This window comes from Meles meles, chromosome 4, assembly GCF_922984935.1.
Source record: "Meles meles chromosome 4, mMelMel3.1 paternal haplotype, whole genome shotgun sequence".
In the NCBI taxonomy this organism is placed as follows: Eukaryota; Metazoa; Chordata; class Mammalia; order Carnivora; family Mustelidae; genus Meles; species Meles meles.
Window position 1 is genome coordinate 87,902,162 of NC_060069.1, and position 72,089 is coordinate 87,974,250.

General features: G+C 37.1%; 1 protein-coding gene across 1 annotated transcript; it reads right to left on the reverse strand.

Annotated features, from left to right (window-relative positions):
* Positions 1–5,235: 5,235 nt before the first annotated feature.
* CPB1 (carboxypeptidase B1) lies at positions 5,236–39,893 on the reverse strand. Its single transcript, XM_046003404.1, has 11 exons — positions 39,823–39,893; positions 39,640–39,715; positions 32,916–33,040; positions 25,188–25,287; positions 24,999–25,100; positions 24,061–24,162; positions 20,781–20,891; positions 20,601–20,691; positions 19,724–19,926; positions 7,355–7,439; positions 5,236–5,548 (listed from the first exon to the last, which is right to left on the reverse strand). Exons 1-11 carry the CDS (start codon positions 39,891–39,893, stop codon positions 5,361–5,363), a joined length of 1,254 nt encoding a protein of 417 aa, XP_045859360.1. The 3' UTR covers positions 5,236–5,360.
* Between the last annotated feature and the right edge of the window lie 32,196 nt (positions 39,894–72,089).

Consider the following 72,089-nt stretch of genomic DNA (forward strand, 5'->3'; position numbering starts at 1 on the left):
TTAGAACCTTGGTGGGTTGTCCTTAATAACATAAAATATGTTTTTGAAGCTACATTGTAACTTGGAAAGTTATAAAATATTTTGAATATACTAAAAATACTATAATCTCAAAAATATTGATGTGTTCACTATCTATATTTTGTACTCTTGCCATATTTTCTCCATACCTCTCTGTGAAGAAGTAACTGTTACGGAAGGAGCTAAAGCAATTACATCCCCACTCACTTTCTCCTTCTCCTCCCTCTGTTCTCAGAGATAATCCCTATATCTAAAGCAACTTGAGGACTCCTAGAAGGCACCATTATATGGTTGCTCAAGTGTTTGTTCCTTGGCTGCTCTCTTTAGGGTCTGGATGCAGGGTTCAATAAATGCTTTCAGAAAGTTGAATAAATGAAAGTCATTTATAGACCATTCTAAATAGTCTCTTGAGGGATCTTTAACTTTGAACATGGGTTATTTGGGAGAAGTCATCACCTCTGCTCTGTAGAATTAAGGTAATCTAACGGAGTGAGTAAATTTAGCTAATCAGATAACTTATTAGACTTTCCTTTTAAAAGCTACTTCTTCACATCGACAAATGTATATAAATCGTCCTATAGGAAACTTCTCAGAGTCATGGCTATATAGTTTTATTATCAAAATAGTAGTGTTGGGGAGATGCCCATGTTGCATGTACAGCAGCAATAGCTTCATTCCTCTCTCTCTGATAGGTGTGGATTAGAACATATCCCCAGGGGGCTCTCCTTGCCCCAACCTTGAAGGTAAGGGAGAGGTGGGTTTTACAAATGCCTTCACGTTTTTGACACTGGACAAGCTCATCAGCACTAGAAATACCCAAAGCAAATATTTGCTCCATTGCTTCTGAGGATGTATTTGGTAGGGGTACAGAGGAAAAGGAAGAGCTTGACGTTACAGTTAGAAACAAATAACCTTAGAGTGGCTCCTTCACCCTGAGCTGGCTGCTTTGTCATTGTGGGCCTTTGTTTCCTCATCTGTAAAATGGAGATGCAAATTGGACTCTGTCAAGTGGTATGAGGGCTACATGAGATAGCATATGTGAAGGACTTGGTGGATGGTAGGTGCTAAAAAATATGCTTGTGCCCTCTAAGCACTTGATAAAGTTGCCAGGTTCTGTGAACAGACTTAGAGTTGACCATTGTCAGCTGGGGTATCAGCATGTATCTTGTGGTAGATTAAAGCCGTGGCTGCAGGGGTGCCTGGGTGTCTTAGTATTAAGAGTCTGCCTTCAACTCACGTCATGATCCCAGAGTCCTAGGATCGAATACAGCATCCCACTCCCTGCATAGTGTGGAGTCTGCTTCTCCCTCTGCTCTTCCCCCCTCATGCACTCATTCTCTCTCTCTCTTTGTCTGATGAAGAAATAAATAAAGCAGTGGCTGTTTCCTTTAAGGGTGAAATATCTTTCTGTATTTGTTTTAATGTGGACTACTTCAGGAAAAATTTTTTGTTATGGCTTTTCTTTTTGGAGTTTTATTTTCTGATTCTTCAAGTAATGAATGCTTACTAGAAATAATTTAGCAGAAACAGAAAATTTGAAAGAAGAAAATAGAAATCACCTTTGATTCTAACATTCTTTTAAGTTTTCTTAAAGCATTTTTCTGTGAGACTAGTGTTAAAACTGTGGAGAAGGCTTGTATATCTGTTTTTCAGGTCAACTTTGAAGGACACTTCTGTTTTATTTGGGGATCTATGTAAATGTGTGAAGGATTCTGGTATCTCTCAGGATTAAGACTCTGATTATAAATAATCTTGGACTTAATATCTCTACGTATTTCAGTTCCCTGTTTCTAGAACAGGATATTGGCATGTGATGCTTTTAAGACTTCCCACTACTCCCCAGTTTACTTAGCCTTTGAAGAACAGATACAATAGATAGATTTCAAGAGTATTCTGGAGCTTTCCTCAGAACAAGTGATTTCTTGGTAGTTATAATTCTGAATAATCTTATATTATTGCATCAAAATTTATAAAAGATCTTGGCATATGTATAGAATAGGATAATAGCTATTGGACAACATTTTTAGGATTGACTTTGTAAGGTGGTGTGACATTTCATAGGCCAAATTAATCTCTTTAAAAAGAAATTTAAAGTTGAATGGCTCGCTCAACAATAATTTTCCATCCTTCCGGATCTCTGTATTCCTAGGACTTTTGTAGTAGTATATATCTAGCCACAGTTTAAAATAATTGCTTTAGGGGCATCTGGGCGGCTCAGCTGGTTGGGCGTCTGCCTTTGGCTAAGGTCATGATCTCAGGGTCCTGGGATCAAGCATCACATTGGGTTCCCTGCTCTCTGTGGAGCCTGCTTCTCTCTCCCTCTGCCCCCCCCTTCTGCTCATGCTGTCTCTCTCTCTCTCACTTTCTCTCTCTCAAATAAATAAATAAAATCTTAAGAAAAATAAAATACTGTTTTATTTTTGAAGCTATATTTTAATGCATATTTTCAAACATTATCACTATAAAAGAGATATCCTAGAAAATGAAAATTCTCTTGTGATTTTACTAGACTTTCAGATACTTCTCCATCTTCAAATCAAATCCAATAAGCTTCTGAAATACCTTTAAGATATCTCAGAAAGGGTATGTTGAAAGAAAAATTTGTTGTCTTTAGTTGTGGATATTGGATTCTTAACATTGAAATGAAGCTGCCCTGCAAAATGGTGCAGGAAACTTGTCTTCATTATTTGAAGGAAAGGTGGCATTTCTGGACAGAGTTGTGGGTGTGTGGTTCAGGCAGTGTCAGACTTGGCTGGGGCGGGGTTGGAGGGGAGTGACTATCTGCTCAGATGAGATGACCTAAGAGGATCATCAAGACCCCATTTGGCCCCCAAATAACCTCATTAGCTGTCATGGTTCCTTCTGTTTTTCCTCTGTGCCTGAGCTTTTCTTTGAGCAATTCATATAGCTTAGCTAGCAAAAGCAGGTGAATACATGGGATGTATAAGTTGATAAGAAGAATCAACTCCCATATTCGACTGGAAAACCAGTCTTGCTATGTTATAGCAACACTGTGTGAGATAGGAAAAATTCAGGGAGCAATTTCTGTGCTGTTGGTTAATTACTGTTTGTGGAGATAAGGGCTCAGGACTGAGGAAAGTCTCAGAGCCTGTCCTGGGATCTCAGTGTGGGGGTAATTTAAAGGAGGGAATTAAAGGGAGGTGCTCTTACAGTCAGAGGCTCTTGGGTGGGCAGGGCTGGGTAGGAGCCCTTTGCAGTTCCTGGTCCACCTGCAGGAGGTCATATGGTATTACTGCACTGGGAAGGACTAAAGCAGACATGTCTTCTTGTTTTAGCTCAGTTTAGCTCAGGCAAGTGGCACTCTTAACCAGCTAGCTGTTGACTTTCAGTCGGCCAGAGATACAGCAAAAATTTTTCTGGTGCAAGAAATCTTGGATACTAGGGATTTTAAATGAGAATATTTACATACTTACTTTCCTGGTCCTTACCTTTAAAAAAAATTCCTTGGAATTTTTGAACATTTCTAATTTCTAATTTAAAGCACTCAATTTAGAGACATAGTTCTTTATGGTTGACACACACATGACTTTTGAACTTTGGGTCGCACACAACATTTCTTAGAGGTCAGTGTTATCTGCTAGAGGTGGAGTATGGGAGTGTCTTGTGGAACTATCTATGGATTGAATGATATACATCCAGCAAGATAACTTCACTCAGGTAACTCTGGTTGAGTTAGCTCTCCAATTCCCAACATGGATATAAATTTAAATAACACGGGAAAAGATAATTTATCTAAATTACATCTGTTTTTTTCTATTGTGATCAGTACTGCTTGAGAATTCATGGGAGTTTCTTTTTTTTTGCACTTAAGTGTCTGTGTATCTATTTAAATGTACTAAATTTTGTCAATTTGTTTGACAAATTGTAGCAGCTGCACTGCTACCATCTAGTGGACAATTAATGCAATTAATCATTCTTTGGCTTGACAGCTTCTGAACTACTGAACTACTAAGATTCTTTTGTTGTTGTTTTTCATTTCGTTTTATTTTTTCATCACAAAGTATTCTTCTTTTGAATATAACACTATCATAGATATTTTAACATGTTTTGCTAGATATGGAATCCTGTTTTCCTTGGATCCACATAGAAAACAACAAGTTCATATTTTAAAGTAAATAGAATAGTAAAGTAGATTTTAAATTAAGGATGCTCCTGAACTGCAACTAAATACCTATTATTATATTTTAAAATTTGAACGTTGCATAATACTCTCTGACATTAGCATGTTCAATTCTAATTCTGGGAAACTTCAAGTCATGGAGTAATTTTTGCGTCTTTTGTTTAAGACCAAACATCCTCTTGTTTACCTCCCATCTGCTTATCACCCTCCTTATCAAATCTCCTTGTTAACACCCTTCTGACACCCTCTTGTTTTACATCAGTCTGCTTTCCTCCTTAACTGGTTGATGTTTTAAAAACTCTGGTCATGTCATTTGCAACTGAATGTTTTCCATGGCTTCCCATTATTCTTAGACCAATGTTCCAAACCCTGAAGCCCTAAGCTCTACTCCCTCCTTCCCTCCTCAGCCCCATTACATGCCCTTCTTCCCTCTGGCTTTCTTGCTAAGGTTCTGCATCTTCATAGGGCTTGGAAGGGGCCCTCTCTTCATCCAGATCATTGTGATTCTTTCTTCAGGTTCCAGCATTCTCTGAGAGAGCCTTCTCTTACACATCAGGGAGGTAGACCGAGTATATGTTCTTTTTATGTAATTTGTCTAGCACTTACTTGCTTAATGTAAATTAAATAATGAATTACTAAATAATTTGTGAAATATCTAATTATTTATTTCATGTCTGTCTTCCCAAATGTTCATTGAAGGCAAGAACTGTCTTTCTTTTACATTGTTCTGTCTCTAATTGCTTAACAAAGTGTTTGACATGTAGTCGACAGTTCATAAAATAAATGAGCTGAGAAGAAAGCTAAAGCAAGATGGGGTCTTTCCCCCTGAATTTCCCTGTAGATATCTTCTTCCTCATAAGCCCCCATTATAACTGTACATCTCTAGACTCTGCCAGTGTTGGCAAATACCCTGAGGACTTTAACTCCTATGTAGTTGATCCACATCATTACCTGTGGATGGCTTGCTTAGTCACTGGTTCACATCATTTTTTTCCCCAAAGAAGTAGACAGTCTGTCAGGTTTCTAATTATAATGATTCCTTTTTTATTATGATCAGTATTAAAAGATCCAAGTAGTTTCATAGACTAGAGGCTTAAAAGAAAGATTGGGATCTAGAAAATATCCAGGCAGACAAAAATAAGAATTCAGGATAGGAAAGAGACAAAGAGGCACTTTGAAAAAAGGCTGTCAGCATTCTCTGCTAGTACAGATGTTCCAGGACATATCTGGCAAGGTACTTGATGGCCAGCATCGTCTCCTCACAGGTTGGCCGAATCTGGGATTCAGGGAGGGCAAAGCCATATCTGCCTTTGTCCCGGAGTTCAAAGGTAAAGGAATATTTGATACCTTGGTCATAAGCCCAGTCATCAGAGCCCCCAGCAGCAGGATCTGAAATATGCAAAGAACAGAAAAAAACAAACCCCAAAAAACTTTAAATCCAGGAAGGAAATTTAAAAAAAAAAAAAAAAGAAGAAGAAAACCAGCTTTCTTTTATAGTTACAACTGTTTCACTGGGCAAAATGTTATAGGTAGGCCAATTTGCTGAAAAACTGGATTATAAAAGATACGGGGGGGCTGTTTTAAAAAGTCAGTCCAATCTTATTTCTAAACCTAATTAGTGGGAATGATGTATTTCATACCCCAGGAAGTATATAGTTTATAATAAAATATAAACTTCTCACTGTGCTTGTATGCTGTGGTAAACTATATCATATATAATTTATTTACAAAATATAGATAATTTCTTAGGAAAGAATGTTTGTTTCCTAGGAAAATATGGAGAGCGGCATGATGACTGATGATAGGAGAGAGCTCCAAACCCCAAGGAAACAGTGCTGACTGATGAAATTGGAGCATCTTGAGGGCAAGGCTGGGCCTTTGTGTTTCCTCAGGGCCTAGCAGATGGTCTGGCCGAGGTTAGGGATTTGTTTAGTTCTTCATTTGGTAGCAGTTACCAAGTCACTGCCTTGTAGATTTTGTATCTCTTCAGTCACTAGGTCATTTGTTTGTTCATTCATTAATTCATTCTTTCATCTCTTTATTCAGTCAACAGCCATACAGCCCTCACTGAGCAGCAGGCCATGGGCTCTCCTCTGGAGATGCCAGGATAAAGGAAAGACGTGACTTATGCCCTTCAAGGGTTTACAGTATAATGAGAAAAGAACCCTCACTGAACTACTCTGCATAAAACATATAAGAAGTTCACAGTATATGAATAGATGGGCTACTTCTGTTAGAACCTCCTTTGGAAAACACTATACCCCGTACGATTCAGAGCAGGTTAAAAAAGGATAAGACTATAGAAAACTGTATTTTACATAAAACAAAACAAAACAGAACTCGGGACTGGCGCCTCTCCAACTGCATGGAGGGCCCTGTGATGAGAGGACTGGGTCTTTTCCCTTGTATTTCTGGTCCTTTCAGATCTGGGGCAAAAAGAAATCATGCAAAGGCAAAGGAAAATATAAGTAGAAATTTAAAACGGGGCCTGCAGGATGTGCCTTCCCAGTGAAATTTAAACTCCGTAGCGTCTAAGTGAAATCTGGGGTCTAGCCCCTACCTAACTCTCTTGATGTGTGTCTCTTGCCACTTGCTCCAACACACCAAGTGACTGGTCAGAGTGGCTGACATCTACCCCTGGAAAGTGGCTCGAGCCTGAATCAGCCCTTGTGTCTGCAATCTGTTTAGTCAGGAAAACACTCCTTCTTATACTTTCTTCAGCAGCTGTCCTTCCAGGTAAAGCGGCATCCTGGGCAGTCATCCCTGATGCTGTGGGATGTGCTGGCTGGTGCTGGAGTATGCTCTTTCCTTGTGCATCCTCTGTCATAACATCTAGCACCCTTTATTTAGTTTTCCTGCTGCCCTACTGTAGATTTTTTGAAGACTGTGCTAATTCCCCAACTTCCCTTCCTCCTTTTCTCTTGCCTTCCCTCCATCCTCCTTTCCTTTCTTTCCTAGCACCTAGTGAGGACCTGGCACATAGCAGTGGCTGCTCAGTGGATGTTTACCGAGCGCAACTGTTTTCTTGGGTTGGAGGGGAAACTTTTTCTGAACAGAAAACTGATGACATGTATAAAAAATTCACTGTCAGGCAAAAGCTACATGCTTTAAGTGATCTGAAAGGAAAGGGTCTGGGAACCATTTGTTGCCTTTTTAGGCATGTGGTCTCTGCACAGTTCTGAAGACAAGACTCACAGATTGTTGTAGCTCCTGGGCCATATGTGTACTTGGTGCCATGCAGGGTGGCAAGTTCTTTTATGGTGTCTTTAGCCAGGGCATTCTGCAAAAAAACCAGCAGTTTGTGAGTAAATAAATAAAAGCACACACTGACAAACAAACATCCGTACATTATTTTTAAGACATTGAAGAGGTATAAGACACAATTTGAGTTAGTTTTATTCCTGCTCAGTGTCCATCCAGTTTTTCTTGCTAATCTGGTTATATGATCCAAGTAATTCTTGTGAAAATATGTCTTCCCTAATGCGCTCTCCAGGCACTCACTCTGAGCTTCCCTCTGAATGTGTGTTATTGGGGCAATACCATTTACTGGCCTCTGAGTTCTCAGGGACTTTTTCTGTCTTTTATCTCCATGTTTTCAGGGCCCTGACCAAGGCTTACCACTTGGTGGTTGTCCAGGAAGTATTTGTTGGAACTCTGAAGATCATTAGCATCTTACCCTCTTATTGGAGAATTAGGTCTTTAAATTCATTGTAAATAATTGTTGCGGTAAAGTATGGGTCCTAGCAGTAACTTCTGTTTTAGTCAGAGGACAATCTTTTACTTTCTTTTCTTCTCTTCTCTTTTCTTTCTTTCTTTCTTTCTTTTTTAAGATTTTATTTATTTATTTGACAGACATCACAAGCAGGCAGAGAGAGAAGAAGGAAAGCAGGCTCCCCGCTGAGCAGAGAGCCCAGTGAGGGGCTGGATCCCAGAACCCTGGGATCATGACCTGAGCTGAAGGCAGAGGCTTTAACCCACTGAGCCACAGGTGCCCTGACTTTCTTTTCTTTTTTATTTACATAGAACTTAGTGTGTCTTTTTTCCCAGGTATTCTTCCTTAGGCTTGTTAAACATTTTGTTTTTTTAAACCTTAATTTAGGCTAGAGAAATGAGACTATAGCAATCTGTAACAGTCCCAGATATCACATTCATTGATTTAGTAAAATGTCAGTGTTTATTAAGAATTAGGTTGTGGGGGCGCCTGGGTGGCTCAGTGGTTTAGGCTGCTGCCTTCGGCTCAGGTCATGATCTCAGGGTCCTGGGATCGAGTCCCGCATCAGGCTCTCTGCTCAGCAGGGAGCCTGCTTCCCTCTCACTCTCTCTGCCTGCCTCTCTGCCTACTTGTATCTCTCTCTGTCAAATAAATAAATAAAAATCTTTAAAAAAAAAAAAAAGAATTAGGTTGTGTATAAGGATTAGTTTGGCAAATCTATATTGTCTCTGGAGCTTGTAAGAGAAAAGCAGGAGACAAGAAGGTCTTTGTGGTTGTACAAAGAGGTTGTCTACCTAATACAGGTAAACAAAAATCAAACACATACAAAATAATCCCCAACAAAACAAAACATAAACTACCTGGAAATGTGGCAAGTTATAAAGCCAGGACAGGATAGAATTATATGAGCTGGGGCAGGACCATTAAAAATTACGCATATGAATGATGGGATACTTAATACAGTGTTCATTGCCAACATAGAAATACTTAGGAATTGGCAGTTCCAGGGATCAGGGTGGTTCCATCTTGGAAGATTTTTAGACTGAAGAATTAGACAACATCTACTCTATTTCAAAATGAAGAACATTTGAATTCCAGAATTTAAAAAAAAGCAGCAAGTATTAGCTTATGTGTATTTTTTTTTTTTTTTTAAGAAGTGGCTTCATTTTCTCAAAAGATCCATTGCTTTTCTGCCTCAATGCCTCCCAACTCTTCAAGGGCAAGGGCTGTGTGCCCCCAACCTCCCTGTGCTGTAAACTTCCCAGCATCCACTGACATACCGCATATTTAAATGAAACCACTCAAAAAGTAAGGCCTGACTTGGCTGTCTTGGGAATACAGATTTGAAAATCTGATTGTTTACTACAGAAGAATTAGCCATAATTCATTCTGGTTATGAAACTAGCTATATTTCATATTTTGGCATCATAATTATGTCTTGTACATATGCTTGGAAAGCAGTGAGGTTGGTGATGAAATCAAAATACTCCTCGTTTTACAAAGTAACAGCTTCCCTTAGTCCTTGTTATAATATGAAAACCAGTTTAGTAATTTCTTATGTCAGATTGACAAGGGCATGTCTATAAAATTTCAAAGTTCCAGCTCCCAAATTGTTAGTGCTGCACCGAGTGATAAATTAGAAAATATAAAAAGAATTATAAAACATAATTCATGATTTTCTGGTCTGGTCCACTAAAATGGTGTAATTTGTTTCTTGGAACTAATTTATTCTCAAAGCTTTGAAACACTAACTTGAAAATTTTAGGGTTTAACTTCCCTTTTTTCCAATCTGGTAAACTAATACATGCTTACTATTACTGCATAGGATCTTTACTGTTGTGATCTCAATGTATAGTTCCTGTTGTTTAATCTTGTTCTAACCAATACACTAGAACTAAGTCTTCTCTTTACCCTTTAGTATAGGGCCTATTGCAGATTGAAATGAGAATAATTAACAGTTGCACAGTGCTCAGAATAGATATAAAATCATCATGTGGGAATGTGAAATGTGGTGAGGTGCTAATATTTTTGGTAAGTAAATAGTACATTTTCTATGTTCTACAATTTCTTTAACTTGCCAATCATCTGAGGACACCTGTAGTTATTTTTCTGTAAGGTAGAACCTCTAATTCTAAAGAACTCTGATTCCTTTGCTAGTTACCATTCTGAGGCTTTTCATCTGTTATTGTTTCCCCCCTCCCCATTTAAGTCTTGAATTATTACTTCTAGTTAGAAATACAATTCTAATAAGTTCCAGGGACCTAAGGTAAAGCATTATGACTATGATTAGCAGTACTGCACTATATACTTGAAGGTTGCTTTGAGAGTAGAGCTTTAATGTTGTCGCCATTACAAAACAACAAAACAGCAACAACAACAAAATGATAGTTATGTGAGATAAAGGACATGTTACTAATGTGGTGAACATTTCCCTATATCTGTGTGCATCAAATCATCACATTGTATCCCTTAAACTTACATAGTGTTATAAGTCAATTGTAGCTTAATAAAGCTGAGAACAAAGTAGTGTGATTCTGTAGGATTAGTTCTAAACATGAAGTTATGAAGACAGAGGATTTAAAATAAGAAGATCATTGAAGTTATCCATTAACTTCAAGTTTCAACTTCAAAAGACTTCGAGTCTCTTAATATGTTTATTGATATGATGTAACATATGAGTTATCTGACAAAACTGAAGGGGCCTACTTGTGATCTGTTATCTCATTTGACTTATCAATTTATCATTTTAGTCATAACTACTGTTAGGACCACACAAAAATGTTCAGTTTGCCTTTCCTCAAAGTGAGAATTACGTGTTTTCTAAGACTTCCTAGGCATCTTCTGGAAGCAGTTGTTCTGCCTTTGGCGCTGACCGAAATATTTAAGATTGATATTAGTTTGAAAAGGATGTTAACACGTTGCTGTCACTGGTGCACATTGCAGGAACATTTAGTTTGTGTCGCCTTTGCTTTCCTTGTCCTCAGTTGCTTTGTCCTCTTGATGTCTACCTCATCACTCATCTTCTGAGTGTCATTTGATCACCACATCTTTCAGTGGCTTTCTCACCTTCTCTTGAAGTCCCAACTTCCTTTCTTAGCCTAAAGGGTATGAGCTAGCCCCTCCTTTCTCTTTCAGTCTGTGTCACTTGCTATGCATTCTGTGTTCCTTTGGAGCTAGGTTTCCCTGAACTTCTTCCCCATACACCTGTTCCTACCTCTCCTTACCTCCCTCACTTTGGAGATCCTTCTCCCTTTGTTGGAACCCTCTTCTCATCTTTGTTCACTCGGAGAACTACTATTGTTTGTCTACATTCAGTTTTAGTGTCATCTTGTTTGTGAAGCTGCCCCTGAATCTCTTAGGGAGCAACGATTCCCCCTTCTTTGTGAAGGCTAATACCACTATCAGAATTCCTATCACTGTGTTGTATAATGAGTTGTTTTTGCATCTATTTTGCATCACCTCCCAGGTGAGCTCCTTGTAGGAAGGGATTCTTGGCTATTTATTTTATATTCTCAACAGATTGTATAGCATCTAGCCCATGGTTGGTTGATTGAGTCTTATCCTAGGGCTGGGGCATTACAGATGGGCCCAATTTGGGTGCGTGTGCAGGACACTGAGCCCTGTAAAGGCTGTGACATATGTGAGTGGAGACAGGGGATGTTTGTGAGGAGGGCGTAGTACCATGTAGTGATGGTTGATGGGTTGCCACGTTTACACAATGATTCTGCTGTGCACTTTACTTATTTCTATTAATTTTTTAAAAAACGAAGTCTGTGGACCCTTTCTCTCTGCCCCTCTGAGGCCAAGAGACAAAAAAAAAAAAAAAAATCAGAACAGACATTAATTGACCAAAATATCATATTTTAAATTCCAATGATCTTAACAAAAATCCCTGGAATCAGTGTGGGTCTTTTCTTTTGAAGAGTTCAAATAGTTTCACAAATGTTACTCATTTATCTAACACTATCTGTCCACATTTCATCAGCATAGAATTTTCTCGCAGAATGGAATGCCACGTGGGGCAGCATGCTCAGTGGGAATGTTCCAACCAAGCTGGGTGACTGACCCCAGCCAGGAATGGTAAAAGAGAGATAATTCCTGTATTTGCTAAAATGTTAGAGTGGTAACTCCTTTCCCTTGTACATTTCTGTAAAAAGGGACTAAGACAGCTGACGAAAGATCCGCAGAAGCAATAGCACATCAGAAAGTATGATCCACATCTTGCAACTCCAATTAAAGACACTTTCTTTACAACCTGTCATTTGAGGGACATCTTAAATCCTTGCTCAATGGGTTCAAAATAAGAACTAACATTTACATAAAACCTTAGACTTTACAAAGAGCTCTTGATAAGAGCTAGATATTTTTATCCCCATTTTACGGATAAAAGAACTGAAACTCAGAGAGGATAAAAGAACTTTCCCAAGGGCATACAGCCCCATAAGTGGCTGACTTGAGCTAGGTTCTTCTTGCTTTAAATTCTGTGCTCTTTTTCACTTCTCCTTGTGGCCTTCGAGTACTTCAAAAGAAGTGTTGCTGGAGCTGGTTTTACCAATTGTAAAGAACAGAAGGAAGCTAAATATAAATCAGCCTCAGAGAAAACTTTGCTTTCAGTCAAGGCCAAACATGGCCAGCCTTTATTAATCCTTAGATATGAGTTTCCTACCATGTCTTATGCATGTTCTCTTTTGTCACCTGTTTTCTTAAAAAGAGGCCTTGGTCATAGAGCAAAAGACAGAGAGAGTCTAAAATGTCACATCTAACTCAAAGCCCAAGAGACAAAAGACCAACTAGTGTAATGTTTCCCAGGCTCTGAGCTCCAGGAGGCTGGTAAGATGAATAAGGCGAAGGTGTTCTTTTCCACTGACCTGTCTTCCCAGGTAACGTGATCAGGAAGCCCCTGTCTCATGGCTGTGCTCATGGTCCTCATTGCAAGCCAGTGTCATGGGAGGTGGGGGCTGCCTCTTCTAATGTTCCACTGGTCCGTTATTACAGTACAAGAAAACAAAAGTTCCAAACTGACTATGGGTATAAGCCAGTTCGAAGAAAATTTTCCCCAGAACTTTGTTTCTAACTTGAAGTTCCGAGTTTAATTATTCCTCTGGGTGAATACATGTGATAATGAAAGCATCAAAATAATCTTTAACAGCGGTTTCCTTCCTTCTGTTCTGTGATAATGGGTAACGTACACCAAGGGACCAATGAGGAATTTAAATTTTATAATTTTGATGCTAGAGGAGAAACCCGCAAGGCCTACAAACAAACGCTGAGGAGAAAGCCTTTGGGATTTGAAAAAACAAATATGTTTCTGAGAAAAACAGGAGGGTAAACAAGAGCAGGCTCTGGTTGCAAAGCCCGAGATTAGAGAAAGGCAAGGAGTTGGTGAAAGGCTTGGCTTGGAAGAGCAGGGCCTACCCATTTTGGCAGAGCCCCTGGGGAGTGTGAGAATGCTTTCACTGATGCAAAGCAATTTTTTTCGTTGGCCGATCTGCATGCATATTTTTAAGCTCTTTAAAATTCAAGGAAAATGTGAAACGTGAGTCAGCTGAAGTTGCAAAGTCTAGAGCGTGTGTGTATGTGTGTGTGTGTGTGTGTGTGTGTGTGTGTGTGTAGGTGGTACTTCTTCCAAATAAATATTAAAAAATACATGTTCCAAATAAATATTAAAAAATACATGTACTAGATCTCTGGTACTTCAGATTTGCAGAACACTGTAAGCTGTTTGCGAGGAGGGTGAAAGCCAGGGGCCTTTAGCCAGGAATGTGACTCTATTTTTATCTTAGCTTAAAGCAGGGTTTCTCAACCTTGGCGTTCCTGACCTGTGTGCTGGAGAATTCTTTGTTGTGGGGGCTGTCCTGTGCATTGTAGAATGTTTATCAGCATCCTCTGGCCTCTACCCACTAGATGCCTATAATACTCCCACAGTTACAAGAACCAAAATTGTCTCCCCAACATTGCCAAATGTCTCTTAGGCGGTAGGGGAGGGGACAGAATTAGCTTGAAAGAAATCAGATAAAAGACATAATTCTGGTAAACATGAAGTGTATTTTGGAGAAAGAATTAAAAAGAAAGACAGCTCGTTTTGAAAGTGCTCTGAATGCCTATCTTTTTTGCTGATGATAGTACAAATGTCTCTCAAATACTGCTACTTGGTCAGTGCTGCTAAATATCCCTCTACTAGTAGGAGTGCCAGTCTTTGCCAAAAATACAGCATACCCAGTTAAATGTAAATTTCAGATTGACAGTGAATACTTTTTCAGTATAAATCTGTAATATTTGGACAATACTTACACTATTATTATGTTGTTTATCTGAAATTCACATCTAACTGGGAACCCTGTATTTGACTCGGCAATCCTATTTACCAAATTACTGGCTCTAGGGCCTTGCTGTGACACAAGACTCATTGTGACATTTAAGTCTCTTGGGTAATGTCATTACCTCACTTTCCCTCTTCCTTTACAAGAACACTGGAAACAGGTTGATCCTTCTTCTTTCCCCATTTTTCAAACCTATTGTTGGCCATTTGTTGGCTCTTTTCTCTGCCTAAAATGCACTCTTCTATCCTTTGTCGCCCAAATCCTGCCCATCCTTCAAGGCCCAGAATAAATGGGGTTTCTCCTCTCTATAACCTTCACTGACCAGCCTCATTACATAGTACCATTTTCCTGCCCTAAATTCGTATTACCATGCTTAGTTTGAAACTCCAATTTTTTTTTTTTTTAAGATTTTATTTATTTATTTGACAGACGGAGATCACAAGTAGGCAGAGAGGCAGGCAGAGAGAGAGAGAGAGGAAGGGAAGCAGGCTCCCTGTTGAGCAGAGAGCCCGATGTGGGGCTCGATCCCAGGACCCTGGGATCATGACCTGAGCTGAAGGCAGAGGCTTTAACCCACTGAGCCACGCAGGTGCCCTGAAACTCCAAATTTTTTACTTCTCTTGTATGGTTTCTGATATATGAGTCTTACCATTTCAGTAAGATCCTACATTCTTAATAGCAAAAACCATGTTTTATGCTGAGTACTTAATAGATACTCAGTGAAATTTCTGATAATTTTCTGATGAACTCTGTTCTGACCAGGCCTCTGTAGGAATATCTTAATAGGCCAAGAAGTCTCTTAAAATGTACAGTGATAAATCAACAACCAGTTTCTCTAGTTAAATAAATTCTGCAGTTGTCATTTGATTTTTTTTAGTATTATAAGTGAAATTTAAAAATTCTGAGAAGATAATGGATGTGGATATTTTGTGCCTCAGGTCCTGTTTTCCTTAGGTTCTGATAGCCTGCTTGATGGAGGGGTTATGGCCTTGTTATTCTTGTTATTAGGCAGGGACATGGGGACAGCTGTGATAGGGTGTGCACATGGCCCTGCAATTATCCACCTTTTAATCACAACATTTGTTCCCTCTGATTTTTATGTTTAACTCTAATCATGGTCTTGCTTTATGCTAAGTACTTTGGTGGAACAGTAGATTTCTATCTTGGTGGGTCATTAACTCACATTTTAATTAAGAGGTAGGGAGGTGCCACTGTACTGGAAGGTGTTAGAGTTTAGAAGTGGATTCTTATCTTTTGGTCAAGTTTAATAATTTTTCAGAAAGATTGTCATTTTTCTTCCGGTTAGTGAATATATGCCCTTGAAAGCATAGGGCCAGAATCATAAAGACTGGGTCCTGGGAATTTAGGTGTCCCAGATGACCACTGCAAATCCTTAGCAATGTCCAGGGATGAGGTAATAAGGTATTTGTGGGATGAAAGACTATTTGATGAATGTTCTGTAAAACAGCTACATGGGGTACCAACATAGAACATGGCCATACGAATATGTGTGGGTATCTTTGGAAATTGGGTCAGTCTAGGAAATTCTTCAGGATCCAGTAAGTCTAGACCCAAGGCTGCCTGTTTTACTGTATTGGCTTAGCCAAGCCTTCATTGCTTCAGCTGGAAAATGAGAAAGCAGAACCAGAGAAATTCCAAGATTTCCAGCTGTAAAGTTCTGTGCTTTTAATGAAGATTTTAATGTGGTGTCAGATGTATGCACTGAATCAGCACCTTTGTGGTGCTGATCAGCTTGTGCATATCAGCTTCCAGTTTGGTCAGTCTGGGGAATGGGTCAAGATACTTGTTTGACCAGTTATTATTTTGCATTCCTGCTTTTGGACTTAGAAATGGTATTATGATAAATAATAAGTAACAGTGCCACATATGCCTTCTGGGGGGTGGGGTAGGCAGACCAAAGATTTGGAGCTTCTTCCATGATCAAAAATGCAAAGATATGGATAGGTTTGGGAACATTTTCAGTTAAGTCTTCTTAATAAAAAGAGACTTACTCTGACAATAAAGAGGTCATACAATTCAATATTTCATTATCCTTCAGAATTTTGAAAATGTAAAGTATATTCTTGTGGATTTTAAAACTTCCTTTAAAGATAGTGATAGCTTCATATTGAAGAAGTTAACACTGAGGAACTGGAAGGTGTATGAAGCCATTGGAAACACACAGTATACTTTGTATTTTTTCTTTAAATAATATAGTATGTGGGGCGCCTGGGTGGCTCAGTGGGTTAAAGCCTCTGCCTTTCGCTCAGGTCATGATCCCAGAGTCCTGGGATCGCGCCCCGCATCGGGCTCTCTGCTTGGCAGGGAGCCTGCTTCCTCCTCTCTCTCTCTGCCTGCCTCTCTCCCTACTTGTGATCTCTATCTGTCAAATAAATAAATAAAATCTTTAAAAAAAAAAAAATAATATAGTATGTGTAAAAGCAGTTAGCAAACTGAAAAGCATTATATATGTAAGATATTTTTATGATTTCTCATTCTTTTTACTGATCTGCTCTAGAGATATTTTTGGTAGCTTTCTTTGTAATCCATGCTATCACTTCTCCTATTCTTTTACTTCTTTGGTCTTTTGCATTCTCATCTCTGCCTTTCTTCCCTCTGAAGTTTGTCTCATGATGTGAATAATCAGGCAATCTACATATAAGATCTTTCAGAAATGAAGCCACATACATTTTTGTCATGACTCAGATGTCAGAGATTTCTGTGTATATACTAAATTTGGGCTGAGAATGTTACTAGAAGTACAGAATAATTTCCTTTTGTTTGGAGTCATAGTCTCCTTGAAGCATTTTTTTTTTTGCTACAAATATAATCTTACAAGTTTTATAAGTGTAAACATAAATAAGAATCATATCTATATCTATTCACTGAATTCTAGGTAAGACAATACTTTAAGAAATTCTGAGTTATCCATAATGTGGTGTGCCAAGAATGCGTCTTATAAATCTTTTCCTACCTTTAGTTTTCTATAGCAGGGTCACATTTTTCTAGCTGAAAATTCATATAGAAGCATTAGATTTGGGTGGAATATTTATCACGCCTAGATCAAGACTTTTACTTTTTTTCTTAATATTCTCATTGCAAATAAAACCATGAAAAAGCAGGGTGCCTGGGTGGCTCAGTGGGTTAAAGCCTCTGCCTTCAGCTCAGGTCATGATCTCAGGGTCCTGGGATCAAGCCCCACATCGGGCTCTCTGCTCTGCGGGGAGCCTGCTTCCTCCTCTCTCTGCCTGCCTCTCTGCCTAGTTGTGATTTCTCTCTGTCAAATAAAAAAAAACAAAAACAAACCATGAAAAAGCCAATATTTTTCTTTATGAGAGATTCAAATTCTCATTTGGCTATATATATATATATATATACACACACACACATACATATATAAAAATATATATGTATATGTACACACACACATTTATACTCATTAACACTAAAGTTATGAGTTGTTCTAGCAAAATGTGCTTAGGAAGTAAATGAATTGGAATTATGCAAAATAAGAAAAATATCTCTAGTTTTTCAAAAGATTTAAGTTGCTTTGGGGTACTGAACTAAATTCAGATTCCCAATGAATCAACTAATCAAATTAACATTCACCTTAGATTTTACTAGTGGGATTTAAATATTTCTTCTGAGATGTTAGGCAAAAGATTAATCATAGAAAAAAATTATTGGAAATTAAGATAACTTTAAAATCAATTAATGTGATATAAGTGCAATTAAATTTTGTAGTTTAGCCACCTCTCTTATCATGCTTGGAAAGTATAAGAAGTAGCATGTACTTCTTGAATTTATTAGTTTTGTGAATACATAATTAAACTTCCAAGGTATTTTATGGTTTGTGCTTTTGTTGAGAATAGATTATGAATATTTTATTGTGATATAATTCTGTTTATTCCACTTCTTTGTTAATTAGAGTAAATTTATTCCCCAAACAGGAAAAGGTATTGAAACTTTGTGAAACAGCTCATTTCTAGAGAACACTTTGTTTTTCTGTTAGCATTTGTCTTTTAGAATTTGTGTTTAAAACTAGCTATATTAAGCAAACTGGATATATTATTGTTACACTTAATATGGTTTATAATTTTAGTTTTAATATTTTACTTATTAACTCATTGGTGCTTAGTTATTATGGCTTTGTCTTTTTCTTTTCTGATGTGGTACAATTTAAACATTCACATGAATAAAGCAAACAACATAGCTCCATCTTCTCTCCTCTGGGACTGAAATCTGGGATTGAAATGAGGAGCTGACCACACCCATCTCTGGGATAGCAGGACTGTGAGCACCCACTGGGAACATTTAACAGATGGAGCATAATTGGAAAACTGAAATAGTTAAAGGTTCCAACTAACGATGTTTTTCTTTGGTTTTTTTTTTTTTTTTTTTTTTTTTTTTTGGCCCTGGATAAGGAAAATGGGAAGCTTTATGAAAATAGCATTATTATTATTATTGTTATTTTTAATGAGGAGGACCTGGCCAACTATTAGCTATCAATTTTCTAAGAGGCTAAGTTATTTTTCTGTTTTACTCTTCACAAAATATTTATAGCATTACATGTTTTATTTGGTTTCTGAAGGACTAAAAGTACAAAACAACAGTTTCCAGTTGTTAAAGTTACTGGGTCTTCAAATTTATGCATTTAGGTAAGCCAAATATCTATGTCATTGTCTAAGTAGAGCACTTTTTTTTTTTTTTTTGCATAACTCAAATGCTTTAAATCTTACACTTATTCTTTTAGATCACTGGTCCCAACTTCTGGCAGCCAGATGTTTCATAAATTAGAAAAAAAAATATTGTGTGAGGGGTTCAAAACTTCTGGTTAAAAAAATTATGCATTGATATGTGATATTTGTTAATGGGAATGTTATAAAACTCTTATTTAACTTTTCATGTGGTTATATTATGATTCTATAACAAGATTGTTAGTTTTTTGAGTCATGGATACTTAAATTTTTTTTGCATTGTTTTCTATATCTAGTAAGGATCCAGTCATATCATTTGTTCATTGATTGCTTTATTTCTGTGTCTCACCTAATCAAATAGTGAAATAATTTTAGGATCTTATCACTTAACCCAGTATCAACCAAATGTGCCAGGTTCCTAATGACATCTGCCATGCTTCTGCCTATGTCAAATCCAGCTCAAGGCAACTTGACAAAATTGATTTACTAATTGTGTGTGAGACAAAACTACTTTGTTGATTATCTCAGATGCATCTGAAATCATCATGTGAGTTAGTATTGTGGTGAAGCCAGGGTAAGTGTACCGATTGTCATTTTGAAGACTAAACCAGTTTAACATGTTGGGAACTGTTTCCTGTATCAAAACCCTATCTCTTTTAGCTAATTTATCTAGCCAATTCTGGATTCCTTGTAAGTCTGTAGTAATTTTTTTTTCTCTTGCTATCAGTAATTAATAATGGACTCTTAGAAATTGTTCTTAGCATTTTTTTCTCAGAAATAGGATTTAAGAAAATCTTAACAGTGGAATACCATATTTACTACCATGACTACTTACCAACTCAGCGTTGTTCTCTGTGAGTTTATAATCATAGGAGTAAGGATAGAGCATCATTTGGGAGTATGAGTGGATTGTCAGATATGCTTTGATGGAAGAGAGGTTGCTGCGGATGAAATTAGCCAGGGCCCTGGTCTCTTTTTCAGACTCTGCAGCAGGTCCACAGTAAGTTTCATCACAGGGGCTTCGAGAAGCTCCGATTTCTGGAAAAACAGGTTGTTAATGGAATGGTCATATATAGAAGTTACCACAAGTCATGTTTCAAACTTTCAAATTAGAAAGTTAAAAATAAGCTGTTTTTACACGTGTCCTTACGATAATGTATGTATATATGTATATAATAAAGCATGCATGCATTTCTCACAAGATTAGGGGTGGTATGTTTTTAAGCTTACGGGGTAAAAGTTGATGTGAAATCACCAGTATGTCCCTGTGTAATAATATACAATGAGATCAATATAGTGTAAAAAAATTAATAAGTAGGGGACAAACTAATGTACATGAGATATTTCCTTATTATTGTAATCATTCTCTGAGAGTTGAATCACAAAATTAGAATTATATCACAATTTTATTTAAATAATTATTTAACGACTGTGTCCTCTAGATTATATATCTCAAAGTAGTAGGATCATGTCTGGATTGCTCAGTCTTGTGTTTCCAGCATTTAACACAGCTGGGAATGCAGTAGAGCACACAATACCTTTTTTTGAGTGAATAAATAAACCGTTTATTGTCTGTGCTTTCAAAAAGTTAGAATTCTAAGATATAAAATTTTACATTTTTTCTTGTTTTAGACACTGTTGTGTTTTCCTGTGTTATTTTTCCTTCTGTGCTTTTCAACAGAGTCTTGCAAAATGGTGATCCCGATACTTACTGCACCAACCAGCATCAAAATTTCTGTTGGGGTCTGTGCCAATGCAGGTAGTTCCAGCCTGGGTGGAACGGGTCTTTCTCCACATTCGGTTCTGAAAGTGGATTATGTGGTTAGGCCAAGTACAATAGAAAGTGGGTTGGTTTTAATTTCATCATCCCCTTTCAGTATTGGCTCATATACCTTGGTCCACGTGTAGACATAGCCGTCAATATTGACCACAGGCAAGATATAAAAGTCTAACTTGTCGAGAAGTTCTGTCATGTGGATTTCTTGTCCATAGGTGCGGATAGCCTAAGTATGAATTAGGAAGAGATTTCATGGAAAAATGGAATACGTGATGCTACTAAAATATACATACAATGGATGAATATTGACTTTGGTAATGGAAGCCATGTCACTTTGAGGTAGACATTATTGATATTTAAAAGGCAGTTAGTAAAATATTACCCATACTTTGGTTAAAATAGTTGTTTTTAATTCTTCTCTATTTCCAGGATATTCTATTATATCCATATATAACTCACATAATTATTTCACTTTTTACTTTAAAGATGAACAAAAGATTTAATAAAATTTTAGACTTTTAAGAAACATACATATATTTACTTATTTTGCAATAACTTTTTTTCAGAGTGAGTAGGATGTGAGGGTAAGCCCTATACTTAGTAAGTAAAGAATGTCTGTGGATGGCTGTGCATATTTCTAATATCATCTAGAAATTTATTTAAGTTTGTGAAACCTTCTGTAGACGGTCACACTAGAGAGTGTGTCCAATAAGGAAGAAGAATGAGAAGGCCTCCCATTATGAAGTGAGCTCACATTGATGGATTTTGGGTGGCTCTCACCAAGGCTCCAGGCTGCATAATGATGAAAGTATCCTTCTTACTCCTCTATACTGAGTAAGAGTTAAGAGACTAGTTCTCCTTGCTAAGTGGTGATTTCTAAGCGATCTCTCTATGAATGAAGGACTTCTTTATGAATGTTCATTTATTATGTTCTCTTAGTCATAGTTCCCCAGCCCCAGGATCATATTAAACTTAAATTCAACTCTTTCCCAGGCTTTCTTGAATAGACTTTAAAATATTTAAGGCTTCTATTAATAGTTTTTATATACTTTTTGTGACTCTATACATTGTGTTTATTATAATAGCACATGATAAAATAAGTGATTTTTAGGCTAGAGGAGTTATAGAAACACATTTTTAAGTGAACCACATTCTTTTAATCTTGGAGATAACCAAAGCAGTGATAAAATTTCTTCATTCTAGAGGGCAGATGGTGAGATATCCATTGAAGTTAAATGGTTCTAATTGGAGACATAACATGTCTAGAAACCAAGATCATGACAAATAGATACAGAAATAGTTCACACAAAAGACAGTATATTGTATATAGTAATATTCTTAATTTTGAAAGTACTTCAATATTTTAAACTTCTAATTTTGAAGTAATTTTAGACTTAGAGAAGAGTCGCAAATAGTTCCCATATACCCTTCACTCAGCTTCCCCTAATGTTTTCATCTTACTTAACCATGGTACAATGATCAAAGTGAAGGAATTAACATTAGTACAATAATAAAGTTAAACTATAGGTTTTATTTAGATTTCACCAATTTTTTATTTTTTAATTTTTTTATTATGTTGTTAGTCAACATATAGTAGTACGTCATTAGTTTTCGATGTTGTATTCCAAGATTCATTGTTTACATATAACACCAATTTTTCCGCTCTTACCCTTTTTCTTTTTTTTTTTTAATTTTATTTACTTATTTGACAGAGAGATAGCTAGCTACACAGGGAACACAAGCCAGGGGAGAGGGAGAAGAAGGAGAAGCAGGCTTCCCACCAAGCAGAGAGTCCAATGTGGGACTCGATCCCAGGACCCTGGGATCAATGACCTGAGCCAAAGGCAGATGCCCAACGACTGAGCCACCCAGGCATCCCTATTATCCTTTTTATGGTCTAGAGTCCAATATACAAACAATCCCACATTGTACTGGTTATCATGTCTCCTCAGTCTCCTCTTATCTGTGAGTTCTCAGTCATTACTTGTCTCTTATGTCTTTGACACAGTTGAAGAATACAGGTCTGGTTACTTTGCAGAAGGTCCCTCAATTTAGGTCTCTCTCTCTCTCTCTATATATATATATATATATCTATGATTAGAGGAAGGTTATGAATTTTGAGGAAGAATACCATACAGATGATGTGTCTTTTCAGTACATAATATCAGGGGGTACATGATACTGATTATGTCTTAATGCTGGTGATATTACCGGTGATATTATCCTTGATCACTTGGTTAAGTAATTTCTGCTAAGTTTCTCTACTGTAAACTTTGCCTTTGTAACGTAATACATATTTTGGGGGGGATACTTTGAGACAGGAATTATCCTATTTGTCTTTAAACATTTACTCACTAATTTTACATATATACATAGGTTTTTGTGAAATGATTACTACTGTGGTGTTCTAATGATAGTTTTCTATTTTGTTCATTCTTTGTGCATCCTTTAGTTATAATTCTTTAAGAAGGAGTTGTTCCTTCTCTCCGCTTTATTTACTGAATAATTTATATTAGTATGGGCTCATAGGTGTTTAAAAACTTCAGTTAAAGGGTTTTAACATATATCTTATCATTAGAATTATGAGGAATAAAAAACAGTATAATTTATAGTAGGGATTGCCATGTATTGTTTTCTTTTTTTTTCTGAAGTATACGATGATTATTGTTCAGGAGATAATGATAAACCTAGTGGCTTATCCACAATCTCTAATTTTTAAATGACCTATGTATTATACTACTGGTTAGTCTCTCCACCAAAGGTGGGTGAGAAAGTTTAGATGAATCAAATATAAATAAATACAATTTAGCAACTGTGCCTCAGTGGGTTAAGCCGCTGCCTTCAGCTCAGGTCATGATCTCAGGGTCCTGGGATCGAGTCCTGCATCGGGCTCTCTGCTCAGCAGGGAGCCTGCTTCCCTCTCTCTCTCTCTCTGCCTGCCTCTCTATCTACTTGTGATCTCTCTCTGTCAAATAAATAAATATTAAAAAAAAACAAAAACAAAAAAAAACGTTTGGGGCGCCTGGGTGGCTCAGTGGGTTAAAGCCTCTGCCTTCGGCTCAGGTCATGATCCCAGGGTCCTGGGATCGAGCCCCGCATCGGGCTCTCTGCTCTGCAGGGAGCCTGCTTCCTCCTCTCTCTCTGCCTGCCTCTCTGCCTAGTTGTGATTTCTCTCTGTCAAATAAATAAAATATTAAAAAAAAAAAAAACGTTTAAAATCTTACCTTATAAAGATCTCTTGGTGAAAGTTGAAACTAATATCCAAAAATGGGAACTTGGAATTGCGAAGTTTTTCTGTTATTATTCTCTCTTATTATAGCTAGATTATAAGGAATTGATTTAAATAAACAAAATACTTTCTACTTCTCTCCACCAAAATGATTCTACATACTGACCTCTCTTACAAACCATTGGCAAAATGCAGGAGAAATCCATTCTCTGGCATGGAAACCACAGTCCATGAAAATGGCAGGCTTATTTGGTCCAGCTTTGCCAACCTATTGCATACAAAAAAGGGGAAATTGTGATTAATCACAGTCAGGGTTTAACATTCATACCTGTCTGGGCTTTGGATTCAACAGGTGAAACTTGACAGCAGCAAGAGATATATCCCATGATTAAATTAAAACATAATACTAGCACAGTATGTTCTTGCCTCTAGATACAATGTTTGAGCTTACATGGCTGTTTATTATTTTTATTAAGCTTGACAAGCTCATATTTTCAGAAGATGCTGATTACCCTGCTTAATTTTACTCACGCATGTGGAGGTTATTTTCAGCTGCTATTATTAGGTGACATGACCAAGACAACTGGATGAGTAATTAGAAGTAATGATGATTGTTGCTAATCTTGTAAGAATTTTCCTTCTCTCCTACTTACTCCTTGTCTTTATATTTTCTTCATTAGAATTACATGACAAAAATGGCATTAGAGAATGACAGAAGCAAATCATTGATACGCTCTGTAATGTTGTCTGATAGACGTGAAGTTTATGAATCTCTTTAACAAATGGATTTGCAAACAACATCTGGGAGGGAAGAATTTCATCAAGGTAGGTAATCATTTACATTGCTTACAGGAATGTGGTTAAATTTATAGGACTTCTCGTATTTTATTGCATTTTCCTTTTGAATAAATCAAAATAATGATTTAAAAATCCACATATGATAAAAGAAGCTGGGAAATCTGTTTGACTCCCTGGGGCATATAGGCAGGGAAAGAGTTATAACAATGTTTGGGATGAGCATGTCTGTGAAACAGATGTTAATGTGTTAGAATTCATTGATTTAAAGCCCTCAGATATGGGAAGGTCATGGGTAAAAATGATTACCTTGAGGAGGTACATAGTGCGTCCTTCAAATGTGGTTCCAATGGCTCTGCGAGAGATGAGGCCTGGATTCTCACTGGTGACTTGTTGAGTCCAAGCCTCTATCTACCAATGCAACCATTTGTAGATTAATGTGCCATTCTTAGTTCAGTTCCCATAACAATGTCTGTCTAAATCATGTGCACATCATACCGTTTCCCATTTGTTGTACTTCTCATAACTGTGTCCAGTTGAACGGACCTGGCTGTCAAATTGTCCTTCCAGCACAGATCTCAGGTTGCTTATCAATACCCTGCAATAAACCAAAGGATGTGCTCCAGTGAACATAAGAGTATTTCCCAGTGAACATGCAAAAAAGCAGAGTGCTGCTTTAGTAAATCGGGCAATACATTCTCCATGGAGTCACTTGTGTCCTCTGAGTGTTCCTGATACCCTTCAACCTGAGCTGCTCATCACAAAAAGTGAATATATCACTGGAGACTGCAAGCAAGGCAGACCCTTTCTCAGCCTAAACTTGACATATTTAAGTGTCCTTGGACTGTAAATTCAGAAAATGATTTCCTCTGGAACCTAGGGCATTCTGGAACGGCCTTGGGCTGCCACCCAAAAGTATGCAATTGAGTCCTATCTGTGGACTTTTTTCCTTGGGACTTTCCTAGTTTTAGCACTAAACGTCCCATGTCCCAGGAACCAGTCCATCCCAGGTAAACTGGGACAGTTGGTCACTTGAGGGCCTTTCTCTAGGTTTTAAGAAAAATATTTTAAAAGGTGGAAATTCAGAAATATTAATAAGCTAAATATTTATTAGGCAAAAAATGCTGGGTTAAAGAACTAGTTTTTACTTGCTTGTCTTTTGGCTGGTTTAAAGTAACCAAAGAATGGTTCTAAAGTAAGGTAGTATGAAAATTGGTGACAGACCTTTGAAGCCTGCGTATTTCTAGAAGTGATTGTTTAGGTGAAAGTTTCTATTATAAGAGGTAGGCTGGAATGTGTGGATGTGTGTGACTTCATTTGTCTTTGCTACTGCTGAGAGGAAAGTATGTTCTGAAAGGACAAAATTTTTTTTTTTTTAAGATTTTATTTATTTATTTGACAGCAAAGATCACAAGTAGGCAGAGAGGCAGGCAGAGAGAGAGAGGAGGAAGCAGGCTGTCCGCAGAGCAGAGAGCCCGATGTGGGGCTCGATCCCAGAACCCCGGGATCATGACCTGAGCCGAAGGCAGAGGCTTTAACCCACTGAGCCACCCAGGCGCCCCTGAAAGGACAAAATTTTGTGACCATTAATGTTCTTGATCACAACACTGTGAATATTATGGACAGAAGCTAGTTTGCAGAAACTTCTATTATCCACAGTCAAGCCTTGAAATGTTTTTATCTGACACAGAGAGAATTGCAGCCACACATCAAAAAGTCTACTTCTTCTGTGGCTGCCCCAAGGGCATTCTGATGAAGTATGTCAGGGACGTCCTCTGAACCTTCCTCCTGGTCTCTCCTTCATTTGGTTAACTTGGGAATGAACTGTTTGTGTCTGTTTGTGGAAAATGCAGTAAATTAATACTAAATGATATTTTCTTCCTGGCAAGTGGCAAATACTGTCTTAAAGTCTTAACTGTCTTAAGGTGGTATTACCAAAAAAAAAAAAAAAGGAAAAGGAGTGGATTTAAAAATTCAGCTTGTGGAAAGAAAATTTCTCCTTGAGCAGTCATTAATACTCTTGTTAGTGTATTAGTTTCTATGGCTGCTATAAATTACAATAAATATGGTGATGTAAAACAACAATGAATTTATGATTTTGCAATTCTGTAGGTTAGAAGTCCAACACAGGTCTCAGTGGGCTAAAATCAAAGTGTCAACAGTGGTATGCTTTTTTCTAGAAGCTCAGAATCTGATTCCCTGCCCTTTCCAGCTTCTAGAGGCTGCCCACATTCCTTGGTTCTTTGCCCTTCTCTTTTAACTTTGAACCTGGCAATGACAGCTCAAGTCCTTTGCATGTCACATCACTCTGATCCCATCTTCTGCCTCCCTCTACCACTTGTAAGAACCCTGTGATCATGTTGGACCTTTCTGGACAATGTAGGATAATCTGCCTATTTTAAGTTCAGCTGCTTGACAACCTTAGTTCCATCTACAAACCTAACTCCTCTTTGGCATGTAACGGGATATATTCAGGTCTTCTGGGGATTAGGATATAGACATATGGGGCAGGACCACCATTCTGCCTGCTTCAGTTAGGCATTGTTACTATAACAATGATTATGGTAAGTGCTATAATTATACTCAATACTCAAATTGGATTGTTAGGGGATAGGACAGAAGTAGAAGGAATCCAGAATTAGAATCAAAAGGTCAGGGGTCATGGTTTTTCCTAACTTGTAAATTGGCTTCAGAAAAATCATTTAATCTCTGGGCCTTACTTTTATAATTTTTAGAATGGGGCATTTGATTGGCTGATATTAAATGTCCTTTTAAGTTCTAAAATGCAGTGACTTGACTCAAATCTGTAGGCCTTGGTCATAGTTGTCTTTGAAAGTTTATGAAAAAAAATTTAAACTGAAATTTCTGGTTATCATAAACTTCATAAACTCCAGGAAACACCTATAATAGATAGTTTAGGAAAATGATTTTCAAATATAACATTTATAAAAACTAAAAACAAAAAAACAAAACCAAAGCAAAACAAGCAAAATGAAAACCTTTAAAACAAAAAAATCGACTGGCCAAAATCTTAAAGAAAACAGCTATATACCGAAATCATCAGTTTGAAAGTACAAATGCTGTATAACAAGGTTGAACTTTTTTGGCTGAATGGCAACACTAAAACTCCAAGAGGAAATGGTAAATGACATCTGCTTGAACAATACTTGAACAAGATTTTTCACTGTCAATGAGTGAGTACAATATCATCTAGGTCATATGGATTGTTAGTGGTGCCCAGAGAAAAGAAATAATCATTTAAATGCTCCCAGGCATTCCACAGTCTCAACTGGATCTAAGGACATAACCATAGGAAGCTCTGATCTATCAGGAACTGGCTGAGTAGAGGGAGCAATAGACCTTTCACAAAATATTGCTATCCTTTCTCTGCACCTAATCCTCAAATTCACATTATTTAGGAGACTCAGTGACTATGTAGGGATTAGTGTTTTGTTTGGTAGTTAGATGAGGCATTCTGTGAGAGTCATTACTATGTTAACTATTAAATCTTTACATTAATAATTAGGGCAAAGAAGCATTAAAAAAAAGCAAACAAACTGCCTGTTAAATTTAAGATGACACCCAGGAGTATATGTACTCTCTAGTAAGTTGCAAAAGAGCATCAAAATGAGGTAGAATATGTGGTGCTTACTTTTGCCTGAAGGCAGGGGATTGACCTCAAATGATCCTTTCCAGCCTTGTGATTATTTGATTTTATTAGATTTAAGACAAAGTACTACTTAAGCTATATTACAAATATTATTACTAAATAATGAGCTTCTATTCTAGGAGATTAAAACAAGGCCTCTTAATGTAATAGAGAATGCATTACAGCTCCAAAATACAGAGGCGTGTACACTGTTATACTTTCATATGTTCCTTTTATAGTGCTATCCAACTTCTTTTCTATAAACATGCAGGCGAATTAGATAACAGGGACTCCCCAAAAAACAAGAAACAGAATATCTGAGAAGGAGAGGCATGACTCACTTTTTTCCCCCTTATACATTCTTGAAAAAGGAGTATTTGGTTAGTTCCTCTACTACATGCCCATTGCTAGTGAAGAACACTGTTATGTACCCATTGCTATCCAAGGACATGTTCCTGTCTTAATCTGAAATACACAGAAAAATAATGTTATAGGAAGTTAGATTAGTAACAATCAGTCTCTCCCAGAATTGGATAGGGAAAAGACAACATTCCTGTAATTTGTGGGAAGGTATTCTGTGAAAGCCTGCCCACCAAAAAGTCTGTTAACGGCTTTAGAACACTAAGTTGGAGATTTGCACCATCCATTTCCTCATCTTTCTGTATCTAAGGGTGCAGCATAAACATAAAAATAGTTATTATTCTTGGTGCACACATTCTGAATTTTTTTCCCATGGCAACTCAGAAATTGGTTAAAGCCTCCAAAGTGATAACAAGTCCTGGTGAAGAGGGATGGAACCATGGAAAAATCTGCAAAGCTATTTTGGTGGAACTTGTGCAGTAGTAGATGGTTCCTGTTGGATATAAACATGACTACAAATTCTTGCCGGCAAGAAACTGTCTAAATACAAATTAGTTACCATATGAGATAATAATGGGATGCACAGGGACTGCTTTGTGCTCTTCCAGCAATAAAGTCTCTAGGGACTTATAATTATTTAATATTTAGAAAATTATATGCTACATGTGTGCTAAGCAGTGAACAGAGAAGCAAAAGTTAACAAGAGCTTAGCTCTTGGGGAATTTCCTATGTTCTAGATGAGATAACATTCATACTCAATTCCCAAAAAGTTTATCCTCTAAAAAAGGATATAAATTTTCCATCTGATAAAGGGAGATTGATATGCAATTAGAAGCCATTTTGCTACTTTGTGATATAGGTAGAATTAGGACATCATTTAGGTAGCTAGGGTTAGCTTATGGTGTCTGATCTTCCTTTTGTTTTTCTCAAAAATTATAAAGAAACTGTCGTTAAAAAATATTTAAAAAATATTACCAAAGCCTCCTAAAGGCTAGGATTTTAAAAGTTCTTCCTAGTGTAATTAGAGAAGCAAAAAGTCACAGACATGAATCTTAATCAAATTTTGAAACTGAACTGTGCTATATCGTCCATTCTTATGGTCACATTTTGACACTTCCCTTAGGTAGAAGCAGATAGCTAAGCTATGTGAAGCCTGATAATGGGGTTAAACAAAACAATTTCTCTTGACCTTTAAGAAATGTATCATTTCTCGCTTAGTATAATAATAAACCATAACGATAGTAATGCTAGTAGCAATTTATTTACATATTGTTTTAGTTCATCTTCACAGTCCTTTGAAAGAGGTATTATATCTTCATATTATGGATAAGGAAAATGAAGTTCAGAAAAATTAAGTAAATTATCTAAGGTTACACATTCAGGAATTTGCAGAGTTAGGACTTGAATCTGGTTGTTTTTTGTTTTGTTTTGTTCTGTTTTTTTTTTTCCAAGAGAAAGAGCATTTACTTGTTATGTTATATTGAACCTCTTCTCCTGAAGAGATACTTTATAGGTAATAATTATGACATCTTCACTAGCATAAATACTATTCGATATTTTTAAGATGTGAAAAACAAGAGAAAATTTCTGTTAAAAAATTTTAAGTTACAATTTGCTCAAAATTAATGAAGACTTGAGCTTGTGGTGGGGTATTGTTGGATCAGCATTTGAGTGTTCAGGACTGGAGCTTGACACTGCCTCTTTGCTTCTTACTGATCCACTCCCTGGAGGAAGAACTTTGTTTTGGATGAAAGACCTCATTTCTTTCTTCTCTCTAGTGCAAATACCTCCAGGTTAGCGTGGTCTCTCCCAGTTCTAAACTTACCATATTGTCTGTTCTCTGTCTAGAGTATAGTTTTTTCCTTTTCTTTGGCTAACTTTGGCTCATGTTTAAGTTCTCAGGTGAAGACTCATTTCCTCTGGTGGCCTTCCCTGATTCCCTAGAGCTGCTCAATTCCCCTATATCTCTAGCACTTCACTCTTTTTAACATCTGTTACACAATTCTGAAATTCTTTGCTTAAAGTCTGTGTTCCTCTGAAGGGATTGGGGCCATATCTATCCTTTATGGTGCTTGGTATAGGTAGGCACTTACTGTCTATTTGTTGATCAACAATGGACAGCTGCTTCTACTTAGGAAGACACTTTCATCTGAAAAGGCTTACATGGACCAGTGTGGTATTTGGGGAGAGGAAACATGTGATGATCAGCTTAGCCAACTCTGTTCTAGGCCTCTGCAGAATCACTTTCCTTTTTTTTTTTAAGTACTTTTCTCTATGACTTCTATCATTAGAAATAGTGGTGGGGGCTGTGGGGGATAAAAGGATAGAGAACCATTCAGTCTGATCTTAATCTTGTCCTTAATCTAAAGGACTATGAGGAAGAAAAACAAAACTGGAGGTATCACATTTCGGATTTCAAGTTATATTACAAAGCAGTAGTAATTAAAACAGTATGGTACTGGCATAAAAATAGCCACATAGATCAATGGATTATAACAGAAAACCTAGAAATAAACCCACAATTATATGGTCAGTTAATCTTTACAAAAGAGGAATGGATATACAATGGGAAAAAGTCTGTTCAACAAATGATATTAGGAAAACTGGACAGCTAATGCAAAAGAATGAAACTGGATCACTTTCTTTTACCATCCACAAGAATAAACTCAAAGTGGATTAAAGAACTAGTGTGAGACTCAAAAGCATAAAAATTCTAGAAGAGAGAGTATAGGTAGTAGTCTCTCTGACATCAGCTATAGTAACATTTCTCTAGCTATGTCTCCTGAGGCAGGGGAAATAAAGACTTTGGGACTATATCAAAATCAAAAGTTTCTGCACAGTGAAGGAAATAATTAACAAAACTAAAAGGCAGGCTATGAAATCGGAGAAGATATTTGAAAATAACATATCTGATAAAGGGTTAGTATCCAAAATATATAAAGAGCTCTGATACAACTGAATATTGAAAAAAGCAAATAATCCAATTAAAGATGGGCAGAAGATATGAACATACATTTCTCCAAAGAAGATATCTAGATGGACAACAGACATATGAAAAAATGCTCAACATCACTCATCATCAGGGAAATGCAATCAAAACTACAATGAGATGTCACCTCATATCTATCAGAATGGTGAAAATCAAAAACATAAGAAACAATAAGTGTTGGTGAGGATGTGGAGAAAAATGAACCCACTTGCACCGTTGGTAGGAATGCAAATTGGTACAGCCATTGTGGAAAAAGTATGGAGTTTCCTCAAAAAATTAAAAATAGAACTACTCTGTGATCCAGGAAGTATATTTACCCCCCAAATGCAAAAACACTAGTTCAAAGGGATACATGCACCTCTACTTTTATTGTGGCATTGTTTAAAGTAGTCAGATTTTGGAAGCACCCCAAGTGTCCTTCAATAGGTGAATAGATATAGAAGATGTGGCATATATACACAATGGAATATTACTTAGCCTTAAAAAAGAATAGAATCTTGCCATTTGCAACAACATGGATAGAGCTTGAGAATATAATGCTAAGCGAAGCAAGTCAGTCAGAGAAAGACAAATACTATATGTGGAATTTAAGAAACAAAACAAAGGAAAAAAAAGAGTGAGAGAGACAAACCAAAAAACAGACTCTTAATTATAGAGAACAAACTGATGGTTACCAGAGGGAGGATAGGTTGGGGAGTGGAGGAAATAGAGGATGGAGATTAAAGAGTATACTTATCATGATGAAAAAACAATCAAATGATAAGAAAATATATGGATGGTTAAGTTGAAATAAATATTGATTGAGTCTGGTATGCATACACAAAAAGTAAGGAGCATGAGGAGTCTTTAAAGCTCCTAATAGGTCTGGTTGCTCAGTTAGAAAGAAGACTTGATGTTATTTGGGACTAAAACTGTGTCTAACTGATAACAGTGTTTGTTGGTTTGGCCTATAGTCTATATATAACCATTTAGCAGGTCAGATATCTTGCCGAATTGGGGTTCAGGAGTCAAAACCATTTTTTAAAATTGTAATAAGAACTAAAGAAAATATCTACCAGGCTTAAAGTCTTACGATTTGGAATCTAGGGCCAGTTTTGCCATTGCCTATTTGTGAGGCCTTAGGGAAGCCATGGTCTTGGTCTTACTTTTACTTTCCCAGGGTTATTCAGAGGCTCAGATGAGAGCATACATGGGAGAGAATTTTAATAGCTATAAAACATAAACTTACTCATATTGTAGTTCATTCTGCTCCAAAAAATCTTCCACAGTGAAAATATCTTCTGCTTTTACACGGAAGTCAACTGTACTGTGAGGTTTGATTTGTGTGACAGAATCTGGTTTCCAGAAGTCAATCTGAATAAGGAGTAAAATATATTATGTTTGACACCTATAATTCAATGGGTGAACTATCATCAGCAAGAATACTCTTACTCTCCTCCATTGAGTTATTTTCAAACTCAAATTATCCATGAAATCTCTTAAAGATATCTCCTTGAGTGAACAAGAGTTGGGACCAAGCAGTATGTCAATAAAAATGTTTACACATATATACATGGCCTTAACGGATTATCATCAAGCATGAAGAACATATAATTATTTCCCATAATGCTAGTTAATTTTCCATAATACCAGTATTTTATAATGGCTCTTATTCTATTTATTGATTTTCTGGAGCAATTACTTATTGTGATAGTAGTGTTTGTGATAATGGATAAATGTTCTGAATGAATGATGATGAATTAACTACAGCCACAAAATTTAACAGAAAGAAATTGAGCTTTCCTTTTTACTTTTTAAATGATTTATCTTCTTAATTTGTACTTGGAACTCAGCACTCACAATAATGTGCAGAACCAGGATCTACATATCTGACCTGTGGAGGATATATTGGAAAGGAAAGTACATCTTTCTCCAGTGGTCATCTTGTCGTCATGGCCAGAAACAAAATGCTCTCAAAGATCCAGGCATTTTTCATTTGTTCAGTTATTCATCAGCTTTTACTAAGGACCTACTATGTGCTAGGCTTTGTGCCTGAGACTAGGAGTACACTAGTGAGCAAATCAAACATAGCTTCTGTCCTTATGGGGAGATTTTGGAGAAAATTATGCACAAAAATAACAGAATAACATATTTGATAATTCTAATGTTTTTCTTTGTGGATGTGTGGTTTCCAATCTCCATTTTCCATGGAAAAACATTAACCAAGGATATGTTGCCTCTCTCAGGTTTCTGTTTTCTTGTTTCTTCCTTGAGTAGAGGAAAGTGAGCTTGAGATGAGCCTGACAATGGGACTTTCTCTGCCTCTGTTTCTCACCCAGTCCCTGTGTAGGTATTTATGAGCTGGTCTCAGGCTGGAGGTGTGACAGGTGATATTTAGGACCATTGCTTGGAAACTTAGGAACGAGTTTTAGCAAGACTTAGAGGTTGTTTAATATTAAGATATTAAGATATTAAGATGACTCAATTTCAGATACACTTGCCTGTGGAGAATCCAATAATCTATGTCCTGTCCTGGTAATCTTCAGACCACTGTAGATGTCTAGTGTGTGCTGAGTCATGAGTTAGGACTGTAGAGTGTATCAGGGCAGTACGAGGCAAGGACATTGGGACAATATCAGAAGGGGTTCCAGAAGAAAAACTTGAGCGTGGTTGTCGCTAAGGTGTTGAAAGGAGACAGTATTGATGATTTGATAAGGATTGGCTACACAATATGATCTAGTGAGTCAAAGATAAGAGGATAAAGATGAAAGGTTAAAAGATGGTAGGGGAAATACAAAGACATGCCATGATAAGAACAGAAAAAGCTAGGGGCTGGTGATGAATTCCAGTTAGCCAACATTGTAAAGAGAAGGACACTGAAGACAAGCACATTATAGAAGAAAGCATATTTTTTAAAAGTTAACTGAATTTGTGTTTCTAATAAATGCTTATCATTCCAAGATGGGACGGGACAGGGATGTATATCTTTATTATAGACGCTGAGGTTCAGAATTGGTAGAGCACTTAAAGTCCTCCAAGCATCTGTAGGCAACTTGACAGAGCCGCAACCATACATAATGCGGGGGCCTTTCAGCATACTCAGGGAACTCGCCACTGCCAAGATCTGCATCTCTGTGTTTGAAAGCTCTTTCCCCTAGAACTGGAAAAAGCCAAGCTAACAGCTTGCAGCAAGCAGGGGATGGCAAAAACAAAACAAACAAACAAACAAAAACTCTTTCCAGAGATGTGCTCAACCAGTGACCCTGGAAAGTAGATGTCTAAATACTCCAATTCCCTTGTTTCTCAGGGGGATAATTCTAAGGTGTATGATTTGCACACCCATTCCTTGAGTTCTCTGTTGGATTAAGCTCTAGTCATACTCTGTGGTAACTGTCTTAATAGTATCCCTTTTGTTAGCTACCTTCCCTTCCCTACATCACTTCTCACTGCTCTACCAATATTCCTTAGATTTCCCAAATAAAATCTTTGGCCTGAAATCTTTGTCTAAGATTTTGCTTTGAAGAATCTATATTAAGATACTAGCTTTTCATGTACAGCAGCATATACCTGCATACTGTCTTGGTGATGGTTTTAATACAATCTTGAGTATATTTAGTATCACTTTAGAATAGCCTAATTGCTTTATGAATGGGTTTTCTTTGCTATATTAAGTTGAAAGTTGCCTTTCCTGACCTCTTATTTCTTGCTCATTGGTCTTAGTTCTCCTAATTATTGGGAGATTGTTCTCTTTCTTTCTATATATTTATCTGCATATCTACATATATATCTACATACATAGATCTCTATATATGTACAGAGAGAGAGAGGAGAGGGAGAAACAGAGAGAGAGATACACAGGGAGAGAGAGACTTTTAAGATTCTGTAGGGAGAATGATGGATTCTTTAAAATGGGGTAGATAAATCTCATGAAAATTTTCGACAGAAAACTTGCAGACCTAACCTGAGGTACCTTAAGATTTCATTTTGACATGGAGAAAATTGAACAACATATATACCAACATCCAGCAGTATGAAGTTTTCCAAGTGTGATGCAGACTTACTATCCTGAAGTTAATTTCCAGTCCTCCTTAGGAGAAATGGAGCCAAAAATCAGGAGCAACTCTATAGCCTCATAGATGTTCACCAATACATGAAGTATGGATACAAATAATAAACTCAAAATATTATCACAAGGAAGTATATATATATTTCAGTAATTACCAAGACCTTGTGAATGAGATCTATATCTGAAATATGGAAATAAAGCAAAAGATGATATGAGATATGGGGAATTGAATTATGTGTTAATAATTTATAAAACTGAGGTTATAAAATTATAATTCTAGGAAGCTGAGTTACAAAAAATCATAAAGAACATTTGCTGGAAGATAATGGGGTATCTTTACGTGATAACACTGTGGGAATTCAACTTAATCAGCCAGCTGGCTAATAACTAAAGAGTCTTTCTTAAATATATTAAGAGACCAGCACAAAAGCAAGATAAAGTAGTGTATCCACTATACATTCTTTTAGGGCTTAGAAGAAAATAAATATTGGTATTGGGAGTCTTTGATTCTTTATAAATTTAATATAAATTAAATTTATAATTTAGTTATACATTGCATTTGACTCTAAGTTGAACATCTGGTGGACTCTTCATTTATATAACGGAATTTTCTTTTCCTCTTGGAAGAAGAAGTGACTTCTAGCGGAGGCTTAGTTTCAGAGAGCAGGGAGGAACTTAGTAGCAAATTATAGTGGAGGTAATGGGAACCCTGGAAGACTGTAACCACGTTACTTTGGCCATAGATTAACTTGCACCTTACCATAGAGAAATAGGGTTCAAGAAAGTATAGAGAAAAGAGAATAGGTTTTGTGGTTAATGTCTCCAATAAAGGAACAAGTACAACTCTGATTGCAAGGAGATGAAATAAAACACTTACTGTATAATTACAGATGAAAAGGGGAGGCTACCAGAGTCCCATGTGGTCACAGCTCTCCTGTACATTCAGCTTATAAAAGGATATGTTCAAAAGCTGGGAGGAAGGACACATGGCCAAGGATGAATACAAAGACTAGATGCCCTTGTAATGATCTTATCAGGAAGGCTACAGTCCAGACTATGCTTCACTTGCAAGATTGCTGAGGAGAATAAAAATCTTTTCATTCATGTTTGAAATAAAATGAGTAAAGAAGAAACGTGCAGTCCCATTGCTTGGAGCTAAAGCTTGATGTTTGCAGCTGGAAGAGAGAAAGTCACTCTATTTAACTATTGTTTGACTTTTGTCTTTTCTCAGGGGGTATACTATTTCTTGTTTCTTCTATTTCTGGAGAGATAAAATTACCACAAGTAAAAAATTTTTCACATGTTAGGATTTTTAACAGAAACACCTTCTTTGGAAAGAGAACATCGAGGCCCAAGATAGATGAGGAGAGAAAGGATTATACTGGCCATGTAAATTGCATTAAAAATTCCAGTTCTAAAGATGGTAATAATAACAACAAATACTTTTATAAATCTCACTATATAAGTTCTTTCTAAGTGATTTAAAATCTCACAACAATCCTCTAAGGTAAATACTATTCTTCTCGTTTGACAAATGAGAAAGTTGAGACCCAGAGAGGTGTCCAGGGTCCAGCTAGCAAGTGGTAGAGCCAGGAATTGAATCCAGGAGTCTGAGTCCAGGTTCTCTGCTCTTGACTATTTTAAAATGCTGAATTTTAGGTAACTAAAAAAATAACTGCACGTGTGATTGCAGAACTTTCTCAGCACCCTTGGAGGAATCAGAGCTTGAAGGAATCACTAAAGAGTGGAGGGGGTAAATCTTGGATTTCATAAATAGGAAAACAGGTGAATTCCAGAAGCAGGAGCTCCTTGGAGCCTAGCGTGGATTCTGGCAAAGCTGAGAGTAAACTGGAAGCAGATGGATTGTGAATGCTCAGAAAAGGAAGCTATGATCCCTGGGAGCCAACATGGTTTAAAGCAAGAGTGAGTCAGGCCTAATGAACTTCGTCCTATTATTGAAAGAGACCACTAGCCTGATAGAATGCTGAATCTGGATCTTAGCGAAACGTTTGACCAAGCCTCTGCATTTATATTCTTCTTTATAAGCTGGAAAATACAATGTTAGCTACAGCTAACAGTAATGTGGATACTTGAGCAAACTTACCTGAGGATGTTTGGTTAATGCATCCATTTCAGTACTTAACACATTGGAAACTCATGGTAAGTGTGTATTGAATGAATAGGCCATGAAGGAGGCCTCTGATTCTATGGTGACCCCTGATTGACTTAATATTTTTATCAGTGACAAAGATAAAAGTTGGAAAGTCATGCTTGTCAAACTTGCTGGTAATATAAAGTTAGGGGGAAGAATTATATCCCTGGGTGATTGAATTCATTATAAAAATGATCTTAACATGCTGAAAACAGGCTATAAAGATACATTTTAACAGGGTAAATCTAAAATCCTGCATTTAGGTTAAAAAATAAATTAGGCAAGAAGAAGTAATATCTTGTTTGAGGGTGATTCATATGAAAAAAGAATAATCTAATGGTTTCAATTGCCAATATATTTGTTATAACCTAAGATTATTCTGTAAACTGTTCAAGATGTTGAAAAGAATCTCAGGCCCCCTTGATAAATGTCTGCTTTACAGATGAAGACAGGCAATGGTCCTGCAGTATGTATTAATCAGAGCATAGCTAGTGGTCCATTGTCAATTCTGAAAGCTACATTTTAAAAAAGAAATATAGACAGAAAGATTGAGCTATATCCAGATGTGGCCAGAATGATCAGGTGTCTATAAACCCATGCTAACAGAAATTATAGAAGGCCTAGAAGAAATAAATTTTAGAGGGTGAGACACAGTATTTGGCTCAGCTAGGTCCAATGGGCTAGAGTTAGAGAAGGTAGTTTTAGCTTCATGTAACAACTGGAATGACTTGTAAGACAAATGGGCTACTTTGAAAGCAGTATTCTTGCTATCCCTGGAGGTGCTCAAGCAGGTGTTATTGGGACTAGCAACCAGGGATGATATTTCTATGGAGGAAATTCCAGGTTTGAGTGGAAGGCTGGAATAAATGACTTTATTTTTTTTAAATTCTAAACTTTTGAATTTGTTTCAGATTATGATACTGTATCTTCTTTTTGCTCCCCATACCTTAAAAGCTAAAAGAAAAAAACCCATAAAAAGGTAGATAGATAGATAGATAGATATAGATATAGATATAGATATAGATATAGATAGGAGATGGATATTTAGGGGCTAGCAAATTATTTTGGTGTATATTTCATGAGGAAACAGGTTTGGCCCAAGTGAACCATTTGTGGTCAGCAATAGCTTCCTGCTAAGTGCATATGTAATTAAAAATATCAGTTCTCACCCCATATACAGTGGATTTTTAAAAATTAGCATTGAGATTTTGGTTTATTGAAAGTAAAAAAAATATGGAAATCATTCATGGCTTTTTACCTCCTTTGCCCCCCCAACCCTTCATGTCATATCGTTAAGAGGGCCTGAATCAAGGTCATAAAAACTCAAGCTGTTTGATTTGGAATGAAAGAAAATCAAAGGGAACAGATGATACATGGGATGTGGAAATGAATTTTAAGTTGGACAGAAGCCCAGTTTTCCAGTAATATCCAAGTTGATCATTTTTCACTTTTGCCTTAGAAGGGAAGTGACTGTACATTAGATGTACTGTGACCTTTGTGACAGTTCCATCTCATCCAGTTGTCATGTCCTATCAGCTCCTTAAAAAGTTAAAAGTTATCATGGATTTATAATACTATAGGGCCATCGCAATCTAATTTAGGTAGAAAAAGAAGGTATTGTGGCATTAAATGTTTTTCAAGTTATTTCTTGCTGTGGTTAATATTTTAGTCATTCTTCCTTTGATGGAATCACAGTGCATTCTAAGATTTTAAAGTAAGTGTAAAGCAAACATGTATTACAGCATCATTACTTACCTGGGTGGTGCTGGCCAACTTATGGAGTAAGTTGATGTGATTTTCATCTTCAACATTGACCCGGAACACCTTCTCACTGAATGGTGAGACAGCAGAAGAAGACAATTTAAAATTGGGTAGTGCATTCAAATTTTTGGGGTAGCAAGGAAGAGGACTTACTCTTTTAAGGAGTTGCTTACTTACCCTTCAAAGTGCTCACCAGAATGGTGAGAAGATGCTAGGGCCAGAGTCACAAGAAGCAAGAACGTCAACATTGTGACTGACTAGATCCTTTGGGTATGTTTTACTTGCTTTTATAGTCCAGGGTGTTCTTTGTTTTCTTTTTCTGATTGCAGATAGGCACTATCAAATTTTGATTAATGGTTTTCTTAGCATTATTGCCTTGGTAGCTGTGTAAAGTCAGAGAGGATATCTCTCTCAACACCTGTGGATACAGAGCAAATAATGTCAAGTTCAACCCATCTAGTTTGGATGTCAAACCTTGAATAGTTGGGAGCTAAATGAGTTTTAAATAAAATACATTTTTTAGTCCTTTTTTTTTGGTAGTATTTTTTTCATTTTGAATTGAGAATAACATACAATGATTTAAGTGTAACAGTTAATGACTTTTGACAAATGCATACGTTCATGTAACAAAGATCCCAGTGAAGGTATAGAACATTTTCATCACCCTAAGAAGTTATTTTGAGCACAATTCCAGTCTCTTTCTGTATTCCCCTCAGGAAATCAATATTTGGATCTCTAGCTTCATATATTAATTTTGCCTGTACTTTAGGCAAAACTTCATGTAAATAAGGTCATACCATAAATATTCCTTTCTGTATGGATTCTTTCATTCAAGGTACTGTTTTTATGATATATTAGTATTTTTGTTTGCATTATTAACTTGTTCTTTAATATTAAGTAATGTTTCATTGTATGAATGTACCACAATTTGTTTATCCATTTTCCTGTTGATGGATATTTGTGTTGTTTCCAATTTGGTGTTACTATGAATAGAACTGCAGTAAACATTTTTGTACAGACCTTTTTCTTGGCATGTTTTCACTTTGGGGGAGTAAATATCTTAAGAGTGGAATTGCTAAATATTAATGTAGGTGAGGGTTTAACATTATAAGAATCTGTCAAACATTTTCCCATAGTAGTTGTTCCATTTTAGGCTTCTACCGGTGTCCAGTAGTTGTTCAATTTTAAGCTTCTACCAGTGTGCAGTAGCTTTCCCTTTTCTCCAGGATTTTTGTATTACTAGTCTTTAATTTTGACAATTCTGGAGAGTATGCTGTTTTATCTAATTGTGCTTTTAATTTGTATTTCCCTGATACTAATGATGTTGAATATCTTTTCATAAATATAGGACCATTTGTAAATCTTTTTTTGTGAAGGATCTGTTGAAGTCATTTGCCTTTTTAAAGAAATATGTTATTTGGCTTTATTATTGTGTTGTAGCAGTTCTTTATATATTCTGGATACAAGTCCTTTATTAGAAATGTATATCATGAATATTTCTCTTCAGTATGTAACTTTTATTTTCATTTTCTCAATTTTATCTTTTGATCAGCAGCAGTTTTAAATTTTGATGAAGTTTCAGTTTATCCATGTTTTTTCTTTATAGTTCATGCTTTTTACGTTCTTTCCAAGCAATCTTTCCTATCCCAAGGTCTCAAACATATTTGCTTACATTTTCTTATAAAGAGCTTTGTCATTTGGGTCTTACATATGGTATAAGGTAGGGATCAACAAAATTTCATTTATTTATTTATTTAGATTTTATTTATTTATTTGAGAGAGAAAGCGTGCAAGTAGGCAGAGTGGCAGACAGAAGTAGAGGGAGAAGCAGGCTCTCAGCTGAGCAGGGAGCCTGATACAGGGCTCGATCCCAGGACCCCAAGGTCATTACCTGAGCTGAAGGCAGCCGCTTAACCGACTGAGCCTCCCACGTACCCTGATCAACAAAACTTTTAAAATATGGATATCTGGTAGATCCAGTACTATATATAGAGAAGACTTCTTTACCCATTTAATTAACTTTGGTTTTTATGTCAAAAGTTATTTGGCCATATATATGTGGTGTAATTTTGTACTTTCTATTATGTCCCATTGAACTATTTGTCTAGTTTTATACAACTATTACAATGTCTTGATTATTTTACTTTATAGTAAGGCTTATGGTCAAATAATATGTAAATCCCCCAACTTCATTCTTTTCCAAGTTTGATTCCAAATACTTTATCAATTTCAATGAAAAATCTTTCTGGAATTTTGATTGGGATTGCACTGAATCTATAGATCAATTTGGGGAAAACTGATACAATTATAATATTTAGTCTTTCAACTCTTATATATATTAATCTCTATATACTAATCTGGGTCTTTGTCAAAAAGTGAAAGGGTTTGAGTTTTTATCCTACCTACAAGATACAAAGTTATCCTGTTGCAGTTTCATAGAGCTGGCAGAGGACATGAAACTTCTGGGTCAGAAGCAAAGGGCTTTATTATGCATGATCTAGCAGACAGCATAGACTTTGTGTGTCAGTCCTTTAATTTCCCTGTCCTATGGGGGATGATGTAAAGGTGTCCCAGCTAGATACTGGGTGCAGAGGTTTGTGTCACAGTTGAGGTATACTGAGATTAGGAAACTCTCAATCTCATGAGGCAGCTGCTAGCAAACCTGCTCAACTTTTGTCTTAGAGGAGACATTAGCTTTATTGTCCTAGAGGGCAAAAAGAACTTCCCTTTGCCCCAAAGGGAGATGTTTTCTAAACTCTTTTCTATATAAACATTTTTGGAAAAGATAGTCCAGAATAAAAGCTGTTGCAGGATGTGCTGAAAGAGAGGGATCCCTGGAGAATTTTCTCAACAATACCTACCCCTTTTTATATGCTCTTGACTTCTGGTGAATTTTCTCATGAGTATGGTACTCTGTTGGTCACTCTGACTAATCTTACTGACAGGGACTAGGACCAAATTCATTCATTTTTATCTAGCGTTGTATTTAATTAAGGTTAGTATCAATAGGACTCTAAGAAGCATGATGAAACTAATCTGTAACATTGACCTCAGCCATTCCTCTCCAGGGTACCATACCCAACTAGCTGAAGATTCCATAAACTATCAATAACTTCTTTAGAAAGACAGGTAGCTTTCTTCTTTAATTTCGGTGTTGACAGTTTCACTTTCCCTGAGACATAATACAGTTACAACAGGATATATTAGCTACTGAACAAACTCTACCATGGCCTGCAAGGAGAGAGTCTAGGCAATTCTATCATGCATAACAACGCTAGTCTAAACTAGCTGAATGAAAGAGAAAACTCATTATTCATGCAGCTGTAGTGCTCAGCGATAGTGCCGGCTTCACAAGTTCAGTTGATGTTGTTTATATTTTTTACAAAGTTATACACACATGTGCATATATATACACATTTATATATGCATATGTGTATATATGCATATGTGTATATATGCATATACATATGTGTATACACATACATATATACATATAATATATATGTGTATGTGTGTGTATATAGCTATTGGAAAGCTAATTTCTTCTCAGAAATTTAACTCAGATCTTCAGTTAAATCCTAGTGGACTGACTTCTCTATCCTTGAGGCAATTCTATAGTCAGGACGGGGTGTGCTGATTGGCCAAGCCTAAGTCATTTGACCACCCCTGGAACCTTAGTAAACACCTCATACAAAATATCTAATATAGCTATTACTGTTGCTATTGTAGTTACCCTTCCCAGGATGATCTTAAGCAGTCAGTCAAGGTCAAGATCTTAGGTCAGTGCCCTAGCTTCTAGAGAGGCTGGGAAAGTGGGATTTCGAATTTTTTTTTTTTTTTTTTTTTTCTCATTTTATTTATTTTTTCAGCGTAACAGTATTCATTCTTTTTGCACAACACCCAGTGCTCCATGCAAAACGTGCCCTCCCCATTACCCACCACCTGTTCCCCGAACCTCCCACCCCTGACCCTTCAAAACCCTCAGGTTGCCCCAACCTCCCACCCCTGACCCTTCAAAACCCTCAGGTTGTTTTTCAGAGTCCATAGTCTCTTATGGTTCGCTTCCCCTCCCCAATGTCCATAGCCCGCTCCCCCTCCCCCAATCCCACCTCCCCGCAGCAACCCCCAGTTTGTTTTGTGAGATTAAGAGTCATTTATGCTTTGTCTCCCTCCCAATCCCATCTTGTTTCATTTATTCTTCTCCTATCTCCTACCCCCCCATGTTGCTTCTCCATGTCCTCATATCAGGGAGATCATATGATAGTTGTCTTTCTCCGATTGACTTATTTCACTAAGCATGATACGCTCTAGTTCCATCCACGTCGTCGCAAATGGCAAGATTTCATTTCTTTTGATGGCTGCATAGTATTCCATTGTGTATATATACCACATCTTCTTTATCCATTCATCTGTTGATGGACATCTAGGTTCTTTCCATAGTCTGGCTATTGTAGACATTGCTGCTATAAACATTCGGGTACACGTGCCCCTTCGGATCACTATGTTTGTATCTTTAGGGTAAATACCCAGTAGTGCAATTGCTGGGTCATAGGGTAGTTCTATTTTCAACATTTTGAGGAACCTCCATGCTGTTTTCCAGAGTGGTTGCACCAGCTTGCATTCCCACCAACAGTGGAGGAGGGTTCCCCTTTCTCCACATCCTCTCCAGCATCTGTCATTTCCTGACTTGTTCATTTTAGCCATTCTGACTGGTGTGAGGTGATATCTCATTGTGGTTTTGATTTGTATTTCCCTGATGGCGAGTGACGTGGAGCATTTTTTCATGTGTCTGTTGGCCATCTGGATGTCTTCTTTGCAGAAATGTCTGTTCATGTCCTCTGCCCATTTCTTGATTGGATTGTTTGTTTTTTGGGTGTTGAGTTTGCTAAGTTCCTTATAGATTTTGGATACTAGCCCTTTATCTGATATGTCGTTTGCAAATATCTTCTCCCATTCTGTCAGTTGTCTTTTGGTTTTGTTAACTGTTTCCTTTGCTGTGCAAAAGCTTTTGATCTTGATGAAATCCAAATGGATGAAGGACCTCAATGTGAGAAAGGAATCCATCAAAATCCTTGAGGAGAATGCAGGCAGCAACCTCTTTGCCCTCAGCCGTAGCAACATCTTCCTAGGAACAACGGCAAAGGCAAGGGAAGCAAGGGCAAAAATGAACTGTTGGGATTTCATCGGGATTTCGAATTTTAACTGAAATAATGGGAGCCTTGTATTGCTCTTTAGCTAGAACATTCTCCAAACTTAGAGCAGGGGTTCAGATCTGGCCAGTTAAAAAGAATGACAAATATACACTAAAGGGGATAAATAATTTGTGGATGACTTGCGATCTTGGAACTTAAACATAGTTAACAGTTTATTTTAGTTGATGCTTTGTGAATGCAAGAGGAGGACAATTAGGATTTTCAGTTAGTAATTAAAATTTGTTTTTGTTAGTTGTAATAATTTTTCCAAAGATATTGAAATTTATGCTTCCCATCACATGTTTATATATTTAAATTCTTCTTTTTTATGTACAGCTTGGTGATTAATAAGCCCAGAGGCACCTTTGTGTCTGTTTGTGTTTCATGTAACAGCGTGAGATTGTGGAGAGTCTGTAAACTGCCCCATGGTGTTATAATACATCCTATATGATGTCTCAGTCTCTGGAAAAACATTTCTCCAGACACCTTCCATGGTGTTAAATAAGAAAGGGTTCTGAAGTCAAATGTGTTTGCTTTACACTAAAACAAACAAGCTCCTTTAGGGGGGCTTTTTAGAGTCTAAAGACTCTAAAAATATGTATGGTAAATCATCAAAAAGGGACCCTGACAGCATTTCCCAAATGTATCTCACAGTAGAGTGCCAGGTTGGTTAAGTCTAGGTAAAATTAGAAGACTTAGGACCATTGCTACATTCCAGTATTTTTGGCTGTGAAACATATTTCTTCAAAAGCATCAGTTAAGACCGGTGATTTTGGGGACACATTTTGGGAAACTCTAGATTGAGTTCATAAATGGAATCACATTAACTTAAAAGTTTGGTTCTGTACATTCTTGGTCTGTTTTGTTCAGAAGAGTTTATTGTGACTTCAATGTTAAGGTCACTGGGTTAAGTGCTGTGGAGTACTCAGAGATGAAAAGAGCTTGATTTCTGCTCTTCAGGCCCTGCTGTGCCAGGCATGGAAGTGGTTAGGTACAGATATTAAAGGAATAGTTTTCTTGACATCTTCCTTCTTTATTTTGAAGTGTGGATTTAATAATTGGGTCAATTGATGATTCTGGGTAAACCATTCTCTCAACTTGCAAGCTATATTGAACCAGTGGGTGAGGGCTCTTCTTCACTGTTAAGGGACTGAATGATCTATGGGAAGAGAGATGAATTAAGGAATCTGTAATTTCTGTTATATCAGAGAAAACAGTTTTAACTGATTTTTAAAGTTTTAAAAGTACTTTGTACATGTATTTGCATCTGTTGATATTAAATAGGAGAAATTTTATATAAAAAGTATTTTTTTTCAGAAATCTTGTATTATCATCATCATCATAGTCATCATTATCATATTCTTTCATCATTGCTAGACCATGAAAGGTCTATGAGAGGAGAACTTTGGTTCTTTGATTCTGATGTTACAAACACAACAGGATTTTAGGTGATAGAGGGAAAGCTCCTAAATGGGGAATTATTTCCAGAAAGAGTTAGCTTTTGTTTTTGTGTGCATCTAATTAAGACAACTAATTAGTTTAGTCAATTCAGGGAAAATTCTGCTAAAATCCTTATCTAACTGAACTGTCTGGTTGTTTGTGAGGCAGCCAGAATTTCCCTGTAACTTGATGGGTATAACTGATTGATGACCCGATCTGTTGGTATTGCTCCAAGGAGGGCAAAAACAACCAGAAAATGTTATCCAGGTGTACCAATGGCCTGTTAGCTTTGTGTAATACATTTAATATTCCAATAAACTGCTTTTTTATGGATATGAAGAGGCAGGCTAGTAAACATTTTCTTGGCAGGCTTTTCTCTCTGAGATCTACTGATATATATATATATATATATATATATATATATATATACACACACACACACACACACACACACACACACACATATATATATATGTGTGTGTGTGTGTGTATTTTTTTTAAACATGAGCATCATCATTAATGGGAGTAGTCTGCATATCTCTGGGGGGAATGTTGTTCGTTATTGAATTGCAGACCAGAATTTTTGAAAACTGGAAGATAAACTGGACTACTTCATCCCATAAATCTTACCACCTGACTCATCAATTTGAAGTTCCTTATTGAAATAAGGAAAACATCTTTAATCAAGCAAATATTTGGAAACTGCAAACATATCTCTATTTGGAATTTGGGAGATAATTAAAATGGACAGGTTATGATTGATTAACTCTTGAAGAATGGGTTAGTTCAAAGGCAGTTGGTTTTCTTTCTCTCCTTATATCAACACTCCATCAACAGGAATTAAGGAAACAGCGTAACTAGGCTCCAGCTCCTTGCTGAGGGCAATTAATCAGGACAGAAGAGTGGGGAGGTAAATTGGAATGGTGCCAAATAAATCAACCTGTTTTTGCACCTACATTTATCTTTGTTAATTCTTATAGGCCATCTTAATATTTTGATATTTGTGTATTAGGTTATGGATTTTAAGAAGAAATTCCAAGGTATTTCTAATTATTAAATGAATAAATTAAATGTTGTATTTCCATATTAATGTCTTTATTTTATTGAAAACAAACTTGTGGGAAGATGTACATTTCTACCTTTAATTCAAATACACGAAATGTTTGTTTTATGCTATTTGTAAGATAGTGGGGAATTATCTGTATTCTTAATATGCTGTGACATAACATGAAAGTCCCTTAAAGCCTTTTGAGGGAAGGGCAGGGTTTTAATAAATAAAATGTTAATAATATGAAATGCTGTATGGGTAGAGAAATAAAAGCATACAATCAATTCAAAAAAGAAAATGTCAGTATTTTCTGACAACCTGTGTAATATTTACCTGATATGAATCTTCGAAAAGGTCTGTGTTCTACTTTGCATGGCTCCAGTTCAATTTCAATTTATTCTTAAAATTAGTTTGGAAGGGCAATCTCCAGGCACACAGATAATGCAGCTGATGCTGTCATTTGGCGGTCTGGTTCTAACTACCAGATTGTTTTTTCTTCCCAGACTCTAACTCATTGAGACTCTTACATTGCTATTATGTTACTTGAGGTCATTTGATAGGCTAACCCTATGATGACTAGTCTGGTTGATATTTGAGGGTAGCAGGTTGACAACAGATTCTCCTGGAGTCACTAGAAAAAGTTGACATTTAAGTGCTTAAGGTAATCAGTACAATGGCTATTTGTACTTGAGTTTTCCCCTGTTAGGAGGGATATGTTTTAATGCTGGAATGTTCCACAGTCCCTTAGAAGAACTAAATATCTTATCACTGTACTTCTAAAATAATAAAATCCTTCCAAAGAATTTTGAGAATTAAATACCTAAATTGACAACTTAATTGAGATTAAAAAAAAAAAGATTCAGACTCTTTGATTGCTCAGTTTCCTTTTACCTCGAAAGTTTTTATCTCCAAACACAAGGAGGGTTGAGGTTGCTTCACAATTAATGACCTAATTTTGTGACACTGCATGCTGTTTCCCAACATTGATCTGACTTGGAGGCAAGTCTGTTAAACATGATTCAGCAGGAGTTATTTTGACAGCTGCCAGAAGCAGTAACATAAGGCTTAAGAAGTTCTCATTTTAGTATGTGGTAGCCTAGAATATTGATCTGTATACATACTAATAGGCAATCAAAGATGGTAGCACAGTGTTCAAGAGAAGAACCCACAAGGAAAAGTGATCACATTAATAAAAAACAAAACAAAACAAAACACCAGTTTTCTCAGGAAACATTGGAAAGTAAGGATGAAACACAAGAAATATCCCTGCTAATTTTGAATTAGACCAGCAGAATCAAAAGCACATTCTTCCTTTTGATGACGTCTGGTATTGCTATACCAGACGTATTGCTATACTGCATCCCTGAGGTATGGAATATTGGCTGTTGACAGGTTCCCCTTAATCTGAGGAGAACGCCTCTGTGGATAGGATATAGTTTTGATTTTTCAGGGTTGATGCTCCAGCATCAGATTATATGATAAACTTCATCAAACCATGGTCTTACGTTTTCTAACAGTGTTAAACATTCAGTGTCTGCATTTCAGAATGGTAACACAAGGATAAATCAAATAGCAAATTAAATTTAGGTATGCCATCTGCTGCCTTTGTTTTATGAATTCCAGCTCATAGGACATTGACTGGGCATGAATGTATAAGCCATTGTCTTTTATTGTTGGACTTACTACAAATATTGGACAAATGTTCATCCATGCTGTCAGTCTTCTCAGAAAGAGTAAAATTCAGCAAAAGTGAATTATTTTTAGTTGTTGTGAGTTTTTTGTTTTAATAAAAATGAACCATAGCAGAAGAAAAAACAGCATGTATTCGTTTCTCTGAGTGCAACATCTCAGCAGGCTTTAGGAACTCATCCACAAGGGGTAAATTGTCTAGTGCATAATTGTAAGCAGAACTGTAAAAAGCCATATTAGGCTTCCATGATTTTTATTCTCTTCTTCTGGTAAAAGGTCATTACTTCTCCCTGGGCCCCTAATGGTTAAGCCCTTTACAACTTTTTCATTTCCAAGAAAGTTCTTGATTTCTTCTGATGCCATGTTTTATGCCATGTCTTTACTTCATAGTGGTTTCTGTAAGACATTATGTCTTTCCAATGTTTCTGAGGAAATTTTCTTAATATTCCTTTAAAACTTTAATTTTAAAAATTCTCTGCTTTGGCGGCACAGTAGATAGATTTTCCTTGAACAGTTTAATGTAAAGTATGAATTTATAGACATGGAATTACATTTTGGTGCTATCATTTGGAAGCATTTTATACTTTTGATATCTATTGCTAGTCTGGTTCTTTAGCAGCATTGGCTGAGTTGCAGTGGTTACCAGGACCAGTAAGAGCTGCTTTTCAAGGACTTTCATAGATTTTTAGCTAACACTGTAAAATGAGTTCTCTATTTCTGAGGATAATAAAAGTCTTAATGATATGTGCATCCAACAGATGGGACAGAGGGCTATTTTGGCAGTGGGCAGTTGAAATCTGCCCTCAGTTCTTTGTATAAGGCTCTCACTAAAGTCAATAAAAGGTAATTTTCACACACAATTTAATTCAGAGTATAAAATGTGGGGAAGAGTAGCTGGTTTAAGTCCAATGGGCATAAGGGTAGCATTTGGTAAAAGTTTTGTTTGATGGCAAATTTTAACTGATAGACAAGTTGATCAAGAGATATACAGGACCAGGTCACAAATTGTGGACGATGACAGGGCTTCAGAGGCAGAGCAAAGACACAGATGAAGTAATTTATCCCCAACATCTCTGGCATAAGCCTTAATGATGAAAAAAAAAAAAAGAAAGAAAGAAACAAAAACCTCTTTATCTCTCTCTCTTTGAACCTGGTTTTCTTCCTTTTTCACTCTCTCAGTTATACACGTTTTTTAAAACCATGTATCTGCTCATGGTTCTACTTAGCATGTTACCCAACAAACAAAATGTTCATGAATCAGTACAACAGTGTGGGCGCATCATGATGGACGTGAGGCAGATCCAGAATATACACTCCAGCTATTAGGGTCAGCTGTGTGGTTCAGACCTCCTGATATGAAAGGGGGACTCCATATATATTCTTCCTGGTTATGGTGAGGGGATTTCATGTTAAATGCAGATAAAGCTTAAATGGGGCCAACAAATAATCTGGAGACAGAGTCATAAATGAAAATTATGCATAGAAACCATTAGTAACTCATTTTTCTTATACTTATTAAAAGATTTGTTAATGATTTATTCATATTAATAGCTTTACATGTATTTTGGGAATAATATTTAAAAAGTCAACAATTATTTTTAAAGATTTTATTTATTTATTTGACCGACAGAGATCACAAGTAGGCAGAGAGATAGGCAGAGAGAGAGGAGGAAGCAGGCTCCCTGCTGAGCAGAGAGCCCAATGCGGGGCTCCATCCCAGGACTCTGGGATCATGACCTGAGCCGAAGGCAGAGGCTTTAACACGCTGAGCTACTCAGGTGCCCCAGTCAACAATGTTTTTAATGTGCATTATTTTATCTGATGGCTGGTGATCTCTGTGGTTTAAATGTATGCATGGCAGATATGCAGAATAGGCTTATATTCTGGCTCATTTATTGTTTAATCTTTGAAGGCAGGTTCTGTAACTCTGTATACCAAGAATACTTGTCAAATCGAAATGACTTTATAGTCTTAGAATTAGAATATTTTGTTAGACTACTGCAGGTTTTCTCAGTCTTATCACTTTTGACATTTTGGACTGCATAATTCTCTGTTGTGGAGGCTGTTATGTGCATTGTAGGATGTTTAGTACTGTTTCCTGAGAGTACCGTTTAGATGCCAGCAGTAATCTCCCTTACTCCCTCTGAGTTGTAAAACCAAAAATGTCTTTAGACCTTGCCTAATGTCTCCTCAGGGATAAGTTTCTCCTATTGAGAACCCTGGCCTACTGATAGGATTAGCTTGTTTCCAAATCTAGCTAAGGCTTCCTTGAACTTTAGTAAGATTGTAGACACAGATGGAGAGACAAAGCAGGAAAAGAGTTGTATGTGTAGTATGTTTAGATTAGACATTAATCATGGCTTTTTAATGACTCCATTGGCATAATAAGACCCTATTAAAGCATTAAATAACAAGACAGTATCAGCAACAATGAGGTACTTATGTGCTAGCATGAAAACTATCCTTGCTCCAATAGATTATTCTTTGGAACTGTACAGAACAGTGAGAGAAGTTGGCAGCCTTGTAGATGGCTGCAGTTTTGTGAGATGAAATGGAAAAACTTTACCCAGGGTAAAAGAAATCCTTAAGCATGGCTTGAAGAGTGGAAGCTGAGACGTGACAAGCTGCTTACAAAGAAGGCAGCAGATACTGAGTGGGAGGCTTTTCTTGAATGGAGGTATTTTGATTTAACATTCCATACTTCATTCCTTCTGAACATCTACAAGGGCTACCAGTCCCATAAGGAAACTGAGTTCTTTGCATAGTCCAGCTGAGCCTACAGGCTGTGACCATAGTAAAAAGACTGGATACCTCTTACTATTCCTTATTTTTCTTGGGCTCAATTCCTTCTACCCTTTCTAAGTTAAGACGAGCAGGGACAGGAGCAACTAGGATCTGTGTACTTATGTCTACTTCCTTTCTATTGTTTAGTTATCTTTTTATTGTTTAGTTATGATACTATCTCCCAAAATTGAAGTGAGGAGGATGGACCCATTTCTTGCAATTCTTGTCAATTTATGATCCAAGTAAATGCTTTTTGGTTGTCCTTGACATTTTCCCATAGACTGTAGAACATTCTTGATGTTGGCTTGCTTAACACTATTAGTTAAAATCTGTACTAGCACCAGACATTCTTCCTTATTTATGTGCTTTTTTTTTTCATCCTTAACATGTATTTTTAAAAGAAAACTATTTAGAATTTTAAAGAGCTAATGTAATTTGCTAATTTCTGAGTTATAGAATTCTCTTTTGAGGGTTTTTCCTCCTAACTTTTTATTTAAATTCTAGTTAGTTAACATACAGTATAATATTAGTCTTGGGTATACAATTTAGTGATTCAACAGATCCATACCACTCCTGGTGCTCATCCCAGGTGCACTCCTTAATCTCCATCACCTATTTAACCCATCCTTCCACCTACCTCCCTTTTGTTAACCATAAGTTTGTTCTCTAGAGATTTGCCTCATGATTTGCCTCTCTCTTTCCCCTATGATTGTTTTGTTTCTAAAGTTCCACATATGAGTGAAATCAAGTGGTATTTGTCTTTCTCTGACTTATTTCACTTAGCATAATGCTCTCTAGGTCCATTCATATCATTGTAAATGGCAAGATTTCATTCTTTTTTATGGCTGAGCAATATTCCATTACATATATATATACCACATCTTTATTCATTCATCAGTTGATGGACATTTGGGCTCTTTCCATAATTTAGCTATTGTTGATAATGCTGCTATAAATAAACATCAGGGTGCATGTATCCCTTCGAATCAGTATTTTTGTATCCTTTGGCTAAATACCTAGTAGTGAAATTACTCCATCACAGGGTAGTTCTACTTTTAACTTCTTGAGGAACCTACATACGGTTTTTCAGAGTAGATGTACCAGTTTGCATTTCCACCAACAGTGAAAGAGGGTTCTCCTTCTCCCCATCCTCACCAACACCTCTTGTTTCCTGTGTTGTTAATTTTAGTCATTCTGACTGGTGTGAGGTGATTGTAGTTTGATTTGTATTTCCCTGATGGTGAGTGATGTTGAGTGATGTTGAGCATCTTTTCCTGTGTCTGTTGGCCATCTGTACGTAGAAGCAGAGATTTGAGAGTCAAAGAGTCTTGAAGATGGAAGAAGGAGTCACAAGACAAGAAACACAAGTGGTCACTAGAAGCTAGAAAAAAGAGGGAACCAGATTCTCCCCTAGATCCTCCAAAAGGAAGAGAGCCTTGCTAACACTTTGATTTTTAGCCCAGAAGGAGTAATTGTGGACTTGACACTCAGAACTATAAGATAATAAATTTATGGTTTTTGAATAGTACTCATTACTACTCATTTATTAGCATAAAGTGTATTATTTGCCCCAGGGGTGCAGGTCTGTGAATCATCAGGCTTACACATTTCACAGCATTCACCATAGCACATACCCTCCCTAATGTCCATCACCAAGCCACACTATCTCTACTCCCCCAGCCCCCAGCAACCCTCAGTATGTTTCATGAGGTTAAGAGTCTCTTATGATTTGTCTCCCTCCCTATGCCATCTTCTTTTATTTTTTCCCTCCCTACCTCCCATGACCCCCCACTGGCTGCTCAAATTCGTTGTATCAGAAAGATCATATGATAATTGTCTTTCTCTGATTGACTTATTTTACTTAGCATAATACCCTGTAGTTCCATTCACGTCATTGCAAATGGCAAGATTTTGGGGGTTTGATGACTGCATAATATTCCATTGTATATATATATACAACATACTATTTATCCATTCATCTGTTGATGGACATCTAGGTTCTTTCCATAGTTTGGATATTGTGGACATTGCTGCTATAAACATTTGGGTGCACGTGCCCCTTCGGATCACTCCGTTTGTATCTTAGGGTAAATACCCAATACTGCAATTGCTGGGTCATAGGGTAGCTCTATTTTCAACTTTTTGAGGAACCTCCATGCTGTTTTCCAGAGTGGTTGCGCCAGCTTGCATTCCCACCAACGGTGTCGGAGGGTTCCCCTTTCTCCACATCCTCACCAGCATCTGTCATTTCCTGATTTGTTAATTTTAGCCATTCTGACTGGTGTGAGGTAGTATCTCATTGTGGTGCTGTGGGGCACTATTTCGTGTGTCTGTTGGCCATCTAGATGTCTTCTTTGCAGGAATGTCAGTTCCTGTCCTCTGCCCATTTCTTGATTGGATTATTTGTTCTTTGGATGTTGAGTTTGATAAGTTCTTTATAGATGTTGGATACTAGCCCTTTATCGTCGTTTGCAAATATCTTGTCCCATTCTGTCAATTGTCTTTTGGTTTTGTTGACTGTTTCCTTTGCTGTGCAAAAGCTTTTGACCTTAATGAAGTACCAACAGTTCATTTTTGCCCTTGCTTCCCTTGCCTTTGGCAATGTTCCTAGGAAGAAGTTGCTGTGGCTGAGGTTGAAGAGGTTGCTGCCTGTGTTCTCCTCAAGGATTTTGATGGATTCCTGTATCACATTGAGGTCCTTCATCCATTTTGAGTCTGTTTTCATGTGTGGTGTAAGGAAATGGTCCAGCTTCATTCTTCTGCATGTGGCTGTCCAATTTCCCCAAACCATTTGTTGAAGAGACTATCTTTTTTCCACTGGATGTTCTTTCCTGCTTTGTCGAAGACTAGTTGACCATAGAGTTGAGGGTCCATTCCCGGGCTCTCTATTCTGTTCCATTGGTCTGTGTGTCTGTTTTTGAGCCAGTACCATACTGTCTTGATGATGACAGCTTTGTAATAGAGCTTGAAGTCTGGAATTGTGATGCCACCAACTTTGGCTTTCTTTTTCAAGATCCCTCTGGCTATTCGAGGTCTTTTCTGGTTCCATATGAATTTTAGAATTATTTGTTCCATTTCTTTGAAAAAAATGGATGGTATTTTGATAGGGCTTGCATTAAACGTGTAGATTGCTTTAGGTAGCACAGACATTTTTGCAATATTTATTCTTCCAATCTAGGAGCATGGAACATTTTTCCATTTCTTTGTGTCTTCCTCAATTTATTTCATGAGTACTTTGTAGTCTTCTGATTAGAGATTCTTTGCCTCTTTGGTTAGGTTTATTCCTAGGTGTCTTATGGTTTTGGGTGCAGTTGTCAATGAGATCGACTCCTTAATTTCTCTTTCTTCTGTCTTGCTGTTGGTGTATAGAAATGCAACTGGTTTCTCTGCGTTGATTTTATATCCTGACACTTTACTGAATTCCTGTACAAGTTCTAGCACTTTTGGAGTGGAGTCTTTTGGGTTTTCCACATAAAGTATCATATCATCTGCAAAGAATGAGAGATTGACTTCTTCTTTGCCAATTCGGACGCCTTTTATTTCTTTCTGTTGTCTGATTGCTGAGGCTAGAATTCTAGACTGTGTTGAATAGCAGTGGTGACAGTGGACAGCCCTGCTGTGTTCCTGACTACTTAGGGGAAAGCTCTCAGTTTTTCCCCATTTAGAATGATATTTGCGGTGGGTTTTTCATAGATGGCTTTGACGATGTTGAGGTATGTACCCCCTATCCCTACACTGTGAAGAGTTTTGATCAAGAAAGGACGCTGTACTTTGTCAAATGCTTTTTCAGCATCAATTGAGAGTATCATATGGTTCTTGTTCTTTGTTTTATTAATGTATTGTATCACATTGATTGACTTGTGGATGTTGAACCAACCCTGCAGCCCTGGACTAAATCCCACTTGGTCGTGGTGAATAATCCTTTTAATGTACTGTTGGATCCTACTGGCTAGTATTTTAGTGAGAATTTTTGCATCCATGTTCATCAGGAATATTGGTCTGTAATTCTCCTTTTTGATGGGGTCTTTGTCTGGTTTTGGGATGAAGGTAATGCTGGCCTCATAAAATGAGTTTTGAAGTTTTCCTTCCATTTCTATTTTTTGGAACAATTTCAGGAGAATAGGTATTAATTCTTCTTTATATGTTTGGTAGCATTCCCCTGGGAAGCCGTCTGGCCCTGGGCTCTTGTTTGTTGGGAGATTTTTGATGACTGCTTCTATTTCCTTGCTGTTTATGGGTCTGTTCAGGTTTTCTATTTCTTCCTGGTTCAGTTGTGGTAGTTTATATGCCTCTAGGAATGCATCCATTTTCTTCCAGATTGTCGGATTTGCTGGGTGTATAGTTGCTCATAATATGTGCTTATAATTGTTTGTATTTCTTTGGTGTTGGTTGTGATCTCTCCTCTTTCATTCATGATTTTATTAATTTGGGTCCTTTCTCTTTTCTTTTTGATAAGTCCGGCCAGGTGTTTATCAATATTACTAATTCTTTCAAAAAACCAGCTCCTAGTTCCGATGATCTGTTCTACTGTTCTTTTGGTTTCTATTTCATTGATTTCTGCTCTGATCTTTATTACGTCTCTTCTCCCGCTGGGTTTAGGCTCTCTTTGCTGTTCTTTCTCCAGCTCCTTTAGGTGTACAGTTAGGTTGTGTATTTGAGACCGCTCTTGTTTCTTGAGACAGGCTTATATTGCTATATACTTTCCTCTGAGAACCACCTTTGCTGTGTTCCAAAAACAGTTGTGCTTCCAGTTTCATTTGTTTCCATGAATTTTTTTTTAATTCTTCCTTAATTTCCTGGTTGACCCATTCATTCTTTAGTAGGATGCTCTTTAGCCTCCCTGTATTTGAGTTCTTTCCAACTTTCCTCTTGTGATTGAGTTCTAGTTTCAAAGCACTGTGGTCCAAAAATATGCAGGGAATGATCCCAGTCTTTTGGTAACAGTTGGGACCTGATTTGTGATCCAGGATGTGATCTATTCTGGAGAATGTTCCATGTGCACTGGAGAAGAATGTGTATTCTGTTGCTTTGGGATGGAATGTTCTGAATATATCTGTGAAGTCCATCTGGTCCAGTGTGTCATTTAAGACCCTTTATTTCCTTGTTGATATTTTGCTTAGATGATCTGTCCATTTCAGTGAGGGGGGTGTTAAAGTCCCCTACTATTCCTTTATTATTGTTGATGTATTTCTTTGAGTTTGTTATTAATTGGCTTCTATAACTGGCTGCTCCCATGTGAGGGGCATAGATATTTAAAACTGCTAGATCTTCTTGTTGGATAGGCCCTTTAAGTATGATATAGGGTCCTTCCTCATCTCTTATTATGGTCTTTGGTTTAAAATCGAATTTACCTGATATAAGGATTGCCACCCCAGCTTTCTTTTGATGTCCATTAGCATGGTAAATGGTTTTCCACCCCCTCACTTTAAATCTGGAGGTGTCTTTGGGTCTAAGATGAGTTTCTTGTAGACAGCATATCGATGGGTCTTGTTTTTTCATCCGTTCTGATTCCCTCTGTCTTTTGATTGGGGCATTTAGCCTGTTTACGTTCATGGTAACTATTGAAAGATATGAATTTAGTGCCATTATATTGCCTGTAAAGTGTCTGTTACTGTATATTGTCTCTGTTCCTTTCTGGCCTGTTACTTTTAGGCTCTCCTTTGCTTAGAGGACCCCTTTCAATGTTTCCTGTAGGGCTGGTTTAGTGTTTGCAAATTCTTTTAGTTTTGTTTGCCCTGGAAGCTTTTCATCTCTCCTTCTATTTTCAATGACAGCCTAGATGGATATAGTATTCTTGGCTGCATATTTTTCTTGTTTTGGGCCCTGAATATAGCATGCCAGTCCTTTCTGGCCTGCCAGGTCTCTGTGAATAGGTCTGTCCCCAATCAAATGTTTCTACTGTTGTATGTTACGGATCTCTTATCCTGAGCTGCTTTCAGTATTTTCGTTTTGTCACTGAGACACTGAGAGTTTTGTCACTGAGAAGTTTTACTATTAGATGACCTGTTTTTATTGATTTTGAGGTGGGTTCTCTGTGCCTCCTCGATTTTGATGCCTGTTTCCTTTCCCAAATTAGGGAAGTTCTCTGCTATAATTTGCTCCAGTACACTTTCTGCCCACTCACCCTCTTTCTTCTTCGTCTTGATCCCAATTATTCTAATATTGTTTCATCTTATGGTACCACTTATCTCTCCAATTCCCCCTTCGTGATCCAGTACTTGTCAGTCTCTCTCTTGCTCGGCTTCTTTATTCTCCATCATTTGGTCTTCTATATCACTAATTCTCTCTCCTGCCTCATTTGTCATAGCAGTTAGAGCCTCCATTTTTTACTGCACCTCTTTAACAGCTTTTTTGATTTCAACTTTGTTAGATTTTATTTCTCCAGAAAGGCATTCTCTAGTACGTTATATGCTTTTTTCAAGCCCAGCCAGTATCTTTTTAACCATCATTCTGAACTCTAGTTCTGACATCTTACTGATGTCTATATTGATTAGGTTCCTAGCTGTTCGTAGTGTCTCCTGTTCTTTTGTGTGTGTGTGTGGTGAGTTTCCACCTTGTCATTTTATCCAGATAAGAATAGATGACTGAGAGAACAAAATACTGAAAGAGTAGCATCAACCCCAAAAAGATATACACTAACCTAATCAGGAGAGACCATAACTGGAGCGAGAAGATAGGGAGGAAAAAAGAGGAAAAAAAAAATGTATGTATTTGTGTGTGTGTGTGTGTGTATGTGTGTGTGTGTGTCTATATTTTAGACTGGTGAATAGAAAACAGCCACACACTTGATTTTGGGTGTATTTTGGTCTGTTAGAGGAAACTACCTCCCAAAATTTTAAAGAAAGAAAACCTTACATATATACAAAAATAAAGGTAAACATGATGATGGGCTGGAACTTGACTATATAAATGGAAATTTAATAAGATTCTAAAAAAGGAATTGATAAGATAGGAAGTTGGTTGAAAAAGGAAAAAAAGAAAACAGGAATGAATGTGATCAGGCTGGATACTAGATCAAAGCCATGCACTAGATTTAGGGTATATTTTTACTTATTAGAAGAACTTGTATCCCAAAATTTTAAAGAAAAAAACCCTGTATATATTTTAAAAATAAGGTTAAATACAATGAAGGGATAAATATGATTATAACAATGAAAATTTAAGAGAATTTTTAAGAAGGTATTAAAAAGATAAAATAGTTTAAAAACATTAAAATAGCAAAGTGGAAAATTTTTAAAATATAGAATAAGAAAAAAATAAAGTTAAAAAAATTTAACTTTGAAATACTAATGGATCATGGGAAAAAAGCCATGAATTCTATGTTTTGCTTTCCCCTGGCTCTGGAGTTCCATATTTCTCATTGATCAGTAAACTTGTTGCCTCATATTCACTGGATGTTCTTGCTGATTTTCTGGGAGAGGGGCCTGTTGCAGTCATTCTCAAATGTCTTTTCCTGATTGCGAATTGTACCGCCCTTGCCAGGGACCAGACTAAGCAATCTGCTGGGCTTTGGTCTTGGGAGCTTTAGTTCCCTGAAAACTTTCTGTACACCTTTGGAGGTTGGGAAGGAAAATGGAGAGCTCCCAGTCTCCCACCTTGTAGGAGTCAAGAGCTCAGGGCCACACTCCTCAATGCACCCTCAGAGGAAAGTCATCAATCCCTCTCATCTCCCTGGTCTCTGGCCACACTCTGAGATCACCCAGCCTGTTACCAATCGTTTCTATCTCTGGTGTATGGCCGTGTTTGGAGTCGCCAAACCCAGCTGATTCCTGCAGTTTGCTCCCGCGCTGCTCCTCCCAAAGGAGGGAGGTGAGTCTCTCCGGATCTGCTGCTTATTGGGCCCCTATTGGAAGAGCAGTGGCCTGTGTCAGGGATCATGGTTTAAGGTAATCCTGAGCTGAGAGCCCACTCCTTGGCTCTATATCGATAGATGGCTTCCCCACTCCAATACTTGGCAGCTCTGCCGCACTCAGACACCCTGGGTCTTTTTGTGACCCTGCAGGTCCTGAGGCCACACTGTTCCCACCAGGCATCTACCCCAGCTTAGCCTCTGGAGCGAGGTCCCTCAGTGGAGCAGACTTCTAAAAGTTCCGATTTTGTGCTTCACTGCTCTACTGCTTCCTGGGAGCCAGCCCCTCCCCCCACAGTCTAGCTTCACGAATGTTGCCTCATATTCACTTTTCCACATGTCCTACCTTCCAGAAAGTGGTTGACTTTCTGTCCTAGAATTGCTGCTCTTCTTCTCTTCTCTCTCCTGTTGAATTTGTAGCTGTTCAGAATGGTTTGATAACTATCTAGCTGAACTCTTGGGACCTGATGATATTTAGGTCTCCTACTCCTCTGCCATCTTGCTGCTCCCCCACTGTGTCATAGAATTCTTAAAAATGTATACCTGGGGGTGCCTGAGCGGCTCAGTGGGTTAAAGCCTCTGCCTTCGGCTCAGGTCATGATCTCAGCGTCCTGGGATCGAGCCCCACATTGGGCTCTCTGCTCGGCAGGGAGCCTGCTTCCTCCTCTCTCTCTGCTTCTCTGCTTACTTGTGATCTCTGTCTGTCAAATAAATAAATAAAATCTTAAAAAAATGTATACCTGCTCACTAAGTGATTTTAAAAGAGGGTAGTTTCAAGACTTAAGTGAATGGTACATTTTCATTTGAAATGAGACTGTGCTTTAGTGAGAGTTTGAATGTGGATGCCAAAGTACATTTCAGAGGTAGGAGATTATGGATAATTGTTGAAATACTGCTTAAGTGTTCAGATCTTTATGATAGTAGAGTTGTTTCAAGTTGGCTTTGGTCATTCCAGATGCCATAGTTGTCCAAACAGACCAAGCATTTCAAACATCCATGTCTCTGTTCATGCTCTGCCAGCTGTTTGAAATACTTTCCTTTCTAAAGTTCAGCTAGGGAAATCCTTCACCTCCTTACATTAATTCATTGAACTCAGAGCACAGTGTTTCCTGCAGCTTGCTCCCTCCCCAATCCAATTTTAATATGTCTCAATTAGCTGTGGATCTTAAAATGTGTACCATGTCATAATTGAATTGGTGAATTTTTTCTTAATAGTATGCAAAATAATGGTTTATATTATAAATGATGGTGATTTAGGTTTGATGAAATACAGTATATGAATGTAAACTGCCAGCGTGTTATCCAAATGGGAATGTGCAATAAGCAGTTAAAAGTGATGAGGTCTCTGGAGAGGTGAAGGTGCAAAATACATTGACACATCTCAACATACCCCCAAATCTCAATGCATTATAGCATCAACCCTAAGGCCCAAACTACTAAGAGTTCATGTAAACTAATAATTGATGAGGAAGTAAATTAACAAAGATGGGTAACTATCACCAAAATTCAATTTCAGAACCTATTACCCCAGATATATCTCTCAGGCCCCTTTGAAGACTACCCTTGCTCCCACCCTCAAGTTCCATGTAATCACTGATACACTTTCTCTTATGTTTTTATTTTCTGGGTATTTCAAATAAGTGGAATAATAGAAAATGGGTCTTTTGCACCTGGCTTGTTTCATCTAGCATAATGCTTTTGAGGTTCCTCTATATTGTAGCATGTATCAGTAGTTTGTAACCTTTTTTTGATGAATAATATTTCATTGTCTGGGTGGCCCACATTTTGTTTACCCATTCACTAGTTCATGGGCAGTTGGAATGCTTCTACTTTTTGGTTATTAATTATGAGTATGCTACTAAAAACTTGCACATTTAAATCTTGGTGTGATATTTGTTTCCATTTTTCTTGGGTAGAGACAGAATAATTTCTTGATCAAACTATGGATTTTTGTCTCAAAACATCTTTGAAATTTTCTTTTTTACTTGGGGTTGTATTGAGACCTTGAGTTATATACCTAAAAATTAAAATACTAATGAGTATGTGAATATGAGAAGTGCAGCTAAAAGGCTGTTAAAATCTACTTGGCATCTGGTACAATTTACTGTCATTCACTGGTAACTACCTCCAGTTTTCCTGTCTGGAATAAAAATGACATATACATTATATTTACTACTCTGCTAATACCATCAAAAAGCCTAGCAATTGTCGTTTCCAGACTGTCTGCTGTGAGGTGATATAGCAATCTAATTCTTTAAAACTGTGTCTTTGAATGTATCATTTCATTTCCTCCTTTTTTGTCCTTTTATGGTTGAAGGGCATTTCACATCCAAAAACTGAGATTTAGATTGATTCTTAAAGGGACCAAGAGGAAAAAAATAGTTTGTTTTAAAACCTTTCTAAATCCAGAAAACAAGATATTAGAAAATTTTCCCCATCTTGATTTGCTTTGTTTCCTGTCCTCTTACACTGCAGAGCAATGTAGAGCCTAACTATATTTGCACATTCTTGACAGCATGAATAGGGAAAATGTTATGATGACGACTGTTAAAATAATATTAACAACAACATTTCTTGGGACATTTCTGCTATAAATTGGTAGGGATTGATTAAAATTCAGAATATGGTATTCATTCATCCATTACTAAACTAGCCTTTTATTATTTCCAAAGATATTTATGTAGCATCTTCCATGTGCAAGGCACTAAGCTAGGTACCTAGATGACAAATGTGAACAGCAGTTTAAATTGTACATGGTAAAGAAAGAAGCTATTTAGTATGTGATTTTCCCAACTAATTTAAAGAAACTTAATTTTGCTTAGGAGAAGAAATTTGCAACTTTTGGTTACTTGATTTAAAGATCTTTGGGGCTTCCCTTTGCCTCTTTGGTGGAATACCTTAGTGGGCATTTTTCCTAAATAACCTGTGGGTTTGGTATTTAACAGCTTCTAAGACCAGGAAAAAACATGATTGAGAACAAGAAGAATCATTTTCTAAAGTGAAAGGTTCAGGACCTCCAAGATGAGCTCTTTTGAACCCTACATCTCTTGTTGAAAGCTAAAGAGAAAGATACAAATATTGCTCAAAAATAAAAATATGAGGTTAATTATAAATACTTCATACAGAGTAAAAAATATTGTGCTGTGTCCCACGTATTTAAAATTCTTGCACATTTTCTCACACTATTGATACTGTACAAGATATTTAGTGTTTGCTTAGGTTGGATGTGACACGATAGATCTTGAGTTAAAAATGACTACTCACTTGGGTACCAGATTCCCAGATGAAGCATAATTTAATTTTTAAATTCAGACTTTGCTGAATCACAACAAGCACTCATCAGGTGACATCTATGGAGTGAAATTTCTTATAAATCAGAAAAAATGCTAGTCTAAATGTTGAGAAGAAAGCCTAGAAACTAATGATGCTATCATCTAAGAGCAAAGCCATTTTCAACATAGGTGCATATCAATTTATGCTTCAGACTTCTAATTTAAATGGGTATAGAGTTGTCCAGTCACCTTACAAAGACAATCACACCATAGTGCAAGATCTATATTTTCTACAGTGTGAATATACTGGTTAAGGCACACCAAGATCACTACTGTTTTCTCCTAGATTTTCTTATGTAATATTAACAAAAATCAAGTTCCATATTATGATTCTCTGACCTATAATAAGAAATATATATTTGATCTTTGTTCTTGTTCCTGGAACAGAACTTCTAAACCCTTGGAATTTCCTAAATGATAAGAGTGATAAAGATGTCTTGATAGCCAAAACAAGCCCCTTTCAACCAAATCTTAGTTTAGGCTAATGAGGTGACTTTTGGAATGCACCTAATGGTCTGGGTGGGTTGCCAGGGCCTTGATTATGGGGTCGGAACTTTCAGTCCCACCTCCTTGACTTCCTTGGAGAGGAGAGGAGGTGGAGGTTGAATCAATCTCTAGTGGCCAATGATTTAATCAGTCATGTGTATGTAATGAAACCTCCATAAAACCCCAAAAGGTTAAGGTTTGGAGAACTTCTGGGTTGGTGTACACATGGAGATTCAGGGAGAATGGCCTGCCCAGAGAGCATGGAAGCTCTGAGCCCCTTCCCACTTATCTGAGTCTATGCATCCCTACCATCTGGCTGTTTCTGAGTTATATCCTTTTGTAACAAACTGGTAATTGAATATGTATAATGTTTCTCTGAGTTCGGTGAGCCACTCTAGCAAATTAGTGGAACACAAGGAGAGGGGCTGTGGGAGCCTCTGGTATATAGCCTGTCGGCCAGAAGCACAAGTGACAACCTGGACTTAGAATTGGTCTGGGGAAAGTCTTGTGGGACTGAGCCCTTAACATAACCATTAGCCCTAGAACAGTTTCGGGACCTGATACTATCTCCAGGTAGTGTCAGAATTGAGTTAAATTGTAGGACACCTGGCTGGTGTCACAGAAAATTGCTTGGGTGGTGTTAACAACATTGACATACCCACACACACATGCACATACACAGACACACACACATCAGAAATATCAACCAATGCCAAATTAGTAAGTTCATTTTAAAGATTCATTGTCAGTGTAACTTTTAAAAGAAAAAAATTCATTTGGTACTGAAATATTAGAATGGAAATACAGCTATTATGTTCATAATTTTCTGGGATTAGAATCAGAGAGATCTGAGTTCCTTCAATACACCTCCACAACGGCAGGCCCATTGGAGGAAATGGGGGTTTTGAATACCATAGGAAACAGGCCCTAAGGAACACTCAGCCTCCTGTTTTCTCCTGGTGCTATGCATATGCTGATGGTGGCCAGGTGGAGGATTTGGCTAGCCCAACTAATGGCTTCTATCTGGAGGAATAAGCAAATAGTGCAGTAATAGTGTACTACCCCTAGATACAAATTAAACCGCACTAAAGTGCACTTAGAAGAAATTAACAAAGCTCCAGAATGGAAAGTGACTTTAAAAAATTCATTCTCTTTTTATTTCAATTTTACAATTAATGGGAAATGAATAAATGAAAAGACAAGGAGAGAGAGGAAATAGTAAGGGATTATTACCACAACACAAAGTCTTTATAGATACTATGTTTGAATGGGCTGAATAAAGGAGATGGAATTTTAATCATTTTCCTAGTTTTAAAGATAACTATTACTTTAAAAAATTATTAGTTTGGAAATCCTCAGGCTAAACCAATATACTTTGTATTTCAAACTATAGAAATCACAAAATTTAATTTATTCTAAAAGAAACAATGGTATAGCTGTTCTCTGTCCAGGTGGATGTGATTTGTGTGTGTGTGTGTGTGTGTGTGTGTGTGTGTGTGTGTTGTATCAAGGCAGGTGATACAGAGTAAGAGGTGTTTACACTTGAAGTTAAAATCCTACTTCTACCAACTTTGATGTGTGAAAAATGGCACACCACTGGCACACCACTGGTGTATATTTCACCAAATATAAGGGGAACAGAATAGATTTCTATAGAGGTAAAAAGGCATTCCCCATTACACCAAATTCAGTTCTGTTTCCTTCTCAAAGTTTGGAAATACTATCTGGTCAGTTGAGTGGGTCAGCTAAAGATTATCACTGTATTATTCACTGAGAACTTACTCTGTGCCAGGTGCAGAACTAACAATTTAAAGTGGATTGTTTATATTGATTTTCATAATTGCTCTTTGAATTACCTCTATATTATATTTGAAGAAACTGGGACTTAGGGAAAAGTAACTGTTTAAGGTCACACAACTGGTCAGGAGCCAAGATTGGAATCAGAGATATCATGTTTATTTGTACTTGAAACAACAAGCAGGGAGAGTTATGTAGTCTGGAAAGGGATGAGTCATATGAGAAAGAAGTGTGCAAATTTAGATGTGACTTTGACAGATGCTTCTACCTCCCTCCTGGTTGGCTCTTCTTTACGAGGAATTATGAATAAAATAATGTAGAAAGCTTCCTGTCAGAGCATTGAAGTAATTGGAATAGTTCTCATTTTCTTTGGCTAAATGGCATGGTATTAAGTGCTTTTCCCCAATTGCCATTCTTATAAATTATTATTATTTCTTCAGTTTTCTACCCAGGTGGCTGAGTTTTTTTGATGCAAAATTAGTTCAGATGGTCTTACACAAAATTACATGAAATGTTGTTACATGTGCTTTATTGAAATGAAATATTTAACATTTAGTGAATTCCCTTGCCTCATTGGTAAGTCTAATCTATTCAGTATAATTTAAAAATAAATTTCATTCATGAGCCTCTTGTTTTCCTATTGTTTCCATATTCATTCAGTATTTTTCTTTAACTACTTATTGGGGGACTTAATGGTTTTCTGGATTACGCAACAGTGGTCCAGAATGGCGACCAGAAAATTCAGTGGCCTCTGAGAGAATAAGCATTTAAGATGCTTTTAGAATACTATTTGAGGAGGAGGGTGGGAATTGTGCGCATGAAGTATGATTACATTTTTGAGAGCCAACAGTGTATGGTGGTGTGTTTGAGGTGGATAATAATTGTAAGCGTTTAAACTTCCTTACAGTCTTTTTGGCTGTCCAGAAATATTTTTATTCTTGTTAGTATAAATTTCTATTATGATATGGGATTAACTAATGAAACCTTAATTTCTATTGGAAGAATTTGATATTTAAATGATAAAAAATTGTACCTATAAACATTCTACTTTGGAGATTGGTTAACTTTACTGATCATATATTGACTAAAGTAAGCAAATAATTGCCCTCTTTCTTTCTGAGCAGTAGACACTGCTTCCTTTTTTTCACTTATGACAAAGAGGCCTGGCCTGGAGCAAGCTGCATCCATCTTATACACTGGCTGCATGTCATAGTGCATTTCCCTTTTTCTCCAAACTTCATCTGTTTGTTGTGAACAGAACAATTCAAGGGTTGCTCCTGATGACCATGTGTTGAGTGTACTGAGAAGTGGATTATAGAAAATGAGAAAAGAAAAATAAGTGAAGGAACGAAGAGGAATTAGGGAAAGACAAATACAGGGGAGAAATAGGAACTGCAGGAAAAGGGGACAGAGAAGGGGAATAAGAGATTCAGGACAAGTCCAGGGAAAGAAAGGAATAGAAAGAAGTAGAGAAGACTCTTCTTTACTTTCTTCTTCTAAGGCAGGACTCTCAACCTGGGATCCGTGGAAAAAATTTAAGGGGTCCATGAGTTGGGATTTAAAAAAATTACAACCTCATTTTCTCGCAGTTCTAACAGAAATTTGGCATTTCCCTGTACTGTGAATATAGGCCACAAATCACTGTAGTATTAGCAACATTGATGGTCTTGTCTTTAATAGATATAACAAATATTTTCATATCACAATGGAGTTATTATAAATATCTTAAAATATCACTTATACTCTTAACTACTTGGAAATTATGGTCGTTACTAGATTTGCCACTAGATCTTTTTTAATGCTTTAATTAAAAAGCACATATACTGTATCATACATTTGGTTTTAAATATTTTGTAACTGTATTTCAATATAATCAGTTTCCTTTTCAATCCTATGAATTTTATGTACTTAAAAATATTATTTTGTGAAAGTTTCTGTAGGCAGCACTAGATACTAAAGGGGTCTGTGGCACAAAAAAGGTTAAGAACCTCTGGGGGACAGCAGAGCTTCCCACATGAATAGTGTACAGTGTGCTTGAGATATTTATTTATGCTCTCAGTCTCCAGCGTGCCAGAACCTTAAACAGCCTTGCCAAATTAACTTTATTTATACTATCATATGAGAAAGGTGGGATAGAACTGATCTAAGTCACTCGGGATTTCACTCTTTTAATACTCTGGTCCTCCAAAGACATCTCACTTGTTCAAATTATATTATCATGGTGCTGGTATGGGTTACTATTGAGCACAAACAGCCAGTTATCAATGTAATCTATGTATCTCATAGAGCATAGTGCTAACAGTATCTTTAAACATAAGTAGTTATAAATGGGGTAATTTCTTATCATTGCTCAAAACTTTTTGTGAGAGGTTTGACTGGTGACTTTCTCTTCATGCCGTTATTTTCCGTCTTTTTATGTAATATGTAAGGTCAAATTTTAAGAAATCCTTAATCACACTTCAGATGTCATTTGGTTATCTCTAGTATAGAGTATATTTGCAGACAATGCCTCCTTAATTTTTGAATAATGAAATTGTAGTTGATAATGAATGGTAGTTGATTGGATTGCTGGGTCTTTTTATGGGCTCCTGAATTTTTCACTGTGTCACTTGGTGTCCTAGTCCCCAATTTTGCAGTAAAAAGCTTTAAAGAAGATGGAATCTTTTCTCTTCCACCAACAATGATAGTCCAAGGACTGCACTGAAAGTGTCACACTCAGATGAGCAGTACAGAATTATAGAACAAGATCACTAACTGGCCATCGATGACATATCTTGTTTCTCAGTATCTAGGAGACTGAAAATCATTTGGTTTTCTTTATCTAGGCCACAGCTGTCTTGGGCCTGATTCCAATCATTTTGATCTGGTGAGGATTCTTGTTGGCAACATAAATGCAGTTGAAGAGGGGCTGTAATGACATGGTAGTGACAGCTGAAATGCATTTCCTCATTTTGATCTACGTGAATGTTCTCAGTAGTATTACTGGAGACCATATGCCTAGTCCTCTCACACATCTAGGAGATTTTCTTTTAAAGGAACCAAAAGGGTTTTTTTTTTTTTTTTTTTTTTTTTTCATTAAACTCTGGACAAAGAGCAGTTGTGAGCCAGAGGTGGTTAATTCATCAAATTATAAAGTATAAAAATCAATAAATAGAAAAATGCAAAGTACCTCTCTCTCTGCTTCCCCTCACCCATCTCGAAGAGAGCATCACAGCTGATTTGTTAGCCTAATTATGATGTATTTTCTTTTAACCAGTTTGTATGCAATAATTGATCTAAGTCTTCATAACAGGCTTCCCAGAACAATTCATTAGTTCAGTAAAACAATGTGAATAATAGTTGGAACACACTTGCCTCATAATCATTTTGCTAGGGAAAAAAAAAACCCACAACAGCTGTAGTTCAGTGTAGATGGCCATCAGAAACAGTTGATTTATCAAAATGAATTGATCTTGGCAGTTTCCATTCTGGGGCTTAGATAGAACAGCACAATTAGAGTTCAGTGCTGCTCACATAGCCAGAACAAAGTAATGTTGGCTCATTTTCCACTAACATTATGGGTTACACCATAGAATGAAAATTCAGAATTTATCCAGCTGTACAGATTAAGCCACATAACTAAGTGATCAATAAATGGAGTAAAAGCATTTCCTGTTCTCACTCCATAGGAAAATGGCAGGTCAACACCTTCTTTCAAACCTGGACCTACTACCATATCCCAAAGCACAGAGCATCAACAGTAATATAGCACATTCCAGCATACTGGAAAATCAATGGGCCTAGAGAGTTAAAGCTAAACTTGAGTAATTACTTCCTGCAACATTCCTTCCCTACTCTCCCACCCGGAAATACATTATTGTTCTGATGCTCCATAGGATAGGGCTGCGCTTTGGGAAATCTTCAGTCAATTAGTGCATATAATCCTGATTTTTAACCATAGATCATAGCCCTATACAGTTGCATGCATCTATAACCTCTTTTTCCAATCCACATTCTCTCTCTTCTTAAAAACTATGGCTTGATTCATTTGGTTTAGCAGCTGCCTCCCTTTAGCACTTGCCTCCCAGATACACAGATTACATTGATAACCAGCCATCTGTGCTCAACAATCACCCATACCAGCTCCAAGTCTTTTTGGCTTCTAGTTCCAAGCTATCAGTGGGATACTTGACCCTCAGGTACTGGGAAGCAGTCAGAGATGCAAAGAGATTTGGATTACACACAAGGGATGCGAGCTGAATGACTCCATGAAAGTGGCCTATTTGGGAGTGTGACCCCTCCCCCCCCCCACTAAATGCAGATAGATTCAGCAAATATGTAAAACTTATTTTCATATTACCTACCTTGGCTTGCCTGAGAGGAAGTGGATTTTCCAGGCCAATGCTCATTTTTTGTTGCCACTAAGCTTTTAAGATCCAAATCAGGCTCTCACTCACACTGCCAGGAAGAATGCTCTGTTGAATATATTATCTGCTTCTAACATTTCCTTATTCTGGAGACTTTGTGGTCTGCCTAACTATGTTGTCTTGGGTGCCAAGTCTGTTCTGTGGGGACCAATTGGGGAGCTTGCACAGCGAACTTGCTCACATTCTAGGAAAGTCATAGTCACAGGGCTAAGGGAAAACAAATGAAACTCCTAAGTTTCACTGTGAAAAGTCTGTGGCTTGCTGCTGAAGACAGGAGTGAAAGGGCCATGGTTGGATTATACTTAGAGGATGGCGTGACTGAAGGGAATTTCTCGAAGGTCCAAGTCTGTTCAGTAGCCCTAGACCCTGCCTTGACATCATTCTACTCCATGTTAAGCAGCATTAACTCCCAAGAGCTGCCAGGTTCTTAGGACCAAATGTATTCATGAACCACAGTGCAATGGAAAAAAGTTAGTACCTGGGATGAAGAGAGTAAAGACTAGAAATTTGATTTGTATGCTTTTACTTTGTTTTCTGTGAGAACTAGCCATTATTGTACTTTTGTTGTGCAAAAGACAGACTGATTAAAAAAATGATTATGAGAACTAAGAATCTAGGACTGGGATCTTGGCTTGCCTCCAAAGCTAATCTGGGTTATCAGCTCCACTTTGTCTATGTTCTTAGCATGAGATACACAGGAATTGATAATTACTGAGCAAGGATGAGTTCCTCTCTTTACTGGTCTTCAGATTATGTGATTTCAGGATATTTTGAGCATTTTCACCAAATCCCTTGCAGTTAACTAGTAGCTCTTATTGCTGACTGATTCCCTCTACTCATGCCCTTCCCCAAATTAAAATGTCCTCATGGATCTTATTTTCCACATACTGAAGGTCATCAGTAATGTCCACTAGAGGAAGGAGATAGCATGGCTTGGGGACAGGGCACTGAGTTGGGGGCAAGGTGCACTGAGTAGCTGTGTTATGTTGGAGAAGGCACTTAACATTTCTGAACCCAGTGCACTACTCTGAAAAATGAGAGGGTTCCTTTGACAATAAGATTCTATAGTGACCCTTAGAAAAATCAAGCAATGCCAGAAGCTTCCAAGCACATATAAAAGGTATACATTAATGTTTGTAAATATAACCTATATATGTTGGTACCAACATATTATAAATAGAAAATAAGTAATATATTTTGGCATATACTTAAAAAGTCAGTTTACTTCCTTTCATAACCTTTCCTGTTTCATTTCACTTTACAGTTTTGCTGTTCCTTGGGAATCTTAGGGATGTTATTTAATATTATCAAGAATGGGACATAATTAAATGGCCATTTTATGGTATAGTTAGTTGTCTTTAGCAGTTTATGAGAAGGGCCGTTCCCGGTGATGTGCTTCTGGTGTTGCATTCTTGTCGGTGCCCAGGGCTTCTCCTCATCTCATCTGTTGCCTTCCCCCCAGAGCCCGATGTCAGAGGAATTCACGCTTAAGTAGGCTCTGTCAGAAAAACTTCTGGTGACCCTGGAAATGCTATTTAACCTTTCCATGGATAAGCATTCAAACTACAACCCAAAAATGAGAGAAGCTGCCTCCTTCACAAATTTAGTTGGTATGACTAAGAAAAGAGACCGTAAAACACTGAAAATCCAAAGTGCTACAGTCTAGGAATGTTAAGAATTCACCAGCTCAAACCAGGCAGTCATTACCAGACCCTTAAAACCAATTGCTTTGCAGAAGTCCATGTCATTTCTGACTGGAAATGGCAAAAACATGAATGATGAAAATTTTCCCTAGTATTAGATAATTGTTAACAGGGAAACTATGGATATTCTGAAGTTCCTGTGAGGTATATCAGCGCTATAAGAAATATCAGCGGCTATATCAGCGGCTCACAGTGAGGTCACAAAGACTGTTAGTGTGGCTTCTTTCACCTGCACTAATTTCACAGAGGTCTCTTTGTAACAAGGTTTTTTTTTTTTCTTTTTTCTTTTTCTTTTAAAGAGAAGAAAACCGATTTTGCTGTTATGTGACAGCCACGAGGTTTTCTTATGTATGGAAGACACTGACAATCAGCCCCACACGGTTTATGTAATTTGAGAATATAGTTTTAAAAATCGTATAACAAGTGGCAGTACTTAAGATTAGTACAGAGGCCATTTACCATTTTATTACATGTTTTATTAGCACTTAGCAGATTACTTTGCTATAAAAATTAGCATAAGAAGGTGACACTATACTCCTCAGATTTAAGAGAGAAAGTTGTGGAAAGTTTTCTGCTGCAGAGTGTAGCTGATCAGAAATGATCTTCCGGGAGAGGCTACCTAAAGAAAAATTAAGAGAGGATTCCTCTGGGAAGGTGGTGATTGTGGGAAGGCCGAAAGGAGTATATTTATAATGGAGTGTGGGAAAAAGTAGGAAAC

What these genes read in the sequence shown, in the direction of transcription:
- CPB1 (XM_046003404.1), bottom strand. Translation starts at nt 39,893, where the DNA reads ATGTTGACGTTCTTGCTTCTTGTGACTCTGGCCCTAGCATCTTCTCAC. An exon ending in TCTGGTGAGCACTTTGAAGG is followed by an intron (nt 39,716 to 39,822) that starts GTAAGTAAGCAA and finishes CTCACCATTCAG; the next exon opens with TGAGAAGGTGTTCCGGGTCA. An exon ending in CAGAATGAACTACAATATGA is followed by an intron (nt 25,288 to 32,915) that starts GTAAGTTTATGT and finishes GGTTTATTGCAG; the next exon opens with GGTATTGATAAGCAACCTGA.